This window comes from Mesoplodon densirostris, chromosome 2, assembly GCF_025265405.1.
Source record: "Mesoplodon densirostris isolate mMesDen1 chromosome 2, mMesDen1 primary haplotype, whole genome shotgun sequence".
Classification (NCBI taxonomy): domain Eukaryota; kingdom Metazoa; phylum Chordata; class Mammalia; order Artiodactyla; family Ziphiidae; genus Mesoplodon; species Mesoplodon densirostris.
Genome location: NC_082662.1, coordinates 52,427,831 through 52,499,919, shown reverse-complemented (window position 1 = coordinate 52,499,919; position 72,089 = coordinate 52,427,831). Strand labels below are relative to the sequence as shown.

The 72,089-nt window shown below is 40.5% G+C and overlaps 1 protein-coding gene across 2 annotated transcripts; it reads left to right on the top strand.

Annotated features, from left to right (window-relative positions):
* The first annotated feature begins 28,058 nt into the window (after window positions 1-28,058).
* LOC132480173 (cytochrome P450 2J2) lies at window positions 28,059-59,180 on the top strand. 2 transcript variants are annotated; one of them, XM_060084132.1, is made up of 9 exons: window positions 28,059-28,280; window positions 38,528-38,690; window positions 41,470-41,619; window positions 42,013-42,173; window positions 44,751-44,927; window positions 46,740-46,881; window positions 49,868-50,055; window positions 53,111-53,249; window positions 58,710-59,180. In XM_060084132.1, the coding sequence occupies exons 1-9, from the start codon at window positions 28,071-28,073 to the stop codon at window positions 58,886-58,888; spliced, it is 1,509 nt and encodes a 502-aa protein (XP_059940115.1). In that variant the 5' UTR covers window positions 28,059-28,070; the 3' UTR covers window positions 58,889-59,180. The 2 variants fall into 2 exon arrangements, with proteins under 2 accessions (XP_059940115.1, XP_059940124.1); XM_060084141.1 differs by lacking the exon at window positions 53,111-53,249.
* Window positions 59,181-72,089: the final 12,909 nt, after the last annotated feature.

Here is a 72,089-nt window from a genome sequence, read left to right as displayed (position 1 = left end):
ACTTCACAATGCATAAACAACCACCCAGAAAGTAAAACATTCAATCAGAGGTGCTAGCTTTGGCGATATGGATGAAAATGTATACTGTTTACCTCTTTCCTCCAAAGTAAATTCAGCCAACCTAGTTGGGATGTGAAGACAGTCACAACTGAAGCCTTTGTCTGCTTTCCTTGCCACTCACCCTTTTGCAAAGATGTTTCTATAAAGAAATCCTGCTGTTTTTGTGTTATTTTTTTATCAGCCCCACCTGCATGTTTTTCCTGGGAAAACCTGCTTAGTCCTCACCAGCAACCATGAGAACTTCTGTTATGTGTTTGTGCTTCATGCATTAGATATGTCATTAGTGTGTAAAGCAGGAAGAACATGGCCTTGGGAGTCCAGCAGGCATGTGTTTGGTTCTCAGTTTTGCCATTTACCATCTGCGTGACCTACCTGAGCCTCAGTTTTCTCTTCTGTAAACTGGGGATGGTAGGAATAAAAAGATCTACATCATAAGGTTGCTGTGATGATTCAATCAAATGAAAATAAATATCTTTAAGGTATCCTGGATAAAGTAGGCCTTTCATAAATGTCTCCATGAAGGACTCTAAGTAAAGACTGCCCTGAAAGTCTCTGGACGCAGGTAAAGATGATGAAGGAGAAGAGTGCTGTGGTGAAAGGTTAAGGCACTATCTTAAGAAGACTGGGCTAGGCTTACGTTACTACCTGGCCAAGGGTCAGGCTTAATCAATATTACTTCTATGTGCCACAGTCTTGCTTCTGGGCCAACTAATGACAGGACAGGTAAGGATCGTCAATACATGTCAGAAAGTAGCATCAGATCTTGAACACCACAACTCTTCCAAAATACCCTACCACACACCAAAGGCATTGGAGGTTACCCATGAGTTTACAACTTATCCAACCAACACAAAATCTTAATACTTTGTGATCATCAGAGTAATACTGTAATATCATTCACCACAGCTCACTGTTATCATTCCACTGAGATGCTGATCCCAGGACAACCACACAGCAGACACAGGAAAAGGGTGTGTAGGAGTCCATGTGGCCACACAGACAGAAACTGGACCACTCTGACAGTGGGTGAACACTCATAGTATCTCTTACATTCTGTCTTTTCTCAAAAACATAATAAATTGTTTCTCGTGTTAGTGGCACAGTGTTGGACCAGCCCAGGTCTCAACCCTCTGCACTCTGTTCTTCTCTATCCATACACACTCTCCAGTTGATTTCATCTAATCCATGGCTTATATATCACCTACATCCAATATTTCTAATTTATATCTCCAGCCTGGCCCTCTTCTCTGAACTACAGGCGTCTAACTCACTACTCATATCTTTACTTGGATATCTAAGTTATCTCAAATTTGACAGTTCCAAAAATGAACTCTTAACTCTCCACCACCATCACAACTCCAAACCTGCTCCAACCTCTTTCAGAAAATGGCAACTCAATTGATCAAACCGAAACCTTAGAATCATTCTTGACTCCTCTATTTTCCATGTACTCCATATTCATGTTATCAGCAAATCCTATAATCTCTCATCTCAAAATACATCCTCAATCTGACCTATTCTTTTGACCTTTCAAATATTATTCTGGCCAAAGCTCCACCATCTCTCACCTAGATTGTTGCAATAGACTCTTATCAGGTCCCATATTTCAATCATGCCCCTTCCCAATATAAATTTTTTTTTGCATAGCATAAAGAGTTATTTTTTTAACATGTAAACCAAATCATGTCAACATAGTTTCTGTTTGAGGTAATGAAAACTTTCGGAACAAAATTGTGGTAATGTTTGCACAACACTGTGGTGTTTGCACAATGCATAGTTAATGCCACTGAACTGTATACTTTAAAATAGTTAAAATGGCAAGTTTTCTGTTTTATATATATTTTACCTACGACCTTAAAAATGTGTTAATGTAATAACAAAAGCCATTGAATTGTATGCTTTAAATGGGGAATGTATGTGTCAAAGTGAGATTATACATATATAGGTAAGTTAATTATATCTCAACAAAGCTGTTTAAAAACCAAAATGTTCTGGATAAAATAGAACAATTTTTTAAATTATTGAAACATTTTAATAAAAAGTTAGTGTCTCATCACTTCTCATTCATTGGAGCCACTTTTGTGTTCATTGGGAAAAACAAAGTATTCAAAAGCTGAATATTTGCAAAGAGCTGAAAAGGGCTCTTCTCAGAGATTGATGGGATAATTGGTCTGCTTAAACACCCCAGAGTGAAACCAAATTCACCTTTAAACTTGTGAAATAGAGTGTCAATATGGTGTTCTGGCAGACATTGAACTCAGAGATACCCAAACTCATCCCCAACACTACCATTTTCTTGGTGTGTTGCATTGTTTACTGACAATAGACAACACCAATTGTATCAATATTCAATTATAACATTATGACCATTTAAGTGTTGTTCACTGCTGAGCCTAGTAGTTCACTCTAATTATATTTCTTATTCAATTTTTTGTCCTTCCAGGATTAATAATTACCTCTTTTTCTGTTTGTTTAGTTGTTTGTATCACCAGCCCTAATTTTTCCCTAACTCTCCAACAGTCAATTCTGAATAATATTTTTCACAAGGTCAAATCCATCACATCACCCACAAGATTTTATTTTTCTTCCTGGAGACATCCTTATTGAAGCTCTTCTCCTCCAGCTCCTGTTAGAACGGTTGTTCTTAGACCTGCCTCATGGCTGCCATCCTGGGATTTCCTTTGCCACTGTATTGCTAAAGTCCCAGTATTATGAGATGTGTAGTTTATAGGTTTTCAACTTTCTAGGTTTATCCCATTGACTCAATGCAACATGTCCTTCAGTAACTTGCTACACAGGGATTTGGGGGAGGTAAATTTTTTGAAAACATGCATTTCTAAAAAGTCTACATTTTGTCTTCACTCTTTTTTATAAAACAATTTTACTGAGATATAATTCACATGCCATAAAATGTACCCATTTAAAGTATACAATTCAATGGTTTTTAGTGTATTCACAAAGTTGTATGACCTGTGCTATAACCCATTTTTAGAACATTTCATCACTGCAGAAAGAAATGTCATGCCCATCAGCATCACTCCCTATTCTCCACCTCACCCCACCCCACTCTTTAAGGATTTGCACATTCTGGACATTTCATATAAAAGCAATCATACAATATGTGGTCTGTTGTCTGGCTTCCTTCAGAAAGCATCACATTTTTGAGATTTATCCGTCTCGTAGCCTATATCAGTACTTCATTGCCACTTTTTGATTATTATGTATAAAGCCTCTATGCACATTCATGTACTAGTTTTTGTGCAGACATGTGTTTTCATTTCTCGTGGATATATATATATATATATATATATATATATATATATGTACCTAGAAGAGGAACTGCTGGGTTATGTGACAACTTTATGTTTAAGATTTTTAGGAACTTCCAGACTGTTTCCCAAAATTGCTGCATCATTCTTTATTCCCACAAGCAATGTATGAGGATTTCATTTGGTCCACATCCTCAGCAATACTTAAATTGTGTGTCTTTTTTATTACAACTATTCGAGTATGTATAAAGTAATATTTCACTGTGGTTTTCTTCTGTATTTCCCTAATGACTAATGATGTTGAGCATTTTTTCATGTGCTAACGGCCATTCATATATCTTCTTTGGAGAAATAATTATTTAAATCCTTTGGTCATGTTTAATTGGGTTATTTGCCTTTTTATTATTGAACTATAAGAGTTCTTTATGAACAGGAATCCCTTATCAGATATACAGCTAAATATTTTCTCCTATTCTGTAGATTGTCATATCTCTTTCTTGATGGTGTCATTTGAAACACAAAGTTTTTAATTTGGATGAGGTCCAATTCCTATTATTCTATTTAATTCTCTGAATATTACCTAATTCCCATCCTATGAAACATTTTAGGGTCATCTCTTTACCTGGTGCTCTGAAATTTTAAGCTAACATACAATCATATGGGTCTTTTCCATGCATTGTGTTGAATACTGAGTAAGCCTGTTTAGTCTGGAGACTAATGTCCTATAATCTGTGAAAGTGTGTATCTGTGTGTGTGTGTGTGTGTGTTGTAATCCCTCTCACAATGGAATTTTCCTTATTTGTTCATCACAGTTAAGAAGGATACATGCGAAAACTGATTGTAAGATCCATGTGCAAGAGGAGAAGGGAACTCAGGATTTCTCCATAGACTTTTACTAAATCTTCCAGGTTTCAGTGTCAAGCCTCTCCTTCATGGTCTGCTATGCCTGGTGTTGCCAAGTTTGGAGCCTTTCTGGTTCAATTTCTCCACAAGCATCCTGCATCCTGCCAGGATAAAAAAGGGGTAAATGCCTGCCTGCAAAGGATAATAGAAGGACCTTATTACAATATAGAAATAGAAATAATACAATATTCTTTCTAGCCTCATGCATCACCCCCACCTTCCTTGGTTCCTGGTTCTTCAGTTTCTAGAGCTTTCCAAGATTCTGCAGTGTAAGTTGAACTTGCTTTTTGCTGTCATTTCCCCGGTGTTCAACTCTCATCTTTCTGCTAATATCTCCATCTTCTTTCCCTTAGTGGATTAAAACTAAAACAATCATTTTAGTTTCTCCCACCATTTCTAAGGGCCAAGAATTCTGGAAGCACCCAAGTTAGGGGCTTCTGGCTTGGGGTGACTCATGCAGTTTGAGTCAGTTTTAAGCAGGAATGATGGGAGTCTGGAACAGCTGTGGGAAGGCCAGCTCTCTCTCCCCATGTAGTCTCAGGGCCTCTCCATCTGGTCTCTCCACATGGGTCACTTTGGTGGCCTGAACATGACAGGACTTCTTAACCTGGTGGCTCAGGGCTAAAGGACAAATGGTGTGAGAGCAAAGCAGAAGTTGCGTTGCCTCTCAGGACCTGGCTTCAGAAGTCACCAAGTGCTACTTCAGCTTCCTCTGTGGTTCCACCAGTTACCAGATCCAAGAGGGGAGATAGAGACACTCCACCCATCAACGGAGGGAGATCAGAGAATTTGCAGTCACATTTTGAACTGCTACATTCCTTTGAAAATTATTATCTTTATTTTCTTATTTCTTTTCAAAAAGAGGAGATAAGAAACAGCTGTCATTCAGACCATGATGACAAGCTGCCAGCCTTTGAAACAGCAGGTAAAGTGAAGTTGGAATTAATTAGCATTTAGAAAACCTGTGCAGTGTGTCACTCCAATGCAGAAGAAATGCATGTTGTTCCTTGCAAATTATACCACCTATTAAAATTAGTTTAAATAAAAAGACAGAAACATAGCTAAAAGTTTGAAACAAAAAATTCAAAAAACAATAGTTCCCTGCTCTTTCTTTCTCTTAATACTAAACTCATCTGTGTAAATTCAAACACAACATAGGTGAAAAACACGTCTGTGCTATTGCATTCAGGGACACACAATAATTTCATGTGGGGTGTTCTATATAAAATTGCACATGACCATGCCCAGTGGTAACCCACACAATGGCTCTGCAGGAATTTGGGATTTTTTTCTTATTTTTTCCTTTCCTTTTTGCTTTTTATTTGGAAATAATTTCAAACCTACAGAAAAGTTGTAAGAATAAAGATAGTACATACATAGAGCAATCAGTGAAGAGATAGTTTAAGATCATGAAAATATCCTGCTCCTCATTAAAATATCCCCTTTAGCACCATGGATGATTCTTGCCTGAACCATTCTTTATTATGATGATGTTGCAAAAAGATGATTTCCCACTCCCTTATGTCTACCAGTTGGCACTGAACCTTCTATTGTAAGCAAGAGCCCTTCCTTCTCCTCATCTATACATAATGAGTGCATATATACACATCTATATACACACACACTATATATATGTATATATATATATATATCCATATATATAATGTGTACTATATATATGCCATATTATAGATGTACTATTATATATACTAGAAAGATAAAACATATATTTACACATTATGTGGGTAATATATTTATATGTATATGTATATATACATATTAGAAACCATGAGGCCAAATTGATACATCTAATTCTAATTCATGGGATTTCACATAAGGAATACTGTGAGTGTCAATAATTCTGTTCATAAATATTCTGGCTGTCTTACTATGGTCACATGGTGGGATTACACTTCCTAGCCCACTTTTAAGTTAGACATGACCAATAGAATGTGAGCAGAAGTGATATACGCCACTTTTGAGTAAAAGCTTTAAGAGAAGATCAGTGCCTGATCACATTATATTACTGCAGCACAACTAAGACTTTTCTGAGAAATATAATTTAATTCACGTTTCAAGATCACTTTGATTCAGTTAATATGGTGGATTAAATCTGCCTATCTACCTATCTCTGCCCCTAAAACTCCACTAAAATATGAGAGCAAAGTAATAAAAAAAAGAATATAGTTGGAAAAGGAGACAAAAGCAGACAATAGATGACAAAACAAAAAAAGAATGACGAGCAAACAAAGAAACCCACCTTATTTCAAATGAATAAAATATGCTGAAAGGGGGAAATAACTAAGTAATGAAAGAATGTAATATTCAACTATATAACCTCAGTCTTGGGTGAAGTGGGTAGTAGGAAAATTAAAAAAAAAGAAATCCTAGTAGTAGTTTTGGTTTTTGTAGTGATATGGACTATTTCAATTCTCCAGACATTTTTTTTTTTTTTTTTGGCTGTGATGGGTCTTCGTTGCTGCACGCAGGCTTTCTCTAGTTGCAGCAAGTGGGGGCTACTCTTCATTGCGGTGCATGGGCTTCTCATTGCGATGGCTGCTCTTCTTGCGGACCACAGGCTCTAGGCACACGGGCTTTAGTAGTTGCAGCCATGGGCTCAGTAGTTGTGGTGCATGGGCTCTAAGGCACACAGACTTCAGGAGTTGTGGCGCGTGGGCTCAGTACTTGTGGCACGCGGGCTTAGTTGCTTCACAGCATGTGAGATCTTCCCGGACCAGGGATCAAACCCGTGTCCCCTGCATTGGCAGGTGGATTCTTAACCACTGTGCCACCAGAGAAGTCCCCAAACATTTTAATTGCATTATAAGATTAAGCCAATGTGTAAATTTATTGATGATTTGGGGAACCAAGAGTCTCACCGTGAAAGAAGAGACATACAAATATGAAATGGAGAGAGGACACGAAAGAATTCTGTGGAGGTGGATTATAATTAGCATTCCTTTCCCCCTATCTTAGTATTCATGGAAGTGTGTGTCAGGCTCCTCTAGTTGTGCTTGGCTCTCTGAGTAGCCTCCCCCTCCCAGGAAGGGTTCTTCCTAATACCCCTCTCATCTGTCCTCACTGTCTCCAACACCAATTAAACAACGCCTGATAACTTCACCTGGCATCCTGCATGTTGGCATCTGGATTCCCCCACCCCTAACAAGTCCCATGCCTCCTCTTGAATCTGCCATTGCTAAGCACCAGCTGATGATTGCCCAGACAGAAGCCATCTGCTAGTTATTAAGGAAAGTTAAGTAAGCAAAGGAGCTCCAGGGAAGTTCAACAAAAAAAGATCAACATATGTGTAGAGAATTGGCAACGGGTTGGCTCCTGTGACACCAGGTTCATTATGGCTATGTTAAGCATGCCTCACTCAAGATTGCTCAGCTTATTGGCTCGTGGGAAGCCCTTCTGATGCAGCCTGCCCTCACGCTCCTCCCTAAGGCAAAAGCAGCCCCACAGCACTTCATTATAACACATCTGTCACTCATTCTGTCTGAACCACAATCTCCTTAGGGACTAGGGTGGGTCTGGTTAAGGGCACCAGTTATTTCAATCTACATAATACTTTTTAAACTTTGTATTGAGGGGGTCAGTCAATGATGAGCAAAACATTGTTCCTGTTCTCATGAAGATTATAATGGAGTAAAGGCATGGTCTGGATGACAAAGATGGGAAGCAAGGTATAAGATCCAATCCAATGTTGTTCTCAGAAGTCAATAAGGGTCAAAACCAAGAATGTCAAAACCAACACTTAAAAGCTAAGCCAAAGCCATGATGCTAAGCCAAGGGCCAGAAGTTACCTGGATATGGCATGGAAAGAGCAAAGTCAGAAGAGAAGCCAGGAGGGGGTCCTAAGTGATGAAGAGTAGGGCTGAGGCTCTTCGAGCTTACTTTTAATGGCTATGCATTTCCTGGTACACAGGGAGGTCAGAATGGTTCCTAAGGAACAGAGTGGGGCTCGTTCACGTGTTCATTTATTCGGTATTTGTTCATTAACTGCTGTGCACTAGACTTTATGCTATATCATCTAAGAGGTAAGGGAGATATATAGGACCCAAGCCTATTTACAGGATTCTAGCAGGCTTATGTGAAAGATAAAACCCTATACACTAACTGAAATATTAAGACACTATGGGAAGCTTCTGATTTAGTTATCTGAAATAGAGACATTTTTGTTTTATTTTTTAATGTGAAGGACCTCAAGAAAAAATGCCATAGAACGGTAAGTTGGAGGACTGTTTATTTCAAGCTTGGAAAAATTGGAAAGGTAGAATTTTTTCTGAGCCTTGAAGCCATGTGGAAATTGGACATACAAACATGTAGTCAGGAAAAGCTTTAGAGATAAATTAAAAGGAAGTCTTAAAGCAGTGTAGTGTGGTGGGAAAGAACATGAACATGGCAGTCAAATTAATCAGAGTCAAATTTTGGCCCTGTCACTTAGCCGTTGAGTGACCTTGAGCAAGTTAGTTAACCTCTCCATGCTTCCATTTCCTCAGCTGGTGTGGAAATTGTTTGCAAAAGTGGCTGCAACATTCCTTCTCATACTCCTTGTAAAGTGACTTCACCATTCTTCCCTTCAAAAGGAGGACTCTGGTGCCTCCCTTCAGTTTAGGCTGGTTACCTGTTTTGGCCAATAGAATATCACAAAGTGATGCTGTGCCAATCAAGCCTTGGGCCTGAAGAAGCCTTGCAGTGCCTGCTTTCCCCCTCTTGGAAGCCAGCCACCATAGAAAGAAACTCAAGCCAGACTACTGAGTGGTGGCAGACCACGTGGAGAGAGAGGCCACGTGGTGGAGAATCAAGGTGTCTCAGCAGAGAGCCAGCACAAGGCCTCAGACGTTAACACGAAACCACATTGGATCTCCCAGTCTCAATCAAGCCCCTGCAGGCAGGACTGCAAGGAACTGTGATGAACATCCTTGCTGAGCTCTGGAAGTCCAAAGTCCTGACCCATAGAATTGAGAGCAATGCAATGGCTGTTGTTCTAAACCCCTACATTTGAGGATGATTTAGATACCTGCTACAGATGGTCAACAGCCCAACTATCTAACTCATTCTGTATATACCTCACAGAGTTTCGCTAGCAAAACAGAAACAACTCCATGAATTCCAAGGGTAAGGAGTTGGATATAGGAGTTGAGGAACTACACGTCATTGGAATAGCTGGGGGAGCAAATGTCAGGGAAGCCAACACTGAAGACTGAGCCCAAGGAACTGAAATGGGTAGTTCAAAATAGCTTGCCAGAAAGATGATGAAGATCTCTGAAAAGTTTCCACCAATAGTGTCAGTCTATAGCAGAAAAGTAAATGGTCTCAAGAGCTTGTAAGAAAACCTCTGAGAAGCCCTCACCTGCCTTTGCTCATGGCTTCAGCTGACTCTTGCTTTTCCTTCCCTCCCACTTTCCCAATCTCCTACTAGTGACGCTCAGTGGCTAGCTCTAAGCTGGAAACCCAGAGGACGGGGATTCTAGTACATGGAGCCCATGGCTTCTTAGAGTCCTTAGGTGGAATGCTAGTGATGTCAAGTTGACAACAGAACATGCAGCCCAAGGAGCAATTTATTCATGGTTAGAAAGTCTTGATTCCCCCAGTCAGCTTCTTGAGTTGGACCATGTCTTCTCCCTACCCCCCAAAATCTAGTCAGGTCAGATGATAGAGAACAAGGTTTTTTAAAAAAAACAAACCTGGGTATCCAAGAATGTCCAAGGAATATTCTCCTCTTTCTCTGCTGAGCATAGTACACATAATAGCAGCAATCCTAGATAATCTGGAGGATAATCCCAGGTGACTAGGGTCATTATGAAAAGTCCCTGGCAAGAAGTCTCCTGCAAAGGAAAAGTAATAAAGGCTTCTAGCCATAGGAGATCAAGGTGTCTCACTACAGAGATTAGGACCTGCCATCTAGTAATTGGAGGTGACTGGTGTTTTATTCATGACTGAATTGTCTGGGGGACATGTGCAGACTTACTGGTAGTTATTGGTATTCACTTATCCCTTCACCAACACTTTTTGAACTCCTCCCATGAACTGAGAAGGTTGTCAGAGATAAACGGTTTCTTCCCACAAGTCTTGCAGAAAATTGGGACAAATAAATCAAAAATCTATAATTCACTAAAAACATTATAGTTGGAGAGAATGTAAAGATTTTAGCTAAGCACCAAACAAGGAAACAACTGAGTCTAGGGGTTATGGGTGGAATTTGGAAAATCTCAAAGATAAATGGCTTTTGTATGCATACATTTGAAAGATGATTAGAAATTCATAGCAGACAAAGGAAGTCAAGTACATTCCATGCACATGCAAAAGCACAGAAATGTGAAAGTGCATGGTGCAGCCTTGGACTCAAAGTTGTGCAGCTGATCTGAGATCAAGTACGTCAGGGTACAGGAGACAATGCTCAGAGCCAGTGTGGAAGCATAGGTTGGGCCAGGTTTTAAAGACTACTGAATGCCATTTTGGAGTTGGAATCCTGTTCTTTAAGTCAGTATTTTCCAAATACACTTGCATTTGCACCAAAGGTTGCACAAGGCTCTCCGTTGAGATGCTGAAAAAAATTCTGAACTTCTATTACTATTGCTACAACAGTCATTAAAATGAAGCACCCAAGTAAACTGAAAAACAGTAATGCAATGTTGAACAAAGAGTTTCAAAAACAATCAAGTACATCCAATCATATGGCTCTCACCATAAAATATGATTACTAGTGCAATAAGATTTTTATATGTTTACAAAAATATTGTAAGAATTGTTCTTATTTTTATCGTTTAATTTTTATTTTTATGTGTTTTATAACATACTTGATTCATGACTATAGTAGTACATCTATATGATTTATAAATACCTAAATAAATCTATGTTGTGGGTACATGCTGAGAAGTATTTTACTAATAAATGTACATAATCAAAATATTTGAAGCCCACTCCAGCAAGTAATGGAAAGCCAGCAGAGGGTTTTTTTTTGTAAAATAGTGGCCTATTAATGTAGATTTTTGGACATTTTGCTCTGGCAACTGTTTGGAGAATAAGTGAAGGAGAAAAAGAGTGGAGGCAGGCAGGGAAACCATTTAAGAGTATGTTTCAATAGTCAAGGTGGGAAATAAGGATGTCTGAACTAGTTGTTTTCTATTGTTTAAAACTCGAGATAAAATGCAATTAAGAATATTTGAGGGCTTCCATGGTGGCGCAGTGGTTGAGAATCCGCCTGCCGATGCCGGGGACACAGGTTCGTGCCCCGGTCTGGGAAGATCCCACATGCCGCGGAGCGGCTGGGCTCGTGAGCCATGGCTGCTGAGCCTGCGCGTCCGGAGCCTGTGCTCTGCAATGGGAGAGGCCACAACAGTGAGAGGCCCGCGTACCGCAAAAAAAAAAAAAAAAAAAAAAAAAAGAATATTTGAAAGCAAGAGGTACCAGCTTGCTACTGGGTTTCACGGTCCTAGGGTCTGGGGGATGTAACGTCAAGAAAAGTATGACATTCCTCCCAAAATAACTCAGGCTCTTGGAGGCAGAAATATAGGGATCACACAGAATTTTTTAGTTGGGTCTTATGGGGGTTTCCTGTAGTACAAATGGAGGCAAAGGGTATTCTGGGCCATGGGATTGTGTATGCAGAAGCCCAGAAGGAAGAGAATGCCTGTCATGTGCAGGAAATAAAGAGAAAAACCTTAGATGGAACCAAGGATAGATAGGTTATCTGGCCCCAGATTACCAAGGGCTAGGAGTGCCATGGTCCCAACAGAATTTTATCCTGTGATCAGTTCAAACTATGAATGTTCTCTAGAAAAATGCTGGCATGGCTAGAGTCTCATCAATGGCTTTACATCAGGTGACATAGTGGTTGGAAGAAAACAAGGATATAGCAGAGTTCTGAAAACTAAGAGGGCGGGCTTGCTTCTACAATTTCACTTTGTGACCACATGGGGGCAGTCTCAACCCATCGCATCCAAGGAGCGGCTCAGAACTTCAGATTTCACCTGAACTTTCCAAATAACCCCACTCTCAGGTACTGTTCTGTGTTGCCTGACTTTGGGAGAATGACCTTTTCAGAAATTAATGGTGTTTTACGGGTTTTTACTAAATAGCCTTGGAATTTCCCAGGTCAAATTCTAATCTGTTCTTTTAGTTTTCAAACTTCAGAGGTGACATTCCACAGGACCTGGCAATGCAGCCCCTGACATATCTTGCAAACACTCTTCGCTTTACAAAATTCAGCACACTATGTAGCCTAACCTCATATCATGCATTTTACAGATAAGAAAAATAAGTCCCAAGGAGGGTCATGGCCAGAGAAACAGTACAATTGGGGAATTAAAGTACCTAGAAAAATTAAAAACAAGAGGAGTGGGTGGGGCACAGACGGCCTGGGTCTGAGTCCTGTCTTCATCACTTAATGGATGAATAACTTCAGGCAAGTTCCTCCTCTTCTATGCTTCGGTTTTCCTATCTCACCTTCCTCAGATTAAATTAGTCTCTAAAATATTTTTAAATGCTTTAAATGTTACCAGTACTTAACAAGTACTACATGCATTGTGTGATCATTATAATTTCAAAGATTAAATTTTTATATTTAGAAATTCTATTGATGCTAACATAAATATGTCGTTTTGTTATGTGTAAAATAACCCATTTTTACTTTATAAAATCTAATCTCTTCATTATCTTTTTGAATATTTGACCCACTTAACCTTAATATCTCTTTCAGATTGCTTTATTTTCTGTACTTCCTAGAATGTAAATTTTATTATTCTTCTTTCCTTTCCTTTTTTTCATCTGCTGACATAGTCAACAAATATTTATTGAGCATCTATTTATGTGCGAGTCATGGGCGATATCACAGTGAACAAAACAGAGTTTTATAAACTCTGTGCTCCTCATGGATCTTACATTCCACTGGGGGGCAGAGGGAGAGAGAATAAACCAAAATCAGAGCATGTGGTATGCTAAGTGAGAATTCGTGCTATAAAGAAAAATAAAACGGACTTCCCTGATGGCGCAGTGATTAAGAATCCGCCTGCCAATGCAGGGGACACAGGTTCGATCCCTGGTCCGGGAAGATCCCACGTGCCACAGAGCAGCTAAACCTGTGCTCCACAACTACTGAGCCTGTGCTCTAGAGCCCGCAAGCCACAACTACTGAGCCTGCGTGCCACAAATACTGAAACCCACATGCCTAGAGCCCGTGCTCTGCAACAAGAGAAGCCACCGCAATGAAAAGCCCGTGTACTGCAATGAAGAGTAGCCCCCGCTTGCCGCAACTAGAGAAAGCCCGTGCACAGCAACGTAGACCCAATGCAATCAAAAATACATAAAATTTTAGGGCCTCCCTGGTGGCGCAGTGGTTGAGAGTCCGCCTGCCGATGCAGGGGACACGGGTTCGTGCCCCGATCCCGGAGGATCCCACATGCCGCGGAGCGGCTGGGCCCGCGAGCCATGGCCGCGGAGCCTGTGTGTCCGGAGCCTGTGCTCCGCAACGGGAGAGGCCACAGCAGTGAGAGGCCCGCGTACAGCAAAAAAAAAAAAAAAAAAAAAAAAAAAAAAAAAAAAATACATAAAATTTTAAAAAGAAAGAAAGAAAGAAAAAGAAAACAGGAAGGGGAGGAGTTGCAGTTTTACATAAGGTAGTCAGAAAAATCCTTCTTGAGACCACAATTTCCGAGCAAAGACCAGAAGGAGGGTAGGGAGAGAGCCATGTAGATATCTTGGGGAGGGGCTTTTTAGGCAGAAAAGAGCAGGGGCAAAGGCTCTAAGTCAGGAGTGTGCATGGCACATTCAAAGATGGCGGCATGTGGACTGCAGTAGACTGGACGATCCCCTGGGAGAGTACTAGATAAAGTCAGAGAAACCACAAGAGCCAGACGGTAGGGCCTGCCAGGACATCATGAGGATTGAAGTTGTTGGACAGCTATCTGAGCAGTTGAATGACATGATCTGATTTTGTTTTTTAAAGAACCGCCCTGCCATGAATATACGTGCATGAATGTGTATGAATGTTCCAAAGGCAACCACAGAAGCAGGAAGACCAGGTTTTTGCAATACTCCAGATGAGAGATGAGGATACTTGTGAAAGGGTGTCAGCAGAGGAGGCAGTGAGAAATGCTGGATATATTTTGAAGATAGACAACTCGATTTGCGAATTTACATTTGAAGTGTAAGAAACAGTGGAAATGAGTATGATTCAAAAGTTCTTTGTCTGAGAAACTAGAAGGATGAACTTCTCATTTCTGAGATCTGGAAGACACATCCTGAATCCCAGGTGCTTCTCTCCATCTTCACTCTTGCTGCTGAGTCATTATCCACCAGCCTATTCACTACAATAGTTTCCTAACCATTCTCCCTTCCTCTGTTCTTACACCTGCAAACCATTTTCTTCAAGGAAGGAGGGTCATTTAACAGAAAAAAAAAAAAAAGCAGATCATGTCACTCTTTGATTAAAAATCTCCAGCGGCAGGCTTCTCTGGTGGCACAGTGGTTAAGAATCCTCCTTCCAAGGCAGGGGACACGGGTCTGAGCCCTAGTCCAGGAAGATCCCACATGCCGCGGAGCAACTCAGTCCGTGCACCACAACTACTGAGCCTGTGCTCTAGAGCCCGCGAGCCACAACTACTGAAGCCCACGCACCTAGAGCCCGTGCTCTGCAACAAAGAGAAGCCAACGCAATAGAAGCCTGCACACCACAAAGAAGAGTAGCCCCGCTCGCCACAACTATAGAAAGCCCGCGCAGCAGCAAAGACCCAACACAGCCAAAAATAAATAAATAAATTTGACAACAACAACAAAAAAACCTCCAGTGGCTTCTAATCAAAATTAAAATAGCTCCCTCCCGGAAGGCCTAGGCCTCGGGACAGAGCAGTCCCAGCCCCTGCTCCCAGAATGGAGCCCACGTTTCCGCAGACCGGGAACTCCCGGCTCAGGATCTCTTCCCTCCGCCATCACAGAACTGCCCTGGAGCCCAAGGGGAGGGCGGCCTGACTAAGGCTGCCGCCTCTGGAGGGGCCCCGGCGGCCAAAGCCACGACAGTCGTATGGAACGGCGGGCCGGATCACTCATCCTGGGGTAAGCCATCTACCACGTTATGAAGAAACTCAAGCAGCCCTAAGGAGAGATCCATGTGGCAAGGAACTGTGGCCTCTTACCTACAGCCACGTGAGTGCACCAAAGTCGAGGTTCTTGTAAAGAGGGCAGCCCTAGGAGACAAGGGGAAGATGGCGGAAGAGTAAGACGCGGAGATCACCTTCCTCCCCACAGATACAACAAAAATACATCTACACGTGGAACAACTCCTACAGAACACCTTCTGAATGCTGGCAGAAGACCTCGGAGCTCCCAAAAGGCAAGAAAGTCCCCACGTACCTGGATAGGGGAAAAGCAAAAAGAAAAAACAGAGACAAAAGGATAGGGACGGGACCTGCACCAGTGGGAGGGAGCTGTGAAGGAGGAAAGGTTTCCACACACTAGGAAGCCCCTTCCCGGGCAGAGACTGCGGGTGGCAGAGGGGGGAAGCTTCGGAGCCGCGGAGGAGAGTGCAGCAACAGGGGTGCGGAGGGCAAAGCGGAGAAATTCCCGCATACAGGATCGGTGCCGACCAGCACTCACCAGCCCGAGAGGCTTGTCTGCTCACCCGCTGGGGAGGGCGGGGCTGGGAGCTGAGGCTCGGGCTTCGGTCGGAGTGCAGGAAGAGGACTGGCGGCATGAACACAGCCTGCAGGGGGTTAGTGCACCGCCGCTAGCCGGGAGGGAGTCCGGGAAAAAGTCTGAACCTGCCCAAGAGGCAAGAGACCTTTCCTTCCCTCTTTGTTTCCTGGTGCGCGAGGAGAGGGGATTAAGAGCGCTGCTTAAAGGAGCTCCAGAGACGGGCGCGAGCCCCAGCTAAAAGCGCGGACCCCAGAGACGGGCATGGGATGCTAAGGCTGCTGCTGCTGCCACCAAGAAGACTGTGTGCGAGCACAGGTCACTATCCACACCTCCCCTCCTGGGAGCCTGTGCAGCCCTCCACGGCCAGGGTATCAGGATCCAGGGACAACTTCTCTGGGAGAACGCACGGCGTGCCTCAGGCTACTGCAACGTCATGCCAGGCTCTGCCACGCAGACTCGCCCCACATCCGCACCCCTCCCTCCCCCCGGGCTGAGTGAGCCAGAGCCCCCGAAGAAGCAGCTCCTTTAACCCCGTCCTGTCTGAGCGAAGAACAGACGCCCTCCAGTGACCTACACGCACAGGCGGGGCCAACTCCAAAGCTGAGCCCCAGGAGCTTTGAGAACAAAGAAGAGAAAGGGAAATCTCTCCCAGCAGCCTCAGAAGCAGCAGATTAAAGCTCCACAATCAACTTGATGTACCCTGCATCTGTGGAATACATGAATACACAACGAATCATCCCAAATTGAGGAGGTGGACTTTGAGAGCAAGATTTATTATTTTTTCCCCTTTTCCTCGTTTTGTGAGTGTGTATGGGTATGCTTCTGTGTGAGATTTTGCCTGTATACCTTTGCTTCCACCATTTGTCCTATGGTTCCATCCGTCCATTTTTTTGTTTTGTTTTGTTTTTTTCCTTAAAAATTTTTTTTCTTAATAATTATTTTTTATCTTAATAACTTTATTTTATTTTATCTTACTTTAATTTATCTTCTTTCTTTCTTTCTTACTTTCCTTCCTTCCCTCCTTCCTTCCTTGCTTCCTCCCTCCCTTCTTTCTTTCTTTCTTTCTTCTTTTTATCCCTTTTATTCTGAGCCATGTGGATGAAAGGCTCTTGGTGTTCCAGCCAGGAGTCAGAGCTGTGCCTCTGAGGTGGGAGAGCCAACTTCAGGACACTGGTCCACAAGAGACCTCCCAGCTCCACATAATATCAAACAGCGAAAATCTCCCAGAGATCTCCATCTAAATACCAGCACCCAGCTTAACTCAACGACCAGCAAGCTACAGTGCTGGACACCCTATGCCAAACAACTAGCAAGACAGGAACACAACTGCACCCATTAGCAGAGAGGCTGCCTAAAATCATAATAAGTCCACAGACACCCCAAAACACACCACCAGACATGGACCTGCCCACCAGAAAGACAAGATCCAGCCTCATCCACCAGAACACAGGCACTAGTCCCCTCCACCAGGAAGCCTACACAACCCACTAAACCAATCTTAGCCACTGGGGACAGACAGCAAAAACAACGGGAAATACAAACCTGCAGCCTGCAAAAAGCAGACCCCCAAACACAGTAAGATAAGCAAAATGAGAAGACAGAAAAACACACAGCAGGAGAAGGAGCAAGATAAAAATCCACCAGACCTAACAAATGAAGAGGAAATAGGCAGTCTACCTGAAAAAGAATTCAGAATAATGATAGTAGAGATTAACCAAAATCTTGAAAATAGAATAGACAAAATGCAAGAAACATTTAACAAGGACCTAGAAGAACTAAAGATGAAACAAGCAATGATGAACAACACAATAAATGAAATTAAAAATACTCTAGATGGGCTCAATAGCAGAATAACTGAGGCAGAAGAATGGATAAGTGACGTGGAAGATAAAATAGTGGAAATAACTACTGCAGAGAAGAATAAAGAAAAAAAAAAGAAAAGAACTGAGGACAGTCTCAGAGGCCTCTGGGACAACATTAAATGCACCAACATTCGAATTATAGGGGTTCCAGAAGAAGAAGAGAAAAAGAAAGGGACTGAGAAAATATTTTAAAAGATTATAGTTGAAAACTTCCCTAATACGGAAAAGGAAATAGTTAATCAAGTCCAGGAGGCACAGAGACTCTCATATAGAATAAATCCAAGGAGAAATACGCCAACACACATATTAATCAAACTGTCAAAAATTAAATACAAAGAAAACATATTAAAAGCAGCAAGGGAAAAACAACAAATAACCCACAAGGGAATCCCCATCAGGTTAACAGCTGATCTTTCAGCAGAAACTCTGCAAGCCAGAAGGGAGTGGCAGGACATAGTTAAAGTGATGAAGGAGAAAAATCTGCAACCAAGATTACTCTACCCAGCAAGGATCTCATTCAGATCTGATGGAGAAATTAAAACCTTCACAGACAAGCAAAAGCTGAGAGGGTTGAGCACCACCAAACCAGCTTTACAACAAATGCTAAAGGAACTTCTCTAGGCAAGAAACACAACAGAAGGAAAAGACCTACAATAATGAACCCAAAACAATTAAGAAAATGGGAATAGGAACATACATATTGATAATTACCTTAAATGTAAATGGACTAAATGCTCCCACCAAAAGACACAGATTGGCTGAATGGATACAAAAACAAGACCCATATATATGCTGTCTACAAGAGACCCACTTCAGACCTAGAGACACATACAGACTGAAAGTAAGGGGATGGAAAAAGATATTCCATGCAAATGGAAACCAAAAGAAAGCTGGAGTAGCAATTCTCATATAAGACAAAATAGACTTTAAAATAAAGACTACTAGAAGAGACAAAGAAGGTCACTACATAATGATCAAGGGATCGATCCAAGAAGAAGATATAACAATTGTAAATATTTATGCACCCAACATAGGAGCACCTCAATACATAAGGCAAACACTAACAGCCATAAAAAGGGAAATTGACAGCAACACATTCATAGTAGGGGACTTTAACATCCCACTTTCACCAATAGACAGATCATGCAAAATGAAAATAAATAAGGAAACACAAGCTTTAAATGATACATTAAACAAGATGGACTTAATTGATATTTATAGGACATTCCATCCAAAAACAACAGAATACACATTTTTCTCAAGTGCTCATGGAACATTCTCCAGGATAGATCATATCTTGGGTCACAAATCAAGCCTTGGTAAATTTAAGAAAATTGAAATTGTATCAAGTATCTTTTCTGACCACAATGGTATGAGATGAGAAATCAATTACAGGAAAAGATCTTTAAAAAATACAAACACAGCGGGCTTCCCTAGTGGCGCAGTGGTTGAGAGTCCGCCTGCCGATGCAGGGGACACGGGTTCGTGCCCCGGTCTGGGAAGATCCCACATGCTGCGGAGCAGCTAGGCCCGTGAGCCATGGCCACTGAGCCTGCGCGTCCGGAGCCTGTGCTCCGCAACGGGAGAGGCCACAGCAGTGAGAGGCCCGCGTACCGCAAAAAAAAAAAAAAAAAAAAAAAAATACAAACACATGGAGGCTAAATAATACACTACTTAATAACCAAGTGATCACTGAAGAAATCAAAGAGGAAATTTAAAAATACCTAGAAACAAATGACAATGGAGACACAACAACCCAAAACCTATGGGACACAGCAAAAGCAGTTCTAAGAGGGAAGTTTACAGCCATACAATCCCACCTTAAGAAACAGGAAACATCTCGAATAAACAACCTGACCTTGCACCTAAAACAATTAGAGAAAAAAGAACAAAAAAACCCCAAAGTTAGTAGAAGGAAAGAAATCATAAAAATCAGATTAGAAATCAATGAAAAAGAAATGAAGGAAACGATAGCAGAGATCAATAAAACTAAAAGCTGGTTTTTGAGAAGATAAACAAAATTGATTAACCATTAGCCAGACTCATCAAGATAAACAGGAAGAAGACTCAAATCAATAGAATTAGAAATGAAAGAGAAGTAACAACTGACACTGCAGAAATACAAAAGATCATGAGAGATTACTACGAGCAGCTCTATGCCAATAAAATGGACAACCTGGAAGAAATGGACAAATTCTTAGAAATGCACAACCTGCCAAGACTGAATCAGGAAGATAGAGAAAATATGAACAGACCAATCACAAGCACTGAAATTGAAACTGTGATTAAAAATCTTCCAACAAACAAAAGTCCAGGACCAGATGGCTTCACAGTCGAATTGTATCAAACATTTAGAGAAGAGCTAACACCTATCCTTCTCAAACTCTTCCAAAATATAGCAGAGGGAGGAACACTCCCAAACTCATTCTACGAGGCCACCATCACCTTGATACCAAAACCAGACAAGGATGTCACAAAGAAAGAAAACTACAAGCCAATATCATTGATGAACATAGATGCAAAAATCCTCAACAAAATACTAGCAAACAGAATCCAACAGCACATTAAAAGGATCATACACCATGATCAAGTGGGGTTTATTCCAGGAATGCAAGGATTCTTCAATATATGCAAATCAATCAACGTGATACACCATATTAACAAATTGAAGGAGAAAAACCATATGATCATCTCAATAGATGCAGAGAAAGCTTTTGACAAAATTCAACACCCATTTATAGTAAAAACCCTCCAGAAAGTAGGCATAGAGGGAACTTTCCTCAACATAATAAAGGCCATATATGACAAACCCACAGCCAACAGCGTCCTCAATGGTGAAAAACTGAAAGCTTTTCCACTGAGATCAGGAACATGACAAGGTTGCCCACCCTCACCACTCTTACTCAACACAGTTTTGGAAGTTTTAGCCACAGCAATCAGAGAAGAAAAGGAAATAAAAGGAATCCAAATTGGAAAAGAAGAAGTAAAGCTGTCACTGTTTGCAGATGACATGATACTATACATAGAGAATCCTAAAGATGCTACCAGAAAACTACTAGAGCTCATCAATGAATTTGGTAAAGTAGCAGGATACAAAATTAATGCACAGAAATCTCTCGCACTCCTATACACTAATGATGAAAAATCTGAAAATGAAATCAAGAAAACACTCCCATTTACCACTGCAACAAAAAGAATAAAATATCTAGGAATAAACCTACCTAAGGAGACAAAAGACCTGTATGCAGAAAATTATAAGACACTGATGAAAAAAATTAAAGATGATACAAATAGATGGAGAGATATACCATTTTCTTGGATAGGAAGAATTAGCATTGTGAAAATGACTCTACTACCCAAAGCGATCTACAGATTCAGTGCAATCCCTATCAAACTACCATTGGCATTTTTCACAGAACTAGAACAAAAAATTTCACAATTTGTATGGAAACACAAAAGACCCCGAATAGCCAAAGCAATACTGAGAATGAAAAACGGAGCTGGAGGAATCAGGCTCCCTGACTTCGGACTATACTACAAATCTACAGTAATCAAGACAATATGGTACTGGCACAAAAACAGAAAGATAGATCAATGGAACAGGATAGAAAGCCCAGAGATAAACCCACGCACATATGGTCACCTTATCTTTGATAAAGGAGGCAGGAATGTACAGTGGAGAAAGGACAGCCTCTTCAAAAAGTTGTGCTGGGAAAACTGGACAGGGACATGTAAAAGTATAAGATTAGATCACTCCCTAACACCATACACAAAAATAAGCTCAAAATGGATTAAAGAACTAAATGTAAGGCCAGAAACTATCAAACTCTTAGAGGAAAACATAGGCAGAACACTCAGTGACATAAATCACAGCAACATCCTTTTTGACCCACCTCCTAGAGAAATGGAAACAAAAACAAAAATAAACAAATGGGACCTAATGAAACTTCAAAGCTTTTGCATAGCAAAGGAAACCATAAATAAGACCAAAAGACAGCCCTCAGAATGGGAGAAAATATTTGCAAATGAAGCAACTGACAAAAGATTAATCTCCAAAATTTATAAGCAGCTCATGCAGCTCAATAACAAAAAAACAAACAACCCAATCCAAAAATGGGCAGAAGACCTAAATAGACATTTCTCCAAAGAAGATATACCACCTGCCCACAAACACATGAAAGAATGCGCAACATCATTAATCATTAGAGAAATGCAAATCAAAACACAATGAGATCACCTCACACCAGTCAGAATAGCCATCATCAGAAATTCTAGAAACAATAAATGCTGGAGAGGGTGTGGAGAAAAGGGAACACTCTTGCACTGCTGGTGGGAATGTGAATTGGTACAGCCACTATGGAGGACAGTATGGAGGTTCCTTAAAAATCTCCAAGTAGAACAACCATATGACCCAGCAATCCCACTACTGGGCGTATACCTGGGGAAAACCATAATTCATAAAGAGTCATGTACCAAAATGTTCATTGCAGCTCTATTTACAATAGCCTGGAGATGGAAACAACCGAAGTGTCTATCACCGGATGAATGGATAAAGAAGATGTGGCACATATATACAATGGAATATTACTCAGCCATAAAAAGAAACGAAACTGAGCTATTTGTAGTGAGGTGGATAGACCTAGAGTCTGTCAGAGTGAAGTAAGTCAGAAAGAGAAAGACAAGTACCATATGCTAACACAAATATATGGAATTTAAGAAAAAAAATGTCATGAAGAACCTAGGGGTATAACAGGAATAAAGACACACACCTACTTGAGAATGGACTTGACGATATGGGGAGGGGGAAAGGTAAGCTGTGACAAAGCGAGCAAGAGTCATGGACATATATACATTACCAAATGTAAGGTAGATAGCTAGTGGGAAGCAGCCGCATAGCACAGGGAGATCAGCTCAGTGCTTTGTGACTGCCTGGAGGGGTGGGATAGGGAGGGTGGGAGGGAGGGAGATGCAAGAGGGAAGGGATATGGGAACAGATGTATATGTATAACTGTTTCACTTTGTTATAAAGTAGAAAACTAACACACCATTGTGAAGCAATTATACTCCAATGAAGTTGTTTTAAAAAATTGATGGAAGATCTAAATAGACATTCAGACTTTTCTTCAAAGGAGACATACAGATGGCCAAGAAGCACATGAAAAGATGCTCAACATCACTAATTGTTAGAGAAGTGCAATCAAAACTACAATGAAATACCACCTCACACTGGTCAGAATAGTCATCATCAAAAAAAATCTACAAAAAATAAACGCTGGAGAGGGTGTGGAGAAAAGGGAACCCTCTTACAATGTTGGTAGGATGTTAATTGATATAGCCGCTATGGAAAACAGTATAGAGGTTCCTTAAAAACTAAAAATAAACTACCATATGATCCAGCAATCCTATTCCTTGGCATATATCTGGAGAAAACCATAATTCAAAAAGATACATTCACCCCAATGTTCACTGCAGCACCATTTACAATAGCCAGGACATGGAAGCAACCTAACTGTCTTCTCTGGGTTTAACTGAGTCTTTTATATAATTCCATTTTGTCTTCTGTCTTAGCATATTGATTAAATTTTTCTTTTTCTAAATTTGTCCAGCAGTTGCCCTAGAGTTCATAATACACATTTTCTAGTGACCCAAATCCACTTTCAGGTAATATCAAACCGCCTCATCAGTAGTGAAAGTATACTTTATAACAGAGTATTCCTAATTCCTTCCTTCTGTCCCTTACAACATTCATATCACTTATTTATAAGCTATAATCACTGAATACATGGTTAATATTTTTATTTTGAACAAACTTATTTATCAGATCAATTAAGAAAAAGAAAACAAAATATTTATTTTACTTTGTTTTTTCTAATGCTTTTTTTTTCCTTTATACAGTTCTGATTTTCTGACCTGTATTTTTTTCCTTCTTTCTGAAGAACCACTTTTTACCTTTCTTGTAAGGCAGATCTACTAGCAACAGATTCCCTCAATGTTTGTTTGAGAAAATCTTTACTTCTCCTTAACTTACAAAAAAAATTAGATATTTAGGATTTCTTCTACAAAACCATTTTGGCAAATATTAAAATGTTATACAGTTCTGCATCTGTGGATTCAACCATCTGTGGATTCAACCATCTATGGATTCAACCAACCAAGGATTGTGTAGTGCTGTAGTATTTACTATTGAAAAAAATCTGTGTATAAGCAGACCCTTACAGTTCAAACCCATGTTGTTGTTCAAGGGTCAGCTGTACTTGCAATTTGAATATAATAATATAAACACAAAAGACAAAATATCCACTGTTAAACACTGATCCTCCATGCCTAACTCTATTTAAATATTGTGTGTTTTATAGAAAAGGTTTTTCAGATTTTTGTCAATACTTGTAGTACGTACTTTTATTCTTCAACAAATCTAAAAGGCTGATATAAAAAGCAGTTGTTTTTTTTTTCTTCTTGGATATTCTAAAACATGTTAGCTTAGATTACCCTTTAGATTTTCAGGGCATTAAAGATATACAAATAAAGTACAGAAGAATATTTGTTAACACATTTAGATTAAGTTTGTTCACAATTATTACAGGAAGCCCTTCAACTCTCAGATAATGAGGAAAAAAATCCTGATGGGCCAAGTTATTTCTTTCTAAAAATAATATACCACATCAATTTTTAAAATAAATTCTTGGACTTCCCTGGTGGCCCAGTGGTTAAGAATCCGCCTGCCAATGCAGGGGACTCGCGTTCAATCCCGGGTCCGGGAAGATCCCACATGCTGCAGAGCAACTAAGCCTGTGTACCACAACTACTGAGCCCATGTGCCGCAACTACTGAAGCCCGTGCGCCACGACGAAGAGTAGCTCCTGCTTGCAACAACTAGAGAGAAAGCCCACGCACAGCAACGAAGACCCAGTGCACCCAAAAATAAAGTTAAATAAATAAAATAAAATAAATACTTAAAAGCATTCAGAAAACATTTGTCTTTTAAATGTCAAACAATGTATTTATGTGGTGGAAGAAGATATAAAAGACAACTATAGAATTTTAAAATTTCAAAATAAGAAAATGTCAAATTAAGAATTTATTATTGTCATTTAGGAAATATGCCTTACTTTTAAACTCAAATTCACTTCAAGTACTTGACATATAATTTAATACCAAAAATAATCTAGCTAAAGTACTTCTTAATATTTATACAGTGTAACCTCTGGATAGACAGGTTTCACATAAGAGTTTTCAATTAATGCTGAAATAAATCACTTTATAGTAGTAATCACAATTAACTCATAATCAATTACCAATTTATCTAGGAATTCATGTGGCATAAGAATAAATGAAGGGACTAATCTGATAATTCCCCAGCATGCAATTAATATTCCACTTAGTTGCTTTACATGCTTTCATGTGTGTGACTTGATCGACAAAAAATATGTACACAATATCAACATTTTTCTTTTTCTTTCTTCCTTTCTTTCTTTCTTTTTTTTTTTTTTTTTTGTTGTTGTTGTTTTTAAAGAGCAACTCAGTGATTTGGGGGATCAGTTGGTACAAGACAGAGAACATAAAGGGAAAAGTATAAAGTACAAAATAACACTGAACACCAATACCAGTAATCACCTCATTATTGTTATAACTAAGGATATTATTAATTTTGTGTTATTCACTTTTCTTTAGAACATAAAGTCAGTAACTTGAACCTGAGGTATAGACACAATACACACACAACCTTATACAAAATACTTTTTTAAGTCATACTACATTTTAAAATATTAGGAACCAAATACCTGTGTTGACTTGTATTTTAACTTAATGGAACAAGAAGAGAACAATATTCAACCAGGGAAGGTCATACTGATCATGGTAAAAGCTCTTAAGGTGGAAAATGTCTTTTTTTCCCTTTGTACTTACCACAGGCTATACAATGTCCTAAGAGTATTCATTATATGAAAAAATATTAATCACAGCTTTGAGACCTTACTTCAGAAGGAACCAAGGAGAAAGCAAATTAGGTGAAGCTTCATCTTTGTTTTCAAAGAAGTGTTCTTAATCTTTCTTCTTGTAGAAGAAGTTTAAATCAGTTTATTATAAATATATCGAAACCATTACCTTTTTAGGTAAAGTCCAGCACTTGATTTATACAAAGTCCATGAAAAGAAGTCAATAGAGATCAGCTAATCTTAAATGTTACATCATCCATTCCAGCCCATGGCAGAATCTCTCACTTGCAGCATTGTTTAAATGCAAACAAAACAAAACAAGACAAACAACCCTGCCAAAAAAAAAACCACAGAAGACAAAAACAAACAAAAAAGGGAAGGAAGGAGATAACAAACCTAAATGTTCATTGATATGGAAATGGGTAAATAAATTGTGGTGTAAAAATAGAACTAGCATGTGATCCAGGAATTCCACTTCTGGGTATTTATCTGAATAAAATGAAAATACAGAAGATGATGGCATCCCCAAATTGCTTGCCGCACTATTTACAATATCGGAAATACGGAAACAATCTAACACCCATCAATGGATGAATGAATAAGAAAAATGTGGGATCTATATATATTTTTAAGGAAATCTTACCATTTGCAACAATGTGGTTGGACCTCAAGGGTATTATGCTATGTGAAATGTCAGACAGAGAAAGACAAATATTATATGATCTCACTTATATGTAGAACCTGAAAACAGAGACAAAAACAAAAACAGAGCTCATAGATACAGACTGGAGGTTGCCAAAGGCCAGGAGAAGGGGATGGGTGAAATCGATGAAGGGGGTCAAAAGGTACAAACTTCCAGTAATAAAATAATCATCTGTATGTAAAGTATTGCACGGTGACTGTAGTTAATACCGTATTGCAAATTTGAAAGTCGCTAAGAGAGTATATCTCAAAAGCGCTCATCACAAGAAAAAAAAATTGTAACTGTGTATAGTATTGGTTGTTAGCTAGACCTTTTGGGTGATCATTTTGCTCAGATGAATCATTGTGCTGTACACCCAAAACTAATACAAGGTTATATGTCAATTATACCCCCCCAAAAATTGTGGGGTAGTGATAGAACTACATAGCTGTTAAAGTGAATAAACTAAAGCCACGTGTATCAACCCAGATAGATCTCAAACACAAAGTACTGAGAAAAAAAATCGATTGTAGAATTATTTTAGAAACAGCATTTATATAAATACTAGAAACACTGCATGGATGCATAACAACTATAGTGAAACAGGAAGATGTGGACTGGAAGGATAAAAACTTAAAAACTAAGCTCTGACTAGTATCTCCCTATAGACTTTGGAAGATAGAAAAGAGACTTGAATGCTCTTTTCTTTTCTTTTTAAAGAAATATTTTAAGCAGGTTGTCTATATATATGTTGAGAATCTGAGTGTGTGCTATACTATTCCAGTACTATGCTTCACGTTTTGAGTATCTCACAAATGGTGAGACACAGGTAGGCACACAGGATAGCATAGAAGGTTGGAACCTGGGGTCCTACACCATCTTGAGGCTTCAGAGGAAGAATCTCACTATGCAAACCAAAAAGGACAAGGACTAAGACACCTACCTTCAATGTTCATTAAGCACCTATTAAAGACTAGCCTCAGTGTTAGAGCTTTGATGTAATGCTTCTTAAACTTCGAAACAGTTACAAACACAGGGCCTCCTTTAAATGTGCTGCAGACCGGTGGATTCATTTATTTACCACGTATTTGATATTAACCTCTGTCTCAGTTTCTGCAACTGCAAGATGGAACGAAGCGTATCTGTATAAATTGTCAGAATTAAGCTATTCATCTAAAGAAGTCTGGTATTATAGTAAGCGCCCAGGAAATATCAGGTGCTGCTGTTTTCCTATTTTATTACCAGGCGCGGTTCCAGTCCTTTGGTGAGATGGTGATAGAAAAACACAGAGCTCAAGTGTCCGCGGCCCTCTCTGAGATGCGATGACATAAACCCAGGAGCCCCGATGGTCTCACAGAGAGACAGGCTCTCTAACTAGCTAATAAAAACGCTTGTAGCCAGGCCTTTTCCGAGACCCTTGCTGTTCTCCCAGGAATCCGGCCACAGGCATCTGGTGGGCGGCAGGCGGGCTGGGAGAAGGCAGAGGGGAGTAGAGGACCGGGTGGAGGCGGGTTGGGGGCGCGGCAGGAGGCGCGGCCAGAGGAAGAGCCCAGACGGGTCATGCAGACCAGGTTCCCAGGGTAGGGGCGCGGCGGAGTGAGGGTTGGAGAGGGGGGGGCGGGGCAGGGCGGGGCGGGGCCGAGGGCAGTGCTGGCAGCTTAGAGGCTGAGAGCTGCCGGGACCTTCGCTGGACCAGACCGCGGAAGAGCGAGCCGAGGTCGCCGCCATGCTCGCGGCGGTGGGCTCCCTGGCGGCTGCCTTCTGGACCGCTCTCCGTCCCCGCACTGTCCTGTTGGGGGCCGTCGCCTTTCTCTTCTTTGCTGATTTCCTCAAAAGGCGGCGCCCGAAGAACTACCCGCCGGGACCCCCGCGCCTGCCCTTCGTAGGCAACTTCTTCCATCTGGACTTTGAGAAGGGGCACCTGTCGCTTCAGAGGGTAGGAGTGGGCGAAGGTGCCAGGGCCGCGTCCTGACCCTGATCTGCAGGACAAGGGCCATTCCGGGTACCGAGGGCGGGAGGCTGGGGGGCTCTGAGGCTAAAGAGGGCACCCGGGTAGCTTTGAGCCTCGCTCTCCTCACCAGCCACCGGCATGATTCCACTTCTAGGGATGAAATTTTGTTAACTGTTTACTATTTAAGTGTGCCAGACACGATATGTTCTTTAAGTCATTTAATTGTGTGTCTTGTTACATATTATTGGGACATTATATTTATAATATAATCACTTTGTATTTTTAATATTATTATCCTTGGGGGGAAAAATCCGGTACTTTCCCTCTCGGAGGCTCCGTTTCCCATGTGTGAAATGGTGATACTTCTACCTAAATCCTCACCGCTTTTCAACTGAATTGCTCCCATCCCCACAAGAAATAAGCCCCTCACATTCAGCCTTCTCGCCCTGCAATCCAGTCTCACTAAAGTAATCATTTTAAAATGTCATTCTTCTGCTTAGGCTTTCTCAAGGCTTCTTGCTGCTTCCCAGCTTTCAGACTCCTTAGGGAGCCACTTGGAAATCTTGCTGTAGCCTCTTTCCACTTCTTTATAATCATCTTCCATCAGGGCTGCCTAACTGTGGCCACTCTGAATTCCTTAGAATTCCCTCCAACATCCAGCACTTTCTCAAGCATTTTCAGCTGCTTCCCTGACTCTCAGCACAGGTACCTTGCTGACAGACAACACTGTGATAGGTGGGTGTGAACATTAAATAAAACAATGAATGGTCAATATTAATACAGCTTATTATAGGTGCCCAACAAATAATAGTTCCCCTTTCCCTAGAAATGCCTGGAGCACTTTAAACACAAGCCTATAATATAAACTCAGATCAGATGGAGAAGGTTTTTATCACTTTCTGGGAGAAACACACATTTGGTACAGGATTAGTCTACAGAATTTTAAAGCTAGGCACCTAAACCCGTACCCTTCTTTAATAAATGTGTTGTTTAATTTCCAATATTGGGAGATTTTCCTGTTTTCTTTCTGTTAGTGATTTCCAGTTGGAGTCCATTATGGTCAGAGGACATATTTTGCATAATTTCAATTTTTTTAAAATAAGTTAAGGTTGGTTTTATGACCCAAGATACAGCACCATGCATACTTGAAAAAATTGTGAATTCTGCCGTTGTTGGGTGGAGTGTTCTATATTGTATGTCAATTAGATATAATTAAATGACTGCGTTCTTTAGTTCTTCTGAACCCTTGTTGACTTCTTGTCTACTGATTCTATCAGTTACTAGGAGAGGGTTGTTAGCTTGTTTTTCTATGTCTCTAGTCAGTTCTGGTAGTTTTCATTTGTGTATTTGGCAGCTCTTTTAGATGGTGTATACACATTAAAATTGTTATTTCATCTTGGTGAATTGGCTCTTTATTATGTAATGTCACTCTTTATCTCTGGTAATTTTCTTTGCCTGAATTTTACTTTATCTGATATAATATAGCCACACCAGTTTCTTCTGATTAGTATTTGCATAATATATGCTTCTCCATTCTTTTACTTTTAATCTACTTATACCCTTTTATTTGAAATGAGTTTCTTGTAAATAACATATAGGTGGGTAATTTTTTTTCATTCTGCCAATATCAGACATTTGATTGGTGAATTTAGATCATTTATATTTAATGTAATTATTGATTTGTTAAAACATAAGTCTGCCAATTTATTATTTGTTTCCTATTTTTCACTTTGTTTTTTACTCCTCTGTTTCTCCTTTCCTGTCTTCCTGTGGGTCACTTGAACATTTTTTGAGAATTTCATTTTAATTTTTCTATAGTGTTTTTGAGTATATCTCTTTGTATTGTTTTTAAGTGCTTGCTGTAAAGATTACATGCTATGTGTACATAACTTATTGCAATAAGTATCAACAGTTTACCACTTCAGGTGGAATACAGACACCTTAAAACTCATTAGGTCCTTTTACCTTCCCCCACTTTATAATATATAAATTGTCTTAAATATTACCTCTACAGACATTGAGAACCACCTCAGACAGTATTATAATTTTCTTTTAACTGTCAAACATGATTTGTTAAATTCAAGAAGAGACGATTAGTCTACAGTATTTACCCATTTATTTACCCTTTCTGTTGCTCTTTCTTTCCTAACTGAAGAACTTTCTTTAGCTATTCTTTTAGAACTGGTCTGCTGGCAAAAAAAAAATTATTTCACCTTCTTTTCTGAAGTATATTATCACTGGATATAGAATTCTAGGTTGACAGTTTCTTTTATTAATCCCTTGAAAATGTGCTACCTCTTTCTGGCCTCTCTAGTTCCTTATGAGAAATCTGCTGTAATTTGAATTGTTGTTCCCCATGAGTAATGAATTGTTTTCCTCTGCATGCTTTCAAGAAGTTTTCTTTGTTTTTATTGGTTTCAGAGATTTGATTATATGTCTTGGTGTTGAATTCTTTGGATTTATTGGGTTCACTCACAACTTCTTGAATCTGTAGGTTTTTCTAGTACCAAATTTGAGAATTTTTCAGCCATTATTTCTTCAAATATTTTTTCAAGTCCATGTTTTTTTCCTTTCCTTCTGGTACTCTTTGGCACTGATTGCACAACTGACAGATCTTTTGTTATTCTAATATCAGTCCCTGAAGCTCAGTTGTTTTATCTTTTCTCAATCTATTTTCTCTGTGTTGTTCAGCTTGGACACTTTCTATTGATGTCTTCAATTTCACTGATTATCCTGTCATTACCACTCTGCCACTGAGTTGCTCTATTGAGTTTTTTGTTTACATTATTGTATTTTTCAGTTCTAATATTTCTCTTTGGTTCTTATGTACATTTTCTAGTTCTTTGTTAAGATTTTCTATTTAAAAATTTTTTTGAGAGTATAATTGTTTATTGAAACATTTTCAATAGCTGGTTTAAAATCTTTATCCTATAATTCCAACATCTTTATCATCTCAGTATTAGTTTCAACTCATTCAATTTGAGTTTTCTCTGGTTCTTGGTAACATGGGTAATTTTGGACTATATTCTGGACATTTGGTGTATTTTGTTATGTGACTCTGGACTCTATGTAAATCTTTTATTTTGGCAGATAGTCAATCTGTTTATGTTCAGAATGTTCACTTTTGTGGATTGTGGTTCAAATGTCAATTTAGGTTATAAAGTCTTTGCAATGCTATACTGGTCTACCGCACTTATGTGTTGTCCACCCCGATAGGACTCCAACCCACCTTCTCATCAGTGCAGGCTGGAGAGAATGAGGTTGGGGACAAAAGATTGGGGCCCCTCTGAGTAGGGTAACCTCTTCCTTACTGCAGGGGGTGGGGGGAAGTCAGTAATCTAACCATATCATCTCCATGGGATACAGGTGCCTCCTTATTTCTGTAGAGTGGTAGAAATCAGAATTTTGCCCACTGACTACTTCAAGGAGTCTCTTTACTGTAGTTCAGGGGTGATAGTGACAATTCAGCTCATAGAATCATCAGGGAAGGGGCACCGCCTTATTGCAAAAGTAGGATGAAGGCAAGTTTCCATGCATCTTCTTCACTGCTGTAGCCCCTCATTAAGATGTGGGAGGGTCACATCTCTTATGGTATTTGTCTCCAGAAAAGGAAGGTAGAAAGGTTGAAATGTTCTGTCCTGGTGGACCACCCTTTATCTGGTCCTTTGACTACAGAGAACAGGGTTTTATTGGTGTTACTTTTTGTATGTGTCAGTATCATGATGAGGAGGAGGAGTAAAATGGGATGCTTTTACTCACTCTTGTCTGGAATTAGAAACTTGGTCTGTGCCCTTGTTTTACCATTAAGATAGATATGACTAAAGAGGTTACATGATTTGCCTCATGTCATAAAACTGGCCAGGGATGAAACTGAGGCTAGGGTCTTATCTCTGGCCCAAAGATTTTTCATCAGAAGTGTTAAATTTTATTTTATATAGGTTTTCAATGAAATATTTTTGGCTGTAAAAAAAATGGAGTTAAATGGTGTGATTTAGTTGTAATTAAATTTACATTCCAGCAATTTGGAAACATTAAGTACCTATCATTAACTACCTATCATTACCTATCTATCTATCTTTACTTACCTATCTATCATTACTTATCAGCTATAACATTAAACAAGGACTTGGACACAGGACTATTTGACTCATATACCTATTCTCTGACTTATGCTACCTGACTTTTCACGATGTAGTTAGAGGATAATTGACTTACCCAGGGGTTCATTTATCCAACAGACATTTATGAAGTGCTTATTATATGACAGGCACAGTACAAGACAGTGTATGATGAAATGTGTGTTATAAACTTTCAATAACCAAATGAGATATCATGAGGTGCGATCACTGTGAATGGGAAGCCCTGGGGATAACCTCTATAGAATGTTGAAATAAATTTGGCAGAACTGGAAAGAAATGTTAGGCAAGTGGTTATATGGAGTAAAGTGGACAGGAGATTTTTAAATGGGAGGAAGTGACATGAGCTAAAACAAAGTGAGAGGGCCGTGAAGAAACTGGCCTATTTGTATGGTGTGATGGGAACCATGAACCATTCTTGTTTTCCCCCTTTTTTTCTAAACTTCCTCTACCACAGCTATATGTGCATGTATTTAAATAAGAGAAAATCTTATTGGACTAAAGTGGGAGAATGGTAGATAAGGTGGATAAATGTATTATGAGGATATACATTAAGCTGCTTATAATAAAAAGGCCCCAAAATACAGTGGTGTAAAAAAGGAGTGAAATTTATTTCTCTCTCAGAAGTGAGTTCAGATGTAGGCAGGAAGACCAGGGTAGGAAGGCTGCTTTGTACCACAAGGCCATCCAGAAACCCCAGTTCCTTCTATCATGTTGCTCTCATCTTACAACATCTTCATGTATGAGTTCCAGTCCATGGACAGGGGAAAGGAGCAGGTGGTGAGAAGCAACTTTTCTTTAAGGACATGACCCAGAAGATGCACACATCACCACTACTTATGTCCCATTGGCCACACCTGGAGAAGCTGAGAAATGTGGTTTTGATTGGAAAGTCATGTGGCCAGCTAATATTTAGGGAGCTTCATCACTCAAAAGGAGAGAGAGAATATCTTCATGCTTTCAGTTAAGGATGAGACATACAGAGAGAGTTAGGAAGAGCCCAAATGTATGACCACCAGCTAGGCACTAAATCTCTGTGCTTCTTTTTCTGAAAACAAAGAATACATTGTAGGGTTATTATAAGAATCAAACAAGTTCATGAATATCAGTTTACTGCCAGGGTGCCTAGCACATAGTTGATGCTTCTTTCTATATCTATCACCCTCCTCCTTTCTTCAAAAATTTATAGTAACAAACTCAAGGAAAAGCCAGTTGAGGTTGCATACCCTGTCTGGCCTGATTGCTGTGTGGGCTGCATTAATCCACTCTCTGGCCACTTCCCCTCCATTCCTTTGTCCAGATCTAATGAGAGTCCTTTTGCTAAAATATACTCCCAAATATATCAATAACAATAAATAATTTTATAATTTTTTTTAGTATTATGGTTACTTATCCCCACCATCCCAACGATGGGAATTAGTAATATCCCCCATTTTATAGATTTGGAAACTGGGACACAGAGAAGTTAAATAACTTGACCGAAAATCACATAGAAAGTGAAAGCAGAAGCTGGATATAAATGGATTTGTATGACTTCAAAAATCCAAGTTCTTAAGCACTCATTGCCCTTACCTCTCCTATTCAGTTTTCTAGTTGCAAACAAAACAAGATCCAAAATATTTCACTTGACACTTGTATATCCTTGGTCTAGCTCACATTACCTTGCCAGGCTTGTTTCCCCTCTCCGTACACAAATGAGAAGGTATTTTTTCCCAGAAACCTATCCTAGCCTTTGGTCCCCTTATGTGCTTCCTGCTTTCCCCCATTTAATAATTTATTGTACAGAATGGTAATAATAAGAACTGGTTACTTATCTGTATGCCCCATTAGATTGGGGGCACCTTAATATTAAGGACCTGTACCTCCAGCACCCGGCCTTGACCAACCACAGGGTTAGTGCTCTTTAATGAACCTATATTGCAGTCAGAAAAGAGAGCTCGCTTGTTCCTGAAAGCCCCCATTTTCCTGTCTTTGCATTGGTGTATGCTATTCCCACAGCCTAAAATCTTTGCCTTCACAACACATATCCTTTTTCAGGTACCCACACCTTCATTTACAATCTGGCCCAAATATCAGCTCCTCTTAGGAGCTTTCTCCCGTACCGGGAGTGGAATTCTTCTCTTCTTTCAATAGCTTCATGCCCCTTGCTTCAGCATTATAACATATATCATCTTCCACTATGCGTTAGTTTTTTTCTGTAGTCAGCCTTCCCCGAGAGGCTTTGACACTTCAGGAAAACACCATAGCATATTGATCTCTGTATTGCCCTCACATATAACTTAGCAATGTCAGAAGGTGCCTGACAACTCAGAAAGCATTTCATAAAGACCTGTTGGACTGAACTTGAATCTGATTTCCACAGGCTGTTCCCAGAAACCTAGCATAACCCCAAGAACTACCAGTGAGACCAATATTATTAGCAGGAGTTCAGAGACCCCAGGGGACTGGTGAACTGCATTTATGCATAAATGTATTCATGTGTACAGGGTTTTGCTTTACCAGATCCATGACATACTAGATTTTTGAAGGATCTTATGACTTAAAAAGTGTAAGAAGTGTTATGAAGCTTTATTCCCTATGTCCTTAGGTTTCTTTTTTGTGCTTCATTGGATAGAAACGCTTTGTAACTATAAAAGCAATACAAATGCATTGAGTGACACATTTTGAAATACAGTTTACCCAGTGAGAGAGAATCTTAGCTCCTTGAGCACAGAGCTCAGTGCTGGTGAGTGTTCAGAGGAACAGACACTCTCACCTACTGCTAGTGGGAATAAGAATGGATACACTCTTCCTTTTTTCTTTTTTCTTTTTTCCTGTCTTTGTTCTGTTGGCTTTTGAGTTTAAGAACTTAAATTAAGTAGAATCTTCCTCAACTTTATATCTCGTGGTTCAGTCTCTTGTCTCACTAACTCACCACTTCTAATTTTTTTTTATTCTAAACATTTATTTTGCTCTACTTTATTATTTAAATGCTTCATTTTACATTTGGAATATTTATCGTTCATATGAAATTTCCTGTAACCTATTACTTTTATTTGCCTTTTATAGCTACTGTGCTATTCCTTTTCTCTTGATCTTTCTATTTTCATTTCTGATTTTAAGCCTGTTTTAGCCCCCTGAACCACCTTTTTTTTTAATTGAAGCATAGTTGATTTACAATGCTATGTTAATTTCTACTGTACAGCAAAGTGATTCAGTTATACATATATACAGGTTCTTTGTTATATTATTTTCCATTATGGTTTATCACAGGATATTGAATATTGTTCCCTGTGCTATACAGTAGGACCTTGTTGTTTATCCATCCTATTCATAATAGTTTGCATCTGCTAACCCCAAACCCCCATACCATCCCTCTCCCACACCCTGCCTTAGCAACATGTCTGCTCTCTATGTCTGTGAGTCTGTTTCTGTTTCGTAGATAAATTCGTTGTGTCAGTAGTGTCATATTTTAGATTCCACAAGTGATATCATACAGGATTTGTCATTCTCTTTCTGACTTACTTCACTTAGTACGATAATCTCTAGTTCCATCCATGTTGCCACAAATGGCATTATTTCATTCTTTTTATGTCTGAGTAATACTCCATCATACATATGCACCATATCTTCTTTATCCATTCATCTTTCAGTGGACATTTAGGTTGTTTCCATGCCTTGGCAATTGTGAATAGAGTTGCTATGAACATAGGGGTATGTGTATCTTTCTGAATTATAGTTTTGTCCAGGTATATGCCTAGGAGTGGGATTCTTGGGCCATATGGCAACACTAGTTTTAGTTTTTTTGAGGAACCTCCATACTGTTTTTCATAGTGTCTGTACCTTCCTACATCCCCACCAATAGTGTAGGAGGCTGAGCAACCTTATTTTTAACCTCTTTTTTTTCCCTTACACTGTCTTTTTCTTAAGAACTTGTTTGTTTTGTACATCGAAATGTATTCTCTACCTTACAACGTCTTCTCAGATGACACTGGGACTTACATTTACCTCCAAGTAGAGCCATTGGCACAGTGACTGGCATGGTTACTTAAGAATTGGTAGACATCACCACCGTTGGTACCAGGGCTGCAGGAGGTCCTTTGATGTATCCACGTTTACACAGTTAATCATGCCATAAAAATGTTTGATGTAGTTCTGTTGGACTAGAAATATACGTGGGCAGAGAGTTGGTAAGAGGTGAAACTCTGTAGAAGTTCATTTCAGTAAACACTACTGGAGTGCCAAGTCCCCTCCAAGAACAAGCTGAGATTCCAGGTTGTATACATTGTCAGTTAGGAGTCCTCTAGCTTAACCTGAGATTTTCAGCCATTCCAAAAATATTTTTACTGTATATTCTGAAATAGTCAAGAAATCCTTTCTGTAAAACCTAAGAAGTTCATCCAGGCATTCAGCATGATGAAATAAAAAGTCTTGATTTATGCAGACCCATTCCTGCCATTTGTTAGAACAAGACGTGCACTTTTAGAGGCAGACCAGACTAAGATGGAATCTTGGCTCTGCTCTTTCTAACAAGACACACTTACTGTGCTAGTGATGAACAAACATGGATGGAAGACTGTAGACCAACAAGACAATGGAAAGATGAAGTTCAGGCTTGGTCTTTAATATGGGAGCAGGGTGGTGGAATGAGACTAAATCCATGGTATTTGCTCTGAAGGGGTGACACAGTCCAGGGAGCTTGAGGTGACATGGGAGAGCATAAGTGCATGGCAGCTAGGGAGGTGGGGCCACAGATACCTGGAGGAAATGAGCGCTTCTGTTTGATACCACAGCCTTAGTAAGACACAGCCCTGCAGTCTGCAGGAATGGGCAGGTCTACTTAGATTTCTCTCTTGAGTAAGCATGTCAGGGAAGACTTTGATTTATGATCCTTGACTGCGGTCCAAGCTGTATTTGCACATACCTGAACATTTGTGTACACTCCTGACACACCCACACACTCTTCCATTCTCTCTCACTCTCACTCTTCCTCTCCCAGCTCCCTCACCCTCATTCTCACATTCATTCTGTCACATCCACTAAACTCTAAGGTCCAAGCACCATCTCGGGTTCATGGCTTTGTTCTTAAATCTTACATAATGCTTGGCAAATTTCACCAACACCCAATAGCTTTGTCACCTTGGCCTAGTTACTTCTGCTAGGACTCATTTTTCTTACTGAAAGACAAGGAAAATCATTACTACCGTAAGGTAGTTGTGAGGTTAATGAAATAAAATGTGAAAAGTTCTTATCATGGCACCCAGTGGACGTGGTTGTCTGTGACCATCAGCTCCTATCTCTCGCACATCATCCCTGTGCTCTTGTCCTGTCTGTCACATGAGCAAGTGCTTCCATATCCCTTTGCACACAGAGCCCATTCATTCCCCAGAGGCTCGAGTGGCTGTCTGCCAGGTACCAGGGAACAAAGTGCCTTTCACATCGCTGCTCTCATTCTTCTTCACAGAACCCTTTGAGGGAAGAATAATTTTCTCCTTTTATAGCTGAGGCTCCGAACAAGTGAAGCAACTTTCCCTAGAGCTCACAGCTAGTCAACCATAGAGTTAAGATTTGCACATGGCTCCAGAACTAGTGTGCTCTTCTCCATACCTGGTCCCAGCCCTATAATGAATTTTTTGTCACCTAGAACATGTTGAGGAAGGGGACATTCTCTCCTGGTTAAACAGATATGATTTACTAAGAAGTCCATGTTCACTAAACATATCTCAGCCTTCTCTGGTGAGTCACATGTATGAATTCTCTCCCTTCACTAGATTTTAAGATGCTTGCAGTTAAAGACCTTGTTTATTTTGTTAAATCTTTTGGCCTTATTCTCAGGACTAATGGTGGATACTCACTCAATTCGAGGAAGTTGAACATATGGATGAATGTTTATAAGGAATGTCTGTGTCCTGTAGTGGATTCAGCCCGAGTCTAGTTGAGAGGAGGAGAAATGGAAACAGGTAGAAACATCCCCATCAGACCATCAGACCTAAGTGCACACACAGGTGTGCACACAGACACCCCCTCCCCCCATCTAAGCTCCCACAGCTACACAAATCCTCTATTCCTGGACACACAGACATGTGCATATTCTGTGACTATTTTACTATTTTTCAGTTTGTGAAGAAATATGGGAACCTTTTTAGCCTGGAATTCGGTGACTTGCCTTCAGTTATTATAACTGGATTGCCCTTAATCAAAGAAGTCCTTGTCCACCAGGACCAAAACTTTGTGAACCGCCCTATAACTCCTATTCGAGAACGTGTTTTTAAGAAAAATGGTAAGTTTCTTGACTAATATAAGATGTGTACGTTTGATATTCTTGTAGTCTGTGAAAGATGCCTTTGTGACTGTAATTCTCCAACACTCCCAGGGACCAGGCCCATCATAAAATTCCTGCCCCTAAAAGAAGCTGAGTGGCCACATTTCCCTGTTACAGACACCCCCTCAGGGAACCTGGCAGGGTTAGCCCTAATGTCAGGAATTTGAGAGAAGCTGCATCACCTGCATGAACTCACTCTGGCTGCTTTAATTAGTAAGTATTCACATCACTCAGTGATGTGATGTGTTTTTTAAGAAAGGCAATGCGTTCTCGCTTTCTCTTTCTGCTTTCCCATTCAGATCTCTTCCCTAGAAAAATGGATGTGGATCTGCTTCCTCCTGCTGATTATGTAATCCCTTCTTGCCTCTAGTTCCTTATGCTCTATTATTAAGGCTGTGCCCCACAAGGTATCTTAACCCTTCCACCTATATTAGAAGAGTTTGGCATGAACACTTAAAAATGATCATTAAATAAACGAACACATTTAAAAATCTAAATGAAAAACTCAGATTTATTCTTCTACCAAAGCACCATATTTTTCAGGTGCTTCTCAATTCCTCTTTGAAATATTTCATCCATTAACTCTACATCCATTCACTCTATTTATTATCAACCATGTGAAGCCCAGTGCTAGGCACCAGTGCCAGAACAGTGAGTAGAATGACAAAATCCTGTTCTTCTGTAACTTACATTCCATTCAGGAAAACAATATCAATTACTCTAATAATTTCAGGCCTTAACTGATAAGAGCAGGGTGCACTTCTTAGGTATATCTAATCTGATTCAGAGACTCAGGAAAAGCTAATGTAAGTAGATGACACATGTGAAGAAGCAATCAGTCAGAGGGAATAGAGTATGAAAAGTCTCTGAGGTGGGAAGAATGACAGTGAACTGAGGAATTGAAAGGTGGCCAGTGTGGGAAGCACAGGGATTAAATGGAGATAATTAAATGGAGATGAAGGTGCTGAGTTTGGCCAGGAATAGTTCATGCATCTCCTTGTTAAGGATGTTGCTTTTTATCCTAATAATAATGAAAGCTCTTGAACGGTTTCAGTAGAGAAAGGAATCATCGTACTTACATGGTACATTTTAAAGACTTCTTTAGGCTGCAATGTCAAGAATGGAATAAAGGCAGCAAGAGACTATTGCAGCATTTTAGGTTAGAGAAGGTGGTGGCTTGGACTAGGGAGATGGCAAGAAATGACACTACAGTAGGTTAGACCAGGAGAGTGGCCGTGAAGATATATGGATTTAAGATATTCAGGAGGCAAATCCAATGAGATGTGATGACCTAGACAGAGAGCGAATGAGGTATTGAGGTAGCTACCCAAATGGGTAGGTAAAGGAAAGGAGGAACATTTGGAGGAGCGCAAGGTGTTGGCTGGTCTGGGTGGGGCGTTGTATATGGAGCAATCATGAATTCAGTCATAGAAATGCTGAGTTTGAAATGCCTTTCAATCAGCAGAGTCAAGCATACACTTGTATGTATGTCTGGAGCTGAGGGACAGAAAGAGCTAATGAGATTTCCCCCAAAATGGAGCATAGATAAGGGGAGAAGAGGCTTGCAGAACTTGAATGGAGAACTAGATCATTTTGAAATATAATAGAAGATGAATTAACAAAAGACATGGTAAGTTCTCTGCAGTCAGAGAATTAGGAGGAAAATTGGAAGGTGTCACGTCCTGGGAAAAGAGAGAAGAAAGAAGTGTCTCATGCTGCTGACACATCGAGATGAGGTTGAAAAGGATCCTGGACTGGACAGCAGGGAAGGCCATGTCCTTGAGGTGGTAGAGGCCAAAGGCAGATATTAGAAGGAGTTGAAGAGTGCTCTGGAAGTGAAGAAATTAAAGAAGTGTGGCCTCACCTGTATTATGAAATAAATGATCATCTACTGAACACACCAAGATGGTTTTTTTTTTCCTTTGCCTGTGTTGTTCTTTATGCATAGATTTTTCACTCTTTCATGCTCTTGAATGATTCATTTATTTATTTTTTATTTTTTATTTTTTTGCGGTTCGCGGGCCTCTCACTCTTGTGGCCTCTCCCATTGCGGAGCACAGGCTCCGGATGCGCAGGCTCAGCAGCCATGGCTCACGGGCCCAGCCGCTCCACGGCATGCAGGATCTTCCCAGACCGGGGCATGAACCCGCATCCCCTGCATCGGCAAGCGGACTCTTAACCACTGCACCACCAGGGAAGCCCCTGATTCGTTTATTTTTTAAGGTCCAGCTTAGATAAGATGTCTCCTAAAGGCCTTGCCTCCTTATGAGTATGGATTTTGTCTGATCCCTAAGTCCATTCTTAGTATGTTGCATAACATAATTACTTACAGTTACTTATGTGACAAGTAATCAAAACATGGGCTTTGGAGTTAGGCAGAACTGAATTTGAATGCCTGTTCAGCTGCTTACTAACTCTGAGACCTTGCAGAGTTTCCTTTTATCCCTTATGCCTCAGTTTCCTTATCAACAAAATTGTTGGGAAGGTTGGCAGTTATGATAGGACCTACCTCAGAGAGGTCCTGTGAGTGCTAAATTACACAATGCATTAAAAATGTTAAAGTGTCAGGCATTAGAAGCAGTCAGTAAATGCTAGCCACTATATCTATTGCTTTGGGATTATTTCTCTGAATAGTTTTCAAGAGCCTTAATGCCCTTCTCCTTCCATCCATCTGATGCATTATCCCCCATGGCTCTTGTTGGCTTTCTTTTCATAATGTTGGCTTTCTTTTTCCCAGGCTTGATCATGTCCATAGGCCAGGTGTGGAAGGAACAAAGAAGGTTTGCCCTGACAACGCTGAAGAGTCTTGGTTTAGGAAGGAAGAGCTTAGAGGAGCGCATTCAGGAAGAGACCCACTTCCTCATCCAGGCAATAGAAGAGGAGAACGGTGAGTGTGTCATAGGACAGGTGCAGGGAACTGTGGCTCATTCATTCACTAACCAGGTGATTAATAAGAGTCTACGTGTCTGTCCTGCTCCCAGCACTGTGTAGGGCACTGAGGGGATAACAGTGAACAGCTAACCATGACCTGCCCTCATGGAGCTCAAGAATTAAGAATAAGATGGGCATTAAACTTATTATTGGTTTTAAATCCTGGTCATCAGTTTGACTTCCCAGGCATTGACTGAATACTTGCTGTATGTTAGACCCCGTGTTGGGTGCTGGGGCCACAGTCTCAGAGGTGGTTCTGTAGGCAGTATGTCATATGTCATGTAGAGTAGACTCTCAGAGAAAGAGAAGGAAACCAATCTGAAGGATCCATCGCTTCTTCTGCCTCTAGGACAGCCTTTCGACCCTCACTTCAAAATCAACAATGCAGTTTCCAATATTATTTGCTCCATCACATTTGGGGAGCGCTTTGACTACGAGGATAATCAGTTCCAGGAGCTGCTGAGGCTGCTGGATGAGGTCACATGTCTCGAGACATCAATGTGGTGCCAGGTGAGGCAGTCCTCACTTCCTATCTTGGATAAGGATATTGGGCTGATGTCAGACACAGATGAGCTCTTCCTTTTTTTTTTCAAGCTAACATATAACCTTTTAAAATTTACTTTAACACAAACATGTTTGTAGTCAATCTGTTGAATTTAGTATTTTACATAATATTGTTAAATATTGACTATAGACAAAGAACGTTTCTAACATTTGTGTAAGGTACAAAACTTTACATGAAGTGCGCCTATGTTGTTTTCTTTAAAAAGCACAATATTGCCATCACCTTTGTGTCTCTCCTCTCCATGTCCCTCCCTAGCCCTCCATGTCCATCCCCCCTCAGAAGTACTCTTCTTTGCCTGACTGTCCTTGGCACATTGTTTTCAGATTCATATATTAGTTGCACTTTAAAAAAATCTGCTTACTTTTCTATTTTATGAATATGACCCTGTTTGTTATTCTGTTCCCTATTAATAAACACTTGGGGGATTTCCAGTATGGGGATTTGGAATGAACATTCTTGTCAATCCTTCATGTGGACACATCCACTCATTTCTCTTGCATTTACACCTGTAAAAAATACTTAGTTTTCCCAGGTGGTTGCACTACTTACATCTCTATCCACATTTGATATTATCAGTCTTCTAACTTTGTAGGGTATAGATTTAGAGGGGTCAAACTCACCCCATCCTTGGTGGGCCCTGCTCTCCACTTTTGTCCTGCCAGTGCTGTGAGTCTGTCAAAATCTCTACACAGCTTCTTGGCGTCTCAGCAACATTTCTGGATTTGGAAGACACTTCTAGGGGAAAATCAGCCCCAAGGGTTTTATTTATTCTTAACAAGTATCTTTAGCTGAAGACTTATGGATCCATCACACCAATACTGATAAAGTAGTTAGCATGATTCCTGGCACATTAAAGGGGCATAATGAATGTGAGCTATTATGATTTATTGTCAGTGTTATTTTTGAATAATGTTCCTTGTTCTCACTTCTAACCGTGGTAGCCCCCCATCCAGTGATTCCAGTTTCTTCCCTCCAGTTAAGACAGAACCTAGGAAGTCATGGGAATTCAGTGGGTACCCGGCTGACTGTTCCCAGGGAACAGAAATCCTGGGAAGGTAGGATGGGGCAGTAGGGCAGGGGTAAGAAGCATTTCTTAGAGACCCAACATAGACCAGGCACTTTGATGGACAACTCTTCATACTTTATCTCAGATAATTTTTTACAGCAGTCCTTTAAAGATGAAATGGATCATCCTGATGCGTGCAAGCAGATATGGGAATATGTAAGCACATCCCATAGGAATCTACTGGCTCTGTGTCAAGTGCAGTATGGATCTCATGTCATTTAGTCATGAAAATAAACATCGGGCCCCACTGGCAGCTAAACTAGCCACAAATCACATCATTACTACTATTATTATGACTATTATTACCGAAGTATTATAGCTAGAAAGAAACAGAGCTAATTGTCAAACCCATGCCTGTTTCATTTAAAATCTAGGCAACTTTCTATTACCTTATGCTATCTATTTTCTACTATGTATTATTAGAGAAAATATATTCAAAGACCACTTTATTTCAGTAAAAAATATCTTAGCCACATGGAGATCACATCATAGTGGGGGCAGACAAATAAATACACGTACATATTTAACATAGATAGATACATAGATAGATACATACATACATAGGTATGTAGATACATAGATACATATACATAGATAGACATTTTGCACACACACACACACACACACACATACACACCCAAATATATATACATACACATACTAATGATATTTGTCACAGAAAAAAATAAAACAAAATAAAGGAATGGAAAGAGAGTACCAGAAGTGCTATTAACTGTAAGATTATCAGGTAAGACAGGTCCAAGTAGGTGACATTTGAGCAGCACATTAATGAATTAAAGGAATTGAAGTTATACAGATTTCAGAGGAAAACCATTCTAGATGGAAGGAATAGCAAATGCAGTGTCCTAAACAAGAATATTTTTTTATGTTTTCACAGAGGCCAACGGGGCTGGACTTGAAAGACTAAAAGAGAGTAAGATGGTGGGGAGTGATAGCAGAGGAGGTGGCAGGAGGGTGAGGGGCCAGCTCATGTAGAGCTCCAGGCTAGGAGAATGGTGTAGAATTTTGTCTAAATGTCATGGAAAGTCATTGGAGGACTGAGAGCCAAAGAGTGAAATAATCAATTAAACAGCTAAATGATCCCTCTGGCAGCTCAGTGGAAAATAGACTGGGAATGGGGTTAAGGATAGAATCAGGAAACCTGCTGGAGGCTTTACAGCATCCAGGTAAGAAATGTTGGTGGTTTGTACAAGGAAGACAAAGCACATGGAGTAGTGAGAAGTGGACCAAGACTGGTTATATTTTAGAGGGAGAGCTGAAATGCTTTGCCCGAGGGGAAAGAAGAGGGTTGAGAGAGAGAAGAAGAGCCAAGGGTGACTCCAAGTGTTAAATTTAAGTAAATAAAAGAGATGGAAAGAGAATATGGTTTCATTGTCTTCAAAAGTAGAAAACTGGCACTCCCTTGTCTCCATGACTGTTTTGTTTTCTCCATCAGCTCTACAATGTCTTTCCAAGGATAATGAATTTCCTTCCTGGACCCCACCAAAAGCTCTTCAGGAACTGGGAGAAACTGAAAATGTTTGTTGGCCGTGTGATTGAAAACCACAAGAGAGGTTGGAATCCTGATGAAGCAAGAGACTTCATTGACGCTTACCTCAAGGAAATAGAAAAGGTGAGGAAACCAGAGCTCTTACCTGAGTTTTACTCTTAAAGAGCAAATGAGGGGATTCTGGTTTCTTATTGCTGCTGTACAAAATCACCACAAACGTGGGGCTTAAAACAACACACATTTGTTCCCTTACAGTTCTAGGGGTCAGAAGGCTGAAACCAGTTTCACTGGGCTGAAGTCAAGTTGTGGGTGGGACTGGCTCCTACTTGAGGCTTTAGGACAGAATCCACTGATTGACTTTTCCAGTATCTAGAGGCTGCCTGTAACTCCCTGCTGCAGGGCCCCTTCCTCCATCTTCAAAGCCATCAATGTAGCATCTTTTCTGCCACCATCCTCACATCTTCTCTTTATGACTTTCTTGCCTCCCTCTTATAAAGACTCTTGTGATTATATTGGGCCCACTGGGATAATCCAGGATAATCTTCCCATATCAGTATCATTAATTCACTATATCTACAAAGTCCCTTCTGCCATGTAACATTCACGGGTTCTAGAGATTAAGACATGGACATCTTTGTGGGTCATTATTCAGCCTACCACAGGGGAGGAAAATAGAGGCAATACTTCATAGAGTGTAGGAATAACATTAACTCAGAACTGATTTATGAGTTAATTGATGAGACAATTAGAAATAAAGATAGAGGTTTAACAGCATTTGGCTTAAGGGCTTTGGAAAGCCCAAATACTGCCTTCTCAGGATCTAGTCTCTGTCCCCTGCACATATCTGAGGGAGATACGCACAAAAGGAAGAATAAGTGCTGTTTCATCATTAGTCGGACCGGTGCCCAGTTACCTACCCCTTCTCCCAGCTCCCAGTGCAGAGCACAAGTGAATCTGTGTCAGTTGCCAGAGATTAGCCTCAAATGGGACGGACCTTTGCCTTCCTCCCTCATCGCCATGTCATCCGCTTTTTAAGATTACTATAGGAAAGACACAGGAATAAAGCAAAATAGGATGTATATCCTTTACCATAGTAACACCTCTGGTTAACACACATCACTGCATCTGTGTCATTATCTTTGACTCATCAGATTATTCATTCGTTCTCCTGGAGTTGTCAGAAATGTGGATTTCTTTCCAACTCCACTCTTGTTTCACCTGATTGGCATAACATTAATAGAAGCGTTGATTACTCCTCAGAGGGGGAGACATCACTTGCTATACGGTGTGCAGGTATGGGACCACAGAGGGAGGAATGTTGATGCATTGAAGCTTCTGGAGGAACGTGGCAAAGCTGCTGGAGTGCCATGAGGAATGGCTGTTGGAATCAGAGAAGTTTAACTTAAAAAGGAAAAGACTAACAGGGAGATATGAGAATTATTGTACTTTAGAGAAATTCAGTTATTCTTTCTGGTATCAGTACAAACATTTGTTGAGAATTTGCTATGTGTCCTTTCCATCTCGCATAATTCATAATGCCATCTTAAGGGGTGAGTATTGTTATTTCTATTTTGTGAAATAGGATATAAGCACAGAAAGGTTTATTAACTTGCTCAAGTCATACAGATAGTGAATGGTGTGGCTAATATTGGAACCCAAGGCTGTTTTTCCAGTGTAATACTAGATTCTCCCAAATTATGGGTGTAAAAAAATTTGTTGTGTTGTTTCATCCACCAAAGCTAATAAAAGCTTCCAGCACTTGGGGCAGGAGGACTCTAGTGATGTTGCAGTAATAAGCCTCTGCCTCCTGAGATGACCAAAGGGAAAGTTATTTCTCCTGGGCTCTCTCCTTCCACATTTTCTCTAGGATGAGGGCCCCTGTGTTGTGGCAACTAAGAACCATCTGAATAAACCAATAATCATTGTGCTTTCTAGCATAAGGGCAGCACTACTTCAAGTTTCCACGAAGAAAACCTCATCTACAGCACCCTGGACCTCTTCTTTGCTGGAACGGAGACAACTTCGACAACCCTGCGCTGGGGTCTGCTCTACATGGCCCTCTACCCCGAAATCCAAGGTGAGTATGTCAGTGGATGGGCCTGGGCCAGGTCAGAATGGTGCCCCCTGGAACACACTGTCCCAAGGTGGGACCAGAAAATAGCATGGTAGGATGGAGAGATAGGTAGGACAGTTACTGGGCCAGGTGGGATTGAGAATAGGAACCTTCTTCGGTTTTTCTGTGAGGATTGTGATGGGTCCATGTAACACAACTATAACAGAGAGTCCCAGCCCTCAGGAAACTCCCAGTCCAGTAGGGAAAACAGTGAAGTCCACTGACATTGTGGTGAGGTCTAGGAAAGAGTTCCATTCCACTCACGTATGAAATCTGGTCACAGCCTTCCCTCCTTTTAGTAATGTCTTCCATTGCCCTGTGGAAAATGCTCATACTCCTTAATCTGGTATATCATGCCCTCTGCTGTGCCTCTTTCTGCCTGTCCAGCCTCGACTCTACCCACCCTGCATGGGGGCGTCATTAAGTCATATGTCACTTAATTTCACTGTCCTTATTTGTACCTCTGGGCCATCACACCTGCTCTTCCCTAGAAGAATAATACCAAAATGTATTTCCCTAATTTCTCTGCACAGTAAACTCCTAGCTATGCTTGAAGAGTTTACTCAACCACAGCCCCTCTAAGATGTTTCCCCACACTTCTGGGAAACTACTAGCATTTCCTTCCTTTAGAGATTGCCTAATTGCACCTCCATTATTTTGCTCACCCCACATTATTTATATATCTTCCCTTTAGACTGTAATCCTTTCGAGGACAGTGACTGTTACAATCATTTTTCATTTTCTGGGCCCCAGAACAGTTTAAGCACATGAAGGATAAAAACTGTTGGGATACAGTTCTGCAAACTGTGGGTAAAAGTTTATTAACAGGACATAAAGTCAATTTAGTGGATCGAGACTAACTTTTTTCCCTAAATTAAAAAAAAATAGATTAGGGAAATCAGAGTGCTTTCTGTGTATTAAGGATAAGGCTTTTTCTGTGAAACTTTCTTTCCTTATACATATGAATAAATGTTTGCTTTATATGTGTGTATATTTATGTTTATGTGTCCTGAGTCATGCACTTATAAAATGCACTTGTAACTGTGAATTACAGGGTTTTCTTTAAATTTATTTATTTATTTATTTTTAAATTCTCTGTGTTTTTATTTATCAGATACTTTTTTTCATAAATTTTATTTATTTATTTATTTATTTATTTATGGCTGCATTGAGTCTTCTCTGCTGTGCACGAGCTTACTCTAGTTGCGGCGAGCGGGGGCTACTCTTCGTTGAGGTGCTCAGACTTCTTGTTGTGGTGGCTTCTGTTGTTGCGGAGCATGGGCTCTAGGCACGCGGGGTTCAGTAGTTGTGGTGCGTGGGCTCAATAGTTGTGGCTTGTGGGCTCTAGAGCACAGGCTCAGTAGTTGTGGTGCACAGGCTTAGTTGCTCCATGGCATGTGGGATCTTCCCGGATCAGGGATTGAACCTGTGTCCCCTGCATTGGCAGGTGGATTCTTAACCACTGCACCACCAAGGAAGTCCTTTTTAAATTTAAAAGCCACCTAGTTAGCATATTAATATAGCTTCCCTATTAGAGGCTCCAAAATAACAATGGCTTAAAATGGCATAAAAAGTGGATGCAACCCAAGTTTCTAGCGATGGGTGAATGGATAAGCAAAATGTGGAATGCAATGGAATATTAATCAGCCTTAAAAAGAAAACATTCTGGGCTTCTCTGTTGGCTCAGTGGTTGAGAGTCGGCCTGCCGATGCAGGGGACACGGGTTCGTGCCCCAGTCTGGGAAGATCCCACATGCCGCGGAGCGGCTAGGCTCGTGAGCCATGGCCGCTGAGCCTGTGCTCCACAACGGGAGAGGCCACAACAGCGAGAGGCCCGCATACCGCAAAAAAAAAAAAAAAAAAAGAAAGAAAGAAAACATTCTGACACATGCTACAACATGGATGAACCTTGAAGACATTATGCTAAACTAAGTAATCCAGTCAAAAATGCATATTCTGTGTGATTCTATTCATATAATGTATCTAGAGTGGTTGAATTCATAGAAAGCAAAAGTAAAATGGTGGTTGTCAGAGCCTGGGGAAAGTGCAAAATGGCATCCTCTTCAATGGATGTAGAGTTTCAGTTTTGCAAGATAAAAATTTCTGGAGATTGGTAGCACAACAGTGTGAATATAATTAACATTATTAAACTGCACACTTAAAATGATTAAGATGCTAAATTATATATTATGTTTATTTTACCACAATTTTAAAAGTTTTTAAATATTCAATTAAAAAAAAAGAGTTTTATTTTTCTTTCAAATGAGAAACTCTAAGCTGGACTCTGAAGAACCCTTTTGGGGTCCAAGCTCTTTCCATTGTGTTGCTCTGCTGTATCTAGAATGGTGCCCTTGTTGGCACTCTCAAAGATGGCTCACATCTAAGGTTGCCTTTCCACCAGTAGGAAGGGAGGAAGGAGGAGGAAGCACACACCCTTCCTTTAAGGGCCTCTTCCAAGTATTAAACATCCCCTCTACTTACATTCTATTGGTCAGAACTTAGTCACAGGGGAATCTGGGAAATGTAGTCTTTAGCTGTACAACCAGGTATCCAGCTAAAATATCTATTTTTGTAGAACAAGAAGAAAACAGATATTGGGGCGTAATTAATGGGATTTTTTTTCATTTGTTGGTTGCTTCCCTAAATCAGTTCATGTAAATCTCAAAACTTCCTAAAGCAGAAGTGGATTTATCCTAAGGAATGAGAAGAGCAAACTGAGGCTCAAAGAATTTCAGTAACGTGCAGCAGAAGTGTTGTAGAGCAAGAATTTGCCACCAGATTTGTCTCACACCAGGGCCCACTTTCCATTCACATACCTCCCTGAGGAGCTAGTCTAGAGACCCTACGATAACTTTAGCCATTTTGATCCTGGTTATTCCATTCCTTAACTTAATGAGGCTCAAGGAAAGTTATGGAATAATAGAATAATAGAACCTCCTCTGCTTTTCCAGAAAAAGTCCAAGCTGAGATCGACAGGGTGCTTGGCCAATCACAGCAGCCAAGCACGGCAGCTCGAGAGTCCATGCCCTACACCAACGCTGTCATCCACGAGGTGCAGAGAATGGGAAACATCATCCCCATGAATGTGCCCAGAGAGGTGACAGTGGACACCACCCTGGGTGGATACCACCTGCCCAAGGTAATTAGGGGCTCATTCATAGCCTCAGATCTCCAAGTTCATATTTGCAAATGGTGGGAATCTCAACTGGAAAAGTAACATGTGTTCTTGTCCTAGAGAATCACTTAAATAGGAAGAGAGATATATTATGCCTGATGAAATACTAGTTTTGTTCCCTGGGTATGATCTTAGAAAATTAGTTCAACTGGATGTTAATAGGTGTTATGGAGGGGAAGGAGGATTCCTAGGTCAACTGTGTTTAGGCAAAGCCTGGCTTTTCTTTGCTATGAGATTTCTTACTACGTGACATGCATTGTGAATATTTCTGGGGATACAGCAAGAAGCAATTCTCAGTCAGACTTTGCCATGAGGTCCATTTCTTTGCCTTGGGAGAGCTTCTTACAGGATAGGGACCTGCCAGACTTACTTTAGAAAATTCTGCTTCATAATCCTGGGTTATAGAATGTTGAAATATGAAGGGACATTTGAGACCTCCTGGGCCAACATCACATTGATGCTGGTGTTTCTAACATAATATCCCCACTGGTATTTTTCCAGCTTTGACTTACAGCCCTTTGATGGGACTGTCTCACAGGGAAAGCAATCCAATGGTGTGCAGTATTAAATATCAGAAAAGGAGAGAAAGGAACCAATGCTTTTTAAATAGGATTATGTTCCAGGACTATATAGGTTATTTTAAATGTCTTAGTCCTTGGAATAATTCTGTTATCCTCATTTTATAAATTTGGAAGCTGAGGCTCAGAGAGTAATTAATCTTGCTTAAGATCTCTCAGCTACAGTGACAAGAGTTGGGCTCCAGGAACGGAACTGTTCTGATTCCCAGCCTCATCTTTTTTGTACTACACCATGTTCTCTCCACAGGAGTTGCTTTACTTTGACTTTAAAAGAGACTCCCTGAAATATTCCTCAGTGGGTCCCTGTTAAATTCCTGGTCCTCACAAAGGAAATTCTGCTCTCACTCTGCACACCACTCTTAGGATCTCAGCAGGCAGCTCTCCTATGCCCCCTAGTGTCCTCTCTGCACACTGCACATTTACAGTCCTTTCTCCACCTTGGTGGCTTCTGTGGATCCATTAGATCCAGTTTGTCTAAGTTGCTCTGTTTGTTGTACCTGGGGATGATCTCAGGGCAAAGCCAGAGGAGCTTCCGCATTGGACACCCCTTAGTCACCATCCCTGCAGAGCCAGGAAAAGCAGCTATTCCTGCAGCAATTGCATTTACTATTTTCTTGCTGATTGATCATCTTGTGGGTGAAGGCTGAGGTAAATTATCTCACAGGTGATCTTTGCATTTTTATAGCAATTCACTTAGCTCCAGGGAATCATCCCAGCTCAACAGATTTGTTCTAATATTGATTTTTAATATTTACTGGAATTATCATCCTGGGAACTGTGAGATCCCATTGATTATACATTGTAGAGGCTAGGAGCCATAACTCTGATGTCAAACGTCCTAATTCAAATCATTGTTCTACTTCCTCCCACCCTGTGACTTTGGGCATCTTATTCAACCTCTCAGAGCTTCAAATTCTTTATCCATAAAAGTGCATTTAAATCCACCTCACAGGTGAACATGTAATGAGATCATGCATGTATAATATTTAACCTTGTGCTGACTATAGAAAGTGCTCATAATAGCAGTTATTATTCTTTATTAATTCATCAGATGTCCATTAAGCACCTAAAACGTTTAGGGCTCAGAAAACAACTCAGAGGAAAATAATCATGCAAGTTTATAAGTACAAACCATGGTAACTGCCCAGAGGAAAAAACTCACTGGCTTTTTAGAAAGATGCAAGCTAGCTGCAATGAGGAATGGGAACAAGCACAGGCAAAGAAGTCTTCCCAAAGGAAGTGAGGTTTGAGCTGAGGATTAAAGGATGATTAAGAGTCAACTCGATGATAGAGTGGGGAGGAAGGACATTTCAGGCAACGTGAACAGCACATTAAAAGGCACAGAAACGGCTTCCCTGGTGACGCAGTGGTTGAGAGTCCGCCTGCCGATGCAGGGGACACGGGTTCGTGCCCCGGTCCGGGAAGATCCCACACGCCGTGGAGCGGCTGGGCCCGTGAGCCATGGCCGCTGAGCCTGCGTGTCCGGAGCCTGTGCTCCACAACAGGAGAGGCCACAACAGTGAGAGGCCTGCGTACTGCAAAAAAAAAAGAAAAAAAAAAAAAAAAGAAGGCACAGAAATGAGTGGGAACATGTGGCATGTTTGAGAAACTGAAGGAAGCTTGATATAGTGGGAGCGCAGGCAGAAGGAGGGTCGCTCAGACAGGGAGCAGGTGATGTGTCCTTAACCTAAGAGTGATGGGAGCTATTGAAGAGTATCAGGTTCCAGGTGTGGTGGGTGGACGGGTGTGGAATGGTTAAATCATGTTCAAAGCTAACTCTGCTTTCAGCGTGTGGAGCACATTAAAGGGGAAGAGAGGAAATGGACATAGTTAGGGCTATTATAGGAGTTTAACCAAGCAAGGTGATAGCCTGGACCAGAGGGCAGTGGTGGACATAAAATGGAGGTGACAGAATCAAGAGAAATTTCAAGTACAGTTGACCAGCCTAGTTTAAGGACTGGATGAAGGCAGAATGAGGGAAAGGGAGACACTAAGGAGGACTCCTGGGTCTCTTGTTATGTATCTGGAAGGATAGTGGTTCCTTTCACTGGGCGACCTCATTCTATTATTAAACTCTCTGTAGAACGGACTAGACGTTGGAGGGGAGAGAGTGGGAGATGTCACATTTTTCTCTTATTGATGCATACATGGTCCCTCCCAAATTATACGCTGACAAGTCCCTGCAGAGATCCATTCTGCAGTCGAGTAGTCACACTTCCCCAGGTAAAATTCCCAGCAGACAATTCCAGTCCATCATGGTAAGCTGTCCCATGGCAAAGAGCAGGGTCCTAGGGGTTGGGCTCAGAGGGAGCGGACTGGGGAGGCTGAGGGAGTTCAGGGTGCTCTCAGCCTTGGTGTGGGAGCCGGGGGGACTGCCACCCCTCTGCATATGTGTGTTGTGTGGGTCAAGTCTTAACCTGAGTCCTTGCTGCCTTCTCCAGGGGACCATGGTCCTGACCAACCTGACTGCACTGCACAGGGACCCCGCAGAGTGGGCCACCCCCGACATGTTCAATCCAGAGCATTTTCTGGAGAATGGACAGTTTAAGAAAAGGGAAGCCTTTCTGCCTTTCTCAGTAGGTGAGTAGCAAGAAATAAGAGTGTGGGAACCCAGACTCTCAGCCCTTCCCTACTCTTCTCCCTGGTGTGCTTTGCTTTAGTTGGAATGTCTCCAGGTCCAACAGGAAGAAATAACTCACAACCTAAAAGTTGAGAATGTTTTATTCGGGGCGTTACTGAGGACTCTACCCTGGGAAGGCAGCCTCTCAGATAGCTCTTAGGGACTGTTCCCAAAAGATAAGGAAAGAATGAGGATATATAGGAGTTTTTGCTGGAAAAAAACCATGTAGTGAAACATCAAAAGATTACTGCTAGTCACACACACACAAAAAAAACAGACATCTCAAGTTTATGATTTTAGTGTCTTTCTTTTTATGGGAAGATGCAAGATTTTGGGCTCATTGAAATTATTCCTGTATGTGTATCCTAACACTCTAGGGCCAGTATCCTCTTTTTCTGCAGCCTGAATTCCACTCAGAGCACACCACTGGGGTCAGCTGCAGTGACTGATGGCTCATGGAGGGCAGCCTTCACTGTTTAACCGGAATGGCAAGCAGCAGTGTTCAGTCCACACCAGATAGTCCACTCCAGCATGACTTACTCTTTTTATTTTCCTTAGAGCATGTTTTTTTTGTTTGTTTGTTTATTTATGTATTTATTTTTGGCTGCGTTGGGTCTTCGTTGCTGCACATGGGCTTTCTCTAGTTGTGGCAGGCAGGGGCTACTCTTCGTTGCAGTGCACAGGCTTCTCATTGTGGTGGCTTCTCGCGTTACAGAGCACGGGCTGTTGGCGCTCAGGCTCAGTAGTTGTGGCTCACGGGCTCTAGAACAAGGCTCAGTAGTTGTGGTGCACAGGCTTAGTTGCTCCGTAGCATGTGGGATCTTCCCAGACCAGGGCTGGAACCCGTGTCCCCTGCAGTGGCAGGCAGATTCTTTTTTTTTTTAAATTTATTTATTTAGTTTTGGCTGCATTGGGTATTTGTTGCTGCACGTGGGCTTTCTCTAGTTCAAACGAGCAGGGGCTACTCTTCCTTGCAGTGCGCGGGCTTCTCATTGCAGTGGCTTCTCTTGCTGCGGAGCATGGTCTCTAGGCACACGGGCTTCAGTAGTTGTGGCACGTGGGCTCAGTAGTTGCAGCTCTCAGGCTCTAGAGCGCAGGCTCAGTAGTTGTGGCGCACAGGCTTAGTTGCTCCGTGGCATGTGGGATCTTCCCAGACCAGGGCTCAAACCCGAGTCCCCTGCATTGGCAGGTAGATTCTTAACCACTGTGCCACCAGGTAAGTCCCAGCATGACTCACTCTTGCTATTGGTTGCAACTTAGGATTCCCTGGGTGGAGCATCACCAGGACTCATGCCCTTAATTCCTAAGTCCTGGCTTGACTCTGATGGAGATTTCAGCTTCATGTTGTGCTGTCCCCCAGAGCACTGGAACAAGAGCTCAGACCCTGACTGTCTCCCAGATAGAAGGTTAAACACTTGCCTTTTTTATAGAGTTTTAAATGTTCCAAGATCTTTTTAGGGCAACCCATTCACACAGAACTAGAGCCAATTGCTAAGAAGAGGCTGGGGGAGGGGCAAGGAAAAGGGCTACTTGCTTCTCATTATGGGCATCACAAGTGACTCTAAGTGCCACAGGCTTAACTAGATGAGATTCTACTCTATAACAGGTCCCTGAAGAGGTCCTTTTGCTGTTTCAAGTTCTAATGACCCTTTAAAAACCTGATTAATACATTTACATGGTATACAACTTGAAATGTACAAAAGAAGATGCAGTGAAAACTCTCATGTTTCCAAGCCAGCCAGTTCCAAAAGGGTGTTTTAATTTATAACAATGTAAAATTAGTAAGAAAAATTTTAGTATATTCCATGTATTGAGTTAAATATGTTGCAGAGATCAATTCAACTAATTTCCCAATTTCTTAATTTTATAAATATTTCCTGAGCATCTATCATGTGTCAGGCATTCAGCCCTGAGGATATGACAATGAATGAAGTAGAAAAAAATATCTCTTAAGGAGCATGTGTTCTAGTGTAAACTTACAAGTTTCAAATTCCTATTATCACCACATTGGAGATAAGCCCTGAGGCTTGGCAGGGCCGTTTATAGCATCTAAAAAGCTATAAAGCTCACAAGGCAGAGCTAGAACTCAATGTTAACCAGGTTTATCAAACACTAAAGCCTGTGCTCTTCCTAGCAGTGTCTCCTAAAAAAGGTAACTATGCTACACTGAGTTGACACTCAGAAATTCATGATAGGTTTCTTATCATTAAATTAAATATAGATTGATTTGCTGAGACAGTATTATTTTGTTGATCATGCCACTAGAGTACAGAAAGGGAGGCCCTTGAATTTGAACCCATGTATGCGTGATCCAGAGCCCAGATTTTCCTGCTATAGGACACTGTCCTGAGTGTATCTGGACTGATTCTGATTAGATCTTCTGTGTCTTTCTTCCTCTGGTTCTATGCCACTTTTCCTCACGTTGGACAAGTCACGTCCTAACATGAAAGCAGACATGAGATATGGGAATACCTTCCAGTCTTCCTGTCTACCCGAGCTTCAGATTTCCTATTATAGTGCAAAGTTTCACCTGTGTATTTTAAGTATTATAATTATTCTTGACTCACTGATTTTTTTGCTATTGAGAATTATAACACACCCTTTTAATTATAGGTTTCATTTGCAAGCAAATTATCTCATTTAATCCTTACAGCAACCCAGTTATTTATAGTTAGACAGGCAATTGATCAGTATGCTGTTTCTAAATGTAAGGAAACTAAGAATAAGAGAGAATTGTTTCTTATTCAAGATCACATGCCCAAAGAATTGGCTGAACAGGGCCTAAGACTCAAGTTCCCTCGTTCTCATCTAGTGCTCCTTCCTGCATAATTACAATGTAACTCATTTCCCCACTTAAAGGCCCTTCCATTTTAAGATTCAGCAAGTTCATAGCATATGTATCAATTATTACATTGCTGCATAACAAAGGTGGAAAACTCAGTGACTTAAAACAGTAAGTGTGTATTATTGCTCACGAGTCTGCAGTTGAGTTGGGAGCTCAACTGATCTTAACTGGCCTCTCTGGCCTTTTTGGAAAGTCAGCAGGCTGAAGGCGGATCTAGGATGACCTCAGCTGGGACAATGGGGCTCTTTTCCAAGTTTCATCTTCCAGCAGGCTAGCCGGGCTGGTGTTCAAGTGGAAGATAAAGAGCCCAAGAGGGAGAACAGGAAGCACACAATGCCTCCTAAGGGCCAGGCTGGGAACTGGCAACCATCACTCCCCCCTGCATTCTGTTGCCAGTGCAAGTCATAAGGTGAGACCCGGTGCAAGGGGAAGGGAAAGTAGCACAATTTTTATGGGAAGAGCTATGCAATCACATTGCAAATGATGGGGGTACAGGGAGAGAGGGGAAATTGGAGCCATTTTTGCAAGCAATTGGTCTCACTATCTGTCTTTCTGCCTGAGAAGAATGAAATTCTTAGAAGGCAAGCAATTTGGGGATTCCCTCAGCTGTGACAGAATGAGGCCTAGCTAAACAGTTTTCAAGAGATAGAAACCTGAAGGATACACTGACGTAAGAAGTCACCACAACTGTCTGGCTTTCCCCCGCCCTACTCCCGGCTTTGGTGCACAGCTGCTTTGCCTCATTCAGCACTTTCTAAAAACAGCCTCCCTGAAGGGATGGGGTGTGGACAGCTCCTGCCCTTGTCCTGCAAAAGATGATCAGGTGTGGAATGAGGATACATACACAATCAGGGCAAATAGCAAAGCTGTTACTGCAAATTTATATTTTCTTTTCCTCATATAAGTTTTTCCCACTTGATCCAACAAAGCAGCAGACAGCTTCATGAAAGGCAAGAGGCTGAGTCCTCATTTTTCAAAAAAATGTTTAAAACGTCACTGGATCATAGGAGATAAAGTTAGGAAGAACTTTTCCCAAAAAACCCTAGGTCAGTGTTCTCATTTTACTAATGAGGTAATTGACCGGGTTAGTTAGTGGAAGCCTCAAGGAGAAGGTCTATGTTTCCCGTGGTCCAGGATGAAGCTTTGAAATCAAGTAGCCCTTGTTTTCATAATTTTAAAAGCAAATTCTTATCTCCTGTCTTACTGGTATCCTTGCCCAGCCACATAATGTAGTTAGGAGAGAGATTATCTCATATGTTTGACAAGTTTGACATGTTTAGGTCTGTAAGAATAAAGGGTTTACTCATAGCCCAGAGCTGGTTACTGGCGGAACCTGTACTTTAATCCTGGTTCCTGACTCCCTAGGTCCAGTTTTGTCACAATATCTGGATTCTTCTAGGAAAATCTTGGGTATTTACAATACATCTGATCTGGTACTATTTTAATGAAATTTCCTCATTGTACAGTTTGTGATGGGTAAAGAGATAAGGATGAGGGGAACAGAGATAAATAGGCACACGCTGGTGGGAAACAGGCACAAAACAATATAAGTACGATATAATTCTGAAGCATATTTCAATTTACTAAACACTTTTGCAGATACTCTCTAATTTTATTTCCTCAACAGCTCATTACAGGCAAGGACAAAATAAAGGCATGCATATATAAACTATTTCCAAGAAAGTTTCATGACATGGGGAAACACAAAGTAGTAAAAGCAGCGCACAGAATTAGCTACAGAGCGTAATCCCAGTGATGGTGTGCTGGAGAATCCTTACAAGGACCACGAGGAAATATGTCAAAATGTTAACAAGGGTTCTGTCTGGATTATGAGATCTTCTATTGTGTTTATACTTTTCACAATTGTTTTTCTTTTTGTAGTGAATATATATTACTTAGGGAGAAAGTAAGTTATTAAAACACCCACAAGAGGGCTGGTGGTAGAGACCAGCGTGGGGTGCTGTTACACAAGTCAGGCGAGCAGCGCGTTCATGAGGGGGAGGGCGTGGCGGAAACCCGGAAGATATGAAGCACAGGTGAGATGAGATGGCGTCTGCCCTGCGCAGGTAGCCATGGCAGAGAGATTTCCAGTCATTAAGGAGGGAAACGTGATAAAGAGAAAAGATGCCTCATACTTGAGAAACCTTGCTCTGATGTTTACTTGCTTATACTTTTCAACAATTTTCTTTTAACAATTGAGAAAAATTACCTAGAATTTTGTTCTTTGTCTGCTTTTGTCATTATTGTTTGCTAATGGATTTTTGAAAGGCCTTAGGCTAGACTTCACTTGCTAGATCAACCCAGGCCTCTGACTTCTTTCATCTACACCCTGTGCCTCACCTGTGCCTCACCTGCCTGATCACTGAAGGCATCGGAGTGTGTGATTGTGGATTAAGCTCGCTGGGCTTTGGTTAACTCAGGTGGCTGCGATCAAATAAGCCGAGTACATAAAGCCCCAGGGCCTAGCGGGCCCTCCATTTGCTCAGGTCTCACAAGACGTGTTAGAAGGTTTCAGTCCTTGCTGGGCACAGACGCCGCCTGAACAGGTAACTCACCTTATATTTTTGTCTTTCAGGTAAGCGGATGTGCCTTGGAGAACAGTTGGCGAGAATTGAGTTGTTTATTTTCTTTACTTCCCTTGTGCAAAAATTTACCTTCAGGCCTCCAAACAATGAGAAGCTGAGTCTGAACTTCAGAATGAGCCTGACCATCTCTCCAGTGAGCCACCGCCTCTGTGCCGTTCCTCGGGCATGAAGTTGTCGGGGAGGGAGAGGGAAAGGAAAGCAGGAAGAATGGCCATGTCCCCCCAAGGCAGGAGCATCTGCTCAGCAGTGAGGGAACAGCATGCAGTGCCTCTGAGGACAGGTCATAGGAACTGGACTCAGAGGAAACAGGATCCAAACCCCAGCTTTGCCATCTCCAGTGGAGCCTTGAGCAAATCAGGTATGTTGTGAGTGATTTGCCTCTCCAGCCAGGAAATAAAAAGAGAATAGTGATTCCTTCTCTAAAGGAAGAATTGCTGTAAAAACCAGAGTGATTTGGAAACCATAAAGCACATCATAAAAGTCATAGCTGTGATCTGCCTCCTTCCTGCTTCCTTCCTTAGACGGGGACTTGCTTCTGGCCTGTTGAGATGGCCCGGGTCAGAGTGATGCAAAATGGTGGACAAGAGAAGTCAGGCCCTGGGGCAGCCACAGAGGTCAGCTAGAAAGGCCCTCACACTTGGTAGCACTGGGCAAGCTCATCCTGTTTCTGCCTCCGAATGGCCCCTGGGAAGTCAGCAGGGCAGGTAGGATTCGTGATTTATAGGCAGGTTTCTATGGAGAAGAAATTTCTCTGATTTACCTAAGGATACACTCCTTGGCCTCAGACCCCAGGACCAAGAAGAATGTGACCACTTTAACCAAACCTGGAAAGCAGGTTTGGGGGGAAAAAATGTGGAAATATTTTCTGCCTTCAAAGTGCCTCCTAACCTTAAATCCCTTCTCAGGCATTATTTATTCCCAAGCCATTTCATACTGGATTTGACAATGTGGTGGGTGTGATCATTTCTCACAAATTGATGTCAGCTTTTGGTTGGCAAGTATTCCCTGCCTAAACACAACAGCTGAGCCTTGGTAGAACATTTTATAGCAGGAACTAGAAATGTCAGAATCCTGCTCAACCCTCCTTCATGTAGTCATTGAGGGGAGAAAATGGCATCAACTGGAAGGCCAGGTACCCCTGACAGTCCATGGGGTTTTGATGCCAACCCCCATGCAGACAAACACAAACAAACCTGGTAAACAGGCCTAAACCATACAGAAGGTCTTTTTTTTTCTCAGGTGGTTAGACTTAAATAATTTAAATAGGTCAGAACAAAATGGGCCATGAAGACCTGGGGCTTTTCATTCCTGTTGCTTGAGATTCAGAGAAAAGCCAATTCAGTGAAGACCATTAGAAAGGGAAACAGGGAGGGAGGGAGGAGAGAGAGAATTAGAATGAGGTGGGGTGGGGGAGGGAAGACGCAAGAGAGAGAAAATTGGTGGTCGGAGGGTGGCAGGCAAGAGAGAGAGACTGAGTCTAGCTGGTGCTCACCTGAGTCTGTCTGAGAGAGCTGAGAGTATGTCTGGATGCAGTGGTAACCTTTCCTAATATGTAGGAGTTAGATTTGGTCCTTCCTGGTTGCTAGAACAACAGAAAGGGAGAACCAAAGCCACCCACCAGAGGGTACTTTCTTTGTAACCTCCTGGAAAGTTGCATCTCTAGAAAACAACCCAAATGATATTTCTAGAATAAAACCAATCAAACCAGGCCTTGAACTTCCAGAACACCTGAGATCTTGTCTTCCACTTCTTTTTTTTTCCCTCAGTCAGATCATCCACGTAGAAGACTGAGAAATTGGCCAAAAGACTTTCCATTATGTGCTCAGTCTCCTCAACTGTTAAATGAAGGACTTTGTTGGGTGATCTCTGAATTCCATTCCTGCACTGCTGTTAATTTTCCATGATTTTAAGTGGGCAGGCGTTTACCTACTCTCTGTGGAATCAATGGAAAACCCCTGGACACTCATCCTGACCTAATAGATGCAATGGGACCCAGAGCCAAGTAGAGTGTGACCACAATTAACCAGAAAGCTTGGGGACACATGACTGAGAGTAGTTGAATTCTGGCCATGTAAAATGTCTCCTTCTTTCCCCAAAGCTCATTGGAGAAACTGTAAAATACGAATTCTCTTCCTGTGCAAGCATGACACAAAGATTTTGTTTTCTTCGTTTTTGTAACTCTCTTGTTGCTGGTCTATTTTGGAAGCTCCTGCTCCCCTTTCCCTCTTCCTTTGTATCTGTGTCTGACACATAGGAGGCCCCCAATCCACCAGGGCCCTCCATGTGCATTGCCCTTGAGGGGGTCATGCTTTTCCTCTACCTAATGTCTCTCTCCCAATCTTGGGCATCTGCAAATTCAGCTCCTTTTATCCCCTATTACCAGTGCAGGCAGTCCTCTTGCTAGGATCCAAGATGACCCCAAGCTGGCTGTGCAACAGGGTCCACAATATGTCACATTATGACAAAGATGACATTCTGTGGAGGTCCCTCCCCAAAGAGCCCTCTCAAGAGAGCCACTGCAGTTGCCCTCACTGAGCCTATTGCCTATAGGAAATTTCAAACCTCCATGTGGCACTCGTTCTTGTACTCCAGGACCTCCACACAGCACAGGTAAATCCCTCTTGGCTTGAAGCCTCCTCCGTGGTGAGGGGTAACTGTGTCCCTCCCTCCTTTGTGGGAGATGGGTGGAAAGTAAGGAGGACCCTCCTGTTAAAGAAAACCAGAGCTGAACAGTAGTAAAGTGTCAAAACCAGATTTCATTCACGACTATTGCAATAGAAGGAGAGAGTCTTCAGTATAGAACTGGGCTCAATTCTGCATAGAGCATGGACAGGTGGGGCTTTACAGCCAAGGAGCAGGGTGGGGTCAGTGGATGGAAAAGGACAAGGTTAAACTGACTACGCAGGAGTCTGGCTGAAGGCAGGCCCGGGTGATCAGATATTGAGGGTAAGGGTTTCCCTCTAGTCTGGCTGAGCAAGAATCTTGCTGCAACTTGCAAGCCCGACAAGGACAGTCACCAAGGTCAACGCCTAGAGAGTTTAGAGCAGCCTGACTAAAGTTTACTCCAGGAGAGTCCTTTCCTCACCTTACCACCTATTATATACCCTCTTTCCAGGCAGTGGGCTACAGGGTTACAAAAGCTGTTTCCACGTACCCGTGGCAGGGCCCGTACAGGGAGGGTTCCAGTGCCTTACTTTAGACCTGGGGCCTCACCAGCACTTGGCAGGGACCACTTGACTGGCAGCGACTGGGACTCCAGCTGAAACTGAGAAAGAAAGAAGCCCTTTTTCACATTCCTTTACAAATGTGCTATCCGGGCCACAATCAGACCGTGATAAATGCTATTTCTCTTTTTATGTTGAATGAAAGTGTGGATGAATGACACAGGACTCCTCAGGACATTGCTGTCTCCCAAGGTCAGCACTGTGAATGGCAGGAACAGGCCAGGACTGTAAATGTAGCAGAAATTGGAAAAATGCTGTACAGCTGTGACATACTTTACAAGGGATTCTTTGCCTAGTTTTAACTTTTACTCTATCACACGTATTCCCTGGTGTTTCTGCCATTAAGTCTCTGAAAGTAAAGTTCCAAATATATTTGTAATGAAAGATGAGCCTTCATTTTATTCTGATTAGCTTTGGATGAAAAGTCTACAATAATTCATATTTTTTTTTCCTATTCATTATGAGTCTTTTGTTCTCTGGCTGTTTTGTAGATTTTTTTCTCTTATTATTGCTCCTTAGCAGTTTGGTTATAAAGTGTCTTCGTAGAATTTTCTTTTTGTTTATCCTAATTGCAGTTCGTTGACGTTACTGGATCAATGACTTTAATATTTTGAGAACATTTGGATACATTTTGGTCTTCAAATTATTTTTCAATAAGTAAATAAATTATTTCTTCAAATATTATTTATGAACTCACACCTTGCCCCCATATACATAGGATTCAGTTTCACATATGTTAGACCCCTTGATGTTGACTTACTGGATCCTGAAGTTATGTTAATTTTTTTCAGCCTCTTTTCCCTCTGTGCTTCAGTTTGGATAAATTCCATTGCCCTATCTTTTTTTTTTTAATTGAAGTATAGCTGATTTACAATGTTGTGTTAATTTCTGCTGCACAGCAAAGTGATTCAGTTATATCTATATATTATTTTTCACGTTCTTTTCCATTATGATTTATTACAGGACATTGAATATAGTTTCCCTGTGCTATACAGTAGGACCTTGTTGTTTATCCATTCTATATATAATAGATTGCATCTGCTAATCCCAAATTCCCAATCCATCCCTTCCCCACCCGTCCTCCCCCTTGGCAACCACAAGTCTGTTCTCTATATCTGTGAATCTGCCTCTGTTTTGTAGGTAATTTCATTCATGTCATATTTTAGATTCCATGTATAAGTGATATCATATGCTATTTGTCTTTCTCTGACTTAAGTCACTTAATATAATAATCTCTAGGACCATCCATGTAGCTTCAAATGACATTATTTCACTCTTTTTTGTGGCTGGGTAGGATTCCATTGTACATATATATACCACATCTTTTTTATCCATCCAGCTGTTGATGAACATTTAGGTTGCTTCCATGTCTCAACTATTGTAAATAGTGCTGCTGTGAACATAGGGGTGCATGTATCTTTTTAAATTATAGTTTTGCCAGGATATATGACCAGAAGTGGGATTGCTGGATCATTTACTTTTAGTTTTTGAGGAACCTCCATGTTGTTTTGCATAGTGGCTGCACCAATTTACAGTCCCACCAACACTGTAGGAGGGTTCCCTTTTCTCCACACCCTCTCTAGCATTTATTTGTAGACTTTTTGATGATGGCCATTCTGACAGGTGTGTGGTGACACCTCATTGTACTTTTGATTTGCATTTCTCTAGTAACTAGTGGTGTTGAACATTTTTTCATGTGCCTAGTGACCATCTGTATGTCTTCTTTGGAGAAATGTCTATTTAGGTCTTCTGCACATTTTTTGATTGACTTTTTGTTGTTGTTGTTGAGTTGTAAGAGCTGTTTGTATATTTTGGAAATTAAGTGCTTGTTGGTGGCATCATTTGCAAATATTTTCTCCCATTCAGTACGTTGTTTGTTTTGTTTATGGTTTCCTTTGCTGTGCAAAGCTTGTAAGTTTGATTAGGTCCTATTTGTTTAGTTTTGGTTTTATTTCTACTGCCTTAGGAAGCTAAGCTAAGAAAGCATTGGTACAATTTATGTCAGAGAATGTTTTGCCTATGATCTCTTGTAGGAGTTTTATGGTGTCATATCTTATGTTAAAGTCTTTAAGCCATTTTGAGGTTATTTTTGTGTATGCTGTGAGGGTGTATTCTAACTTCATTGATTTACATACAGCTGTCCAACATTCCCAGCAATAATTGCTGAAGAGACTGTCTTTTTCCCATTTTATATCTTTGCCTCCTTTGTCAAAGATTAATTGACTGTAGCTGTATGGGTTTTTTTCTGGGCTCTCTATTTTGTTCCATTGATCATATGTCTGTTTTTGTGCCAAGACCACACTATTTTCATCACTGTAGCTTTGTAGTATTGTCTGAAGTCTGAGAGGGTTATGCCTCCTGCTTTGTTCATTTTCCTCAGGATTTCTTTGGCAATACTGGGTCTTTCATGGTTCCATATAAATTTTAGGATTATTTGTTCTGGTTCTGTGAAAACATGGGTAATTTGATAGGGATCTCATTGAATCTGTAGATTGCTTTGGGTAGTATGGCCATTTTAACAATGTTAATTCTTCCAATCCAAGAGCATGGGATTTCTTTCCATTTCTTTGAATCATCTTCAATTTCCTTTATTAATGTTTTATAGTTCTCAGCATATAAGTCTTTCACCTCCTTGGTGAGGCTTATTCCTAACTCTTTTTTTTTTTTTTTGGATGCAATTTTAAAAGGGATTTTTTTTTACATCCCCTTTCTGGATGCAATTTTAAAAGAGATTGTTTGTTTACATCCCCTTTCTGATACTGCATTGTTAGTGTAAAGAAATGCAACCAATTTCTGTATGTTAATCTTTTATTCTGCTACCTTGCTGAATTCACTTATTAGATCTGGAAGTATTTGTGTGGAGTCTTTAGGGTTTCAACATATAGTATCAGTATCATGTCTTCTGCATATAATGACAGTTTTACCTCTTCCTTCCACTTGTGGATACCTTTTATTTCTTTTTCTTGTCTGATTGCTGTGGCTAGGATTTCCAATACCATGTTGAATAGAAAAGGTGAGAGTGGATATCCTTGTCTTGTTCCAGATTTTAGCAGGAAGGCTTTCAGCTTTTCACTGTTGAGTACTATATTGGTTCTGGGTTTGTCATAAATAACTTTTATTATGTTGTGATATGTTCCTTTTAATCCCACTTTGGTAAGCGTTTTTATCATGAATGGATGTTGAATTTTATCAAATGCTTTTTCTGCATCTATGGAGATGATCATGTGGTTCTTGGCTTTTCTTTTGTTGACGTGGTCTATCACATTGATTGATTTGCAAATGTTAAACCATCCTTGTGACCCTGGAATGAATCCAGCTTGGTCATGGTGCATGATTTTCTTTATGTGTTGTTGGATTTTGTTTGCTGATATTTTGCTGAGAATTCTTGCATCTATATTCATCAAAGATATTGGCCTGTAATTTTATTTCTTGGTAGTGTTTTTGTCTGGTTTTAGTATCAGGGTGTTGGGGACTTCATAGAATGTCTTTGGGACTATTTCCTCCTCCACAATCTTTTGGAAGAGTTGGAGAAGGATCAGTATAAGTTCTTCTTTTTATGTTTGGTAGAATTTACCTGTGAAGCCATCTGATCCTGGACTTTTGTTTGTAGGGAGTTGCTTTTTTTGTTTGTTTGTTTGTTTTCTTACAGATTCTGTTTCACTTTTAGTGATTGATCTGTTCAAATAATCTATAACTTCTTGATTCAGTTTTGGTGGGCTGTGTGTTTCTAAAAAGTTGTCCATTTCTTTAAGGTTGTCCTATTTGTTGACATATAATTATTCATAGTATTCTCTTATGGTTTTTGTATTTCTGCAATACTGGTTGTAATTTCTCCTCTCTCATATCTTATTTTGTTTATTTGGGTCCTCTCTCTTTTCTTCTTAGTAAGCCTGGCCAGAGGTTTGTCAATTTTGTTTACCCTATTAAAGAACCAGCCCCTGGGACTTCCCTGGTGGCACAGTGGTTAAGAATCTGCCTGCCAGTGCAGGGAACATGGGTACAAGCCCTGGTCTGGGAAGATCCCACATGCCGTGGAGGAACTAAGCCCATGTGCCACAACTACTGAGCCTGCACTCTAGAGCCCGTGAGCCACAACTGCTGAAGCCTGCGTGCCTAGAGCCCACGTTCCACAACTAGAGAAGCCACTGCAATAAGAAGCCCATGCACCGCAACGAAGAGTAGCCCCTGCTCGCTGCAAGTAGAGGAAGCCCATGTGTAGCAACAAAGACCCAATGCAGCCAAAAATAAACAAATAAATTTATTTTTTTAAAAAGAACTAGCTCTTGGTTTTACTGATTTTTTATATTAATTTTTAAATCTCTATTTTATTTCCTCTCTGAAATTTGTTATTTCCTTCCTTCTGCTGACTTTAGTTTTTGTTTGTTCTTTTTTTCTAATTCTTATAGGTGGTGGGTTAGGTGGTTTAGTTGAGATTTTACTTGTTTCTTAAAGAAGGCTTGTATCTCTATGAACTTCCCTCTAAGAACTGCTTTTGCTGAATCCTATAGATTTTGTTTGGTTGTGATATCATTGTCATGTGTCTCAAGATTTTTTTTTCCTCTTTGATTTCATCATTGACCCATTGGTTTTTTAGTAGAATGTTATTTAGTCTCCATGTGATTGTTTTTTTCTTTTTTTAAAGAATTAAATTATTTTAATTATGAAAATTTAAAAATTGAATGATTTGTAATCAGTATATATATTTTAAAGGATGCTCTCTGACTCAATAATTCTAAGAAGTTTTTGTTTTTGTCTTCTGGTTTATTTTTTTTTATAATTGCTTCACAATAGTATATTAGTTTCTGCTTTATAAGAAAGTGAATCAGTTATACATATACATCTGTTCCCATATACCTTTCCTCTTGCATCTCCTTCCCTCCCACCCTCCCTATCCCACCCCTCCAGGCGGTCACAAAGCACCGAGCTGATCTCCCTGTGCTATGCAGCTACTTCCCACTAGCTATCTACCTTGTGTTTGGTAGTGTATATATGTCCATGCCTCTCTCTTGCTTTCTCACAGCTTACCCTTCCCCCTCCCCATATCCTCCAGTCCATTCTCAAGTAGGTCTGTGTCTTTATTCCTGTTTTACCCCTAGGTTCTTCATGACATTTTTTTTCTTAAATTCCATATATATGTGCTAGCATATGGTATTTGTCTTTCTCTTTCTGACTTACTTCACTCTGTATGACAGACTCTAGGTCTATCCACCTCATTACAAATAGCTCAATTTCACTTCTTTTTATGGCTGAGTAATATTCCATTGTATATATGTGCCACATCTTCTTTATCCATTCATCCGATGATGGACACTTAGGTTGTTTCCATCTCCATGCTATTGTAAATAGAGCTGCAATGAACATTTTGGTACATGACTCTTTTTGAATTATGGTTTTCTCAGGGTATATACCCAGTAGTGGGATTGCTGGGTCATATGGTAGTTCTGTTTTTAGTTTTTTTAAGGAACCTCCATACTGTTCTCCATAGTGGCTGTACCAATTCACATTCCCACCAGCAGTGCAAGAGTGTTCCCTTTTCTCCACACCCTCTCCAGCATTTATTGTTTCTAGATTTTTTGATGATGGCCATTCTGACTGGTGTGAGTTGATATCTCATTGTAGTTTTGATTTGCATTTCTCTAATGATTAATGATGTTGAGCATTCTTTCATGTGTTTGTTGGCAGTCTGTATATCTTCTTTGGAGAAATGCCTATTTAAGTCTTCTGCCCATTTTTGGATTGGGTTGTTTGTTTTTTTGCTATTGAGCTGCATGAGCTGCTTGTAAATTTTGGAGATTAATCCTTTGTCAGTTGCTTCATTTGCAAATATTTTCTCCCATTCTGAGGGCTGTCTTTTGGTCTTGTTTATGGTTTCCTTTGCTGTGCAAAAGCTTTGAAGTTTCATTAGGTCCCATGTGTTTATTTTTGTCTTTATTTCCATTTCTCTAGGAGGTGGGTCCAAAAGGATCTTGCTGTGATTTATGTCATAGGGTGTTCTGCCTATCTTTTCCTCTAAGAGTTTGATAGTTTCTGGCCTTATATTTAGGTCTTTAATCCATTTTGAGCTTACTCTTGTGTATGGTGTTAGGGAGTGATCTAATCTCATACTTTTACATGTACCTGTCCAGTCTTCCCAGCACCATTATTGAAGAGGCTGTCCTTTCTCCACTGTACATTCCTGCCTCCTTTATCAAAGATTAGGTGACTGTATTGCTTGGGTTTATCTCTGGGCTTTCTATCCTGTTCCATTGATCTATCTTTCTGTTTTTGTGCCAGTACCATACTGTCTTGATTACTGTAGCTTTGTAGTACAGTCTGAAGTCAGGGAGCCTGATTCCTCCAGCTCCATTTTTCATTCTCAAGATTGCTTTGGCTATTCGGGGTCTTTTGTGTTTCCATACAAATTGTGAAATATTTTGTTCTAGTTCTGTGAAAAATGCCAATGGTAGTTTGATAGGGATTGCAGTGAATCTGTAGATTGCTTTGGGTAGTAGAGTCATTTTAACAATATTGATTCTTCCAATCCAGGGACATGGTATATCTCTCCACATATTTGTATAATCTTTAATTTCTTTCATCAGTGTCTTATAATTTTCTGCATACAGGTCTTTTGTCTCCTTAGGTAGGTTTATTCCTAGATATTTTATTCTTTATGTTGCAGTGGTAAATGGGAGTGTTTTCTTGATTTCACTTTCAGATTTTTCATCATTAGTGTACAAGAATTCCAGAGATATCTGTGCATTAATTTTGTATCCTGGTACTTTATCAAATTCATTGATTAGCTCTAGTAGTTTTCTGGTACCATCTTTAGGATTCTCTATGTATAGTATCATGTCTTATGAAAACAGTGACAGCTTTACTTCTCTTTTCCAATTTGGATTCCTTTTATTTCCTTTTCTTCTCTGATTGCTGTGGCTAAAACTTCCAAAACTAGGTTGAATAAGAGTGGTGAGAGTGGACAACGTTGTCTTGTTCCTGATCTTAGTGGAAATGCTTTCAGTTTTTCACCATTGAGGACGATGTAGGCTGTGAGTTTGTCATATATGGCCTTTATTATGTTGATGAAAGTTCCCTCTATGCCTACTTTCTGCAGTGTTTTTATCATAAATGGGTGTTGAATTTTGTCGAAAGCTTTCTCTGCATCTATTGAGATGATCATATGATTTTTCTCCTTCAGTTTGTTACTATGGTGTATCACATTGATTGATTTGTGTATATTGAAGAATCCTTGCATTCCTGGAATAAACCCCACTTGATCATGGTGTATGATCCTTTTAGTGTGCTGTTGTCTTCTGTTTGCTAGTATTTTGTTGAGGATTTTTGCATCTATGTTCATCAGTGATATTGGCCTGTAGTTTCCTTTCTTTGTGACATCCTTGTCTGATTTTGGTATCAAGGTGATGGTGGCCTCGTAGAATGAGTTTGGGAGTGTTCCTTCCTCTGAAATTGTTTGGAAGAGTTTGAGAAGGATGGGTGTTAGCTCTTCTCTAAATGTTTGATAGAATTCGCCTGTGAAGCCATCTGGTCCTGGTCTTTTGTTTGTTGGAAGATTTTTAATCACACTTTCAATTTCAGTGCTTGTGATTGGTCTGTTCATATTTTCTATTTCTTCCTAATTCAGTCTTGGAAGGTTGTGCATTTCTAAGAATTTGTCCATTTCTTCCAGGTTGTCCATTTTATTGGCATAGAATTGCTTGTAGTAATATCTCATGATCTTTTGTATTTCTGCAGTGTCAGTTGTTACTTCTCCTTTTTCATTTCTAATTCTATTGATTTGAGTCTTCTCCCTTTTTTTCTTGATGAGTCTGGCTAATGGTTTATCAATTTTGTTTATCTTCTCAAAGAACCAGCTTTTAGTTTTATTGATCTTTGCTATCATTTCCTTCATTTCTTTTTCATTTATTTCTGATCTGATTTTTATGATTTCTTTCCTTCTGCTAACTTTGGGGGATTTTTGTTCTTCTTTCTGTAATTGCTTTAAGTGCAAGGTCAGGTTGTTTATTCGAAATGTTTCCTGTTTCTTAAGGTGGGATTGTATTGCTATAAACTTCCCTCTTAGAACTGCTTTTGCTGTATCCCATAGGTTTTGGGTTGTCGTGTCTCCATTGTCATTTGTTTCTAGGTATTTTTTTATTTCCTCTTTGATTTCTTCAGTGATCACTTGGTTATTAAGTAGTGTATTATTTAGTCTCCATGTGTTTGTTTTTTTTTTTTTTCTTTTTGCGGTATGCGGGCCTCTCACTGTCGTGGCCTCTCCCGTTGCGGAGCACAGGCTCCGGATGCGCAGGCCCAGCGGCCATGGCTCACGGGCCCAGCCGCTCCGCGGCATATGGGATCCTCCCAGACCGGGGCACGAACCCGTATCCCCTGCATCGGCAGGCGGACTCTTAACCACTGCGCCACCAGGGAGGCCCGTGTTTGTATTTTTTACAGATCTTTTCCTGTAATTTATATCTAGTCTCATACTGTTGTGGTCGGAAAAGATACTTGATACAATTTCAATTTTCTTAAATTTACCAAGGCTTGATTTGTGACCCAAGGTATGATCTATCCTGGAGAATGTTCCATGAGCACTTGAGAAAAATGTGTATTCTGTTGCTTTTGGATGGAATGTCCTATAAGTATTAATTAAGTCCATCTTGTTTTATGTATCATTTAAAGCTTGTGTTTCCTTATTTATTTTCATTTTGGATGATCTATCCATTGGTGAAAGTGGAGTGTTGAAGTCACCTACTATGAATATGTTACTGTCGATTTCCCCTTTTATGGCTGTTAGTATTTGCCTTATGTATTGAGGTGCTCCTATGTTGGGTGCATAAATATTTTCAATTGTTATATCTTCTTCTTGGATCGATCCCTTGATCATTATGTAGTGTCCTTCTTTGTCTCTTCTAATAGTCTTTATTTTAAAGTCTATTTTGTCTGATATGAGAATTGCTACTCCAGCTTTCTTTTGATTTCCATTTGCATGGAATATCTTTTTCCATCCCCTTTCAGTCTGTATGTATCTCTAGGTCTGAAGTGGGTCTCTTGTAGACAGCATATATATGGGTCTTGCTTTTGTATCCATTCAGCCAATCTGTGTCTTTTGGTGGGAGCATTTAGTCCATTTACATTTAAGGTAATTATCAATATGTATGTTCCTATTCCCATTTTCTTAATTGTTTTGGGTTCATTATTGTAGGTCTTTTCCTTCTGTTGTGTTTCTTGCCTAGAGAAGTTCCTTTAGCATTTGTTATAATGCTGGTTTGGTGGTGCTGAACTCTCTCAGCTTTTGCTTGTCTGTAAAGGTTTAATTTCTCTATCAAATCTGAATGAGATCCTTGCTGGGTAGAGTAATCTTGGTTGCAGGTTTTTCTCCTTCATCATTTTAAATATGTCCTGCTAGTCCCTTCTGGCTTGTAGAGTTTCTGCTGAAAGATCAGCTGTTAACCTCATGGGGATTCCCTTGTGTGTTTTTTGTTGTTTTTCCCTTGCTGCTTTTAATATGTTTTCTTTGTATTTAATTTTTGATAGTTTGATTAATATGTGTGTTGGCGTATTTCTCCTTGGACTTATTCTGTATGGGGCTCTCTGTGCCTCCTGGACTTGATTAACTCTTTCCTTTCCCATATTAGGGAAGTTTTCATCTATAATCTCTTCAAATATTTTCTCAGTCCCTTTCTTTTTCTCTTCTTCTTCTGGAACCCCTATAATTCGAATGTTGGTGCATTTAATGTTGTCCCAGAGGTCTCTGAGACTGTCCTCAGTTCATTTCATTCTTTTTTCTTTATTCTGCTCTGCAGCAGTTATTTCCACTATTTTATCTTCCACCTCACTTATCCGTTCTTCTGTCTCAGTTATTCTGCTATTGATCCCATCTAGAGTATTTTTAATTTCATTTCATGTGTTGCTCATCGTTGCTTGATTCATCTTTAGTTTTTCTAGGCCCTTGTTAACTGTTTCTTGCATTTTGTCTATTCTATTTCCAATATTTTGGATCATCTTTACTATCATTACTCTGAATAATTTTTTCGGTAGACCACCTATTTCCTCTTCATTTGTTAGGTCTTATATGTTTTCATCTTGCTCCTTCACCTGCTGTGTGTTTTTCTGTCTTCTCATTTTGCTTATCTTACTGTGCTTGGGGGTCTCCTTTTTGCAGGCTGC

What these genes read in the sequence shown, in the direction of transcription:
- LOC132480173 (XM_060084132.1), top strand. Translation starts at nt 28,071, where the DNA reads ATGCTCGCGGCGGTGGGCTCCCTGGCGGCTGCCTTCTGGACCGCTCTC. An exon ending in CCTCTACCCCGAAATCCAAG is followed by an intron (nt 46,882 to 49,867) that starts GTGAGTATGTCA and finishes CTGCTTTTCCAG; the next exon opens with AAAAAGTCCAAGCTGAGATC. An exon ending in CTTTCTGCCTTTCTCAGTAG is followed by an intron (nt 53,250 to 58,709) that starts GTGAGTAGCAAG and finishes TTTGTCTTTCAG; the next exon opens with GTAAGCGGATGTGCCTTGGA.